This window comes from Somniosus microcephalus, chromosome 19 (assembly GCF_052327205.1).
Source record: "Somniosus microcephalus isolate GS21.2 chromosome 19, FLI_Smic_1.0, whole genome shotgun sequence".
Lineage (NCBI taxonomy): Eukaryota > Metazoa > Chordata > Chondrichthyes > Squaliformes > Somniosidae > Somniosus > Somniosus microcephalus.
Window position 1 is genome coordinate 32,006,065 of NC_141005.1, and position 72,089 is coordinate 32,078,153.

The window sequence follows — 72,089 nt, forward strand, 5'->3', positions numbered from 1 at the left end:
GCCAGCCTCTCACTAAACAAATAAACATTCGTGCCTGACACCCTGAATTGTGATACAATTGTCTACAGTTACAATCAATAAAATCCTAAGTGACACACTTTGTAAAATGATCAGAAAATACCTTAGATTAAGTGCACATCCGATGCTACAATTATTCCATTTTGCATATTGTATTCTATTCAATGCGCAACTTTTAAACTGTCACATTCTAATTCATCACATATAAAACAAAATGCACTTAGCAGAACAGCACAGCCTGAACACTCAGAGCACTGTTAGAGTATGATAGCAAAATACTGCGGATGCTGGAAATCCGAAATAACAACAGAAAATGCTGGAAAAACTCAGCAGGCCAGGCAACATCCGTGGAGTCAACGTTTCAGGTCGAAACCCTTCGTCAGGACTGAAAAAACACAGGAAATGAAACAGATTAAAAGGCCAGTTTGGGGGCTGTGAAATAGGGATGAAAGAACAAAAGAGAAGTGAAGAGACATTAAGAGGTATTCAAAACCAGACGAGATTGTGATAGGACTAGTAAAGAGACAAAAGACGGCTCTAGATTAGGTGTGAAATGCGCTGGCAGAATGGGAGACAGCTGCCATGTGGGAGAGAAAAAAGGGGGAAGGGCACAAAATAAAGGTATGGATAAAAAATATATGTAAAAATGTAATGGGGGCCGAGGTTATGATCTGAAATTGTTGAACTTGATATTGAGTCTGGAAGACTGTAAAGTGTTCCTCGAGCTTACGCTGGGTTTCTGTGGAACAATGCAAAAGCCCGAGTACGGTGAGGTCTGAGTGGGAATGGGGCGGTGAATTAAAATGACAGGCGACCGGAAGCTCGGGGTCACCCTTACGGACTGAACGGAGGTGTTCCGCAAAGCGGTCACCCAATCTGCGTTTGGTCTCCCCAATCTTTTAATCTGTTTCATTTCCTGTGTTTTTTCAGCCCTGACGAAGGGTTTCGACCTGAAACACTATAGAGTATATCGGGCTAGATTCCGTCACTGATAAGTTAACTAATTACCACGTGAGAGATTACTATCCAAACTAACATTTGTTTAAGATTTGTTCTTCGAGTGTAGGCGACGCTGGCAAAGACGCATTTATTGGCCATCCCTAGATACCCTGAGAAGGTCCCGCTGCTTGAATCGCTTCACTTCTTGTGCTGAAAGTATCGCAGGTGGAAATCCTAGGATTTGGACCCAGTGATAATGAAGGAATGGCAGTATATGTCCACCTGAGGTTCATGATTTGGAGTGGAATTTAGAGATGAAGGTGTTTGCATGATCTTGCTACTCCTGCCCTTCTTGATGGTAGAGATCATGAGGCTGGAAAATACCAGAAGTAAGCTTGGTGAGTTGTTGCAGTGCATCCTGTAGATAATACATACTGTAGCCACAGTGTGGTAGTGGTGGAGAGAATGGATATTAAGTTCAGTGGCATGGAAACCAATCAAGCGGACTGCTCTCTCCCGGATACAAAGGGACAGAAAGCAGAAAGTAGTGGTGAATGGTTTTTTTTCAGACTGGAGGGAAGTATACAGTGGTGTTCCCCAGGGGGCAGAATTAGGACCACTGCTCTTTTTGATATATATTAATGACCTGGACTTGGGTATACAGGGCATAATTTCAAGTTTGCAGATGATGCGAAACTTGGAAATGTAATAAACAATGAGGACCATAGCAACAGACTTTGGGAGGACATAGACAGATTAATGAAATGGGCAGATGAAATTTAATGCAGAAAAGTGTGAAGTAATACATTTTGGTAGGAAGAATGAGGAGAGACAATATAAACTAAATTATATGATTTTAAACGGGGTGCAGGAACAGAGAGACCTGGGGGTGTATGTACACAAATCTTTGAAGGTGACAGGACAAGTTGAGAAGGCTGTTAAAAAAGCAAATGGGATCCTTAGCTTTATTAATAGAGGCGTAGGGGGCCATTTTATTAATGAGGGCGCATTGGAGGGGGGACTGTTGCTTGGCGAGTCGATGTCCTGCCTCCATCGGTTTGAGGCCAGCCCATGCTATTTTCCTTGATTGACCTTGTTAAGCCCGCCCAGCGGGCTTAGCAGGCCAATTAAGGGAAAGCCGGTTGCAGAGAACATCAATGTATGTTGAATTGTCATTGTTTGACAGCTCTGTGAAGCTGTCAAACAGTGACATTCTCTGCAGTTTGATAAAGTGTTGCATTCAAGACCTCACCAAACTTCTTTGTTTTACAGAAATTAGATGGTTGTTGCATTTGAGAATGCAGCAGCCATCTCTCATCTGCAACACAGAGGTCCGAGGCTCTCCGCATACAAACCGACTGAAGCCTGCAGGAAGAAACAAAGGTAAGTACACTTTTAAAAACACTTTGCACTTACCTCAGATACTCACCTCTACACACTTGCACCCATCACTTACCTTCACACCACACTTTTGCACCCCCCCGACCCTCGCAGACCCAGTACTCGCCTCGCTGAGCTGGCATGTTTTGGAGCCTTCGGGAAGCCCACACTTGTGAGGGCAAAAAGGGGATAATCCTATTTTCTGCCTGTTAACTACCTGTTAACAAGGAGACAGGACCCGGCACGGGATGGCTACCCGCCTCCTAGGAAGATGGCATGGAGGCGGGTTGGAAACCCACCCCCAAATTCTGCTATTTTCCCAGCAGTCCCGCCTCCATACCCGCCTCCCCAGGGCTGGCAAAATCATCCCCATAGAATACAAAAACAAGGAAATTATTCTAAACCTTTATAAAACACTGATTAGGCTCAGCTGGAGTATTGTGTTCAGTGCTGGACACCACACTTTAGGAAGGATGTCAAGGCCTTAGAGAGGGTGTAGAAAATATTTACTAGAATGGTACCAGGGATGAGGGACTTCAGTTATGTGGAGAGACTGGAGAAACTGGGGTTATTCTCCTTAGAGCAGAGAAGGTTAAGAGGAGATTTGATAGAGGTGCTCAAAATTATGAATGGTTTTGATAGAGTAAATAAGGAGAAACTGTTTCCAGTGGCAGAAGGGTCAGTAACCAGAGGACACAGATTTAAGGTAATTGGCAAAAGAACCAGAGGCGACACGAGGAAAAGAAATTTACACAGCAAGTTGTTGTGATCTAGAATGCACTGCCTGAAAGGAAGCAGATTGTATCATAAATTTCAAAAGAGAAATTGGATAAATACTTGAAGGGAAAAAGATTGCAGGGCTATGGGGAAATAGTAGGGCAGTGGGACGAGTTGGATAGCTCTACCAAAAAGCTGGCACAGGCACGATGGGCGGAATGGCCTCCATCTGTGCTGTATCAGTCTATGATTCTATATGAACTAGTGTAGGAATGTTCACAGCCCATGTAATTGGTTTCACACATCATAGGCTTATAATATAATCACGGCCATTCTAGAGGTGTTGGCTTTTTGCTGGCTGTGTCCGTTTTTTAAGCTGTTTGGTCAGGTTTTGCTTGTCTTTTAGGTTGGCATGTTTGCCTACTGCAGAAAACAATGTACATGCTTAACTGTATGCAAAAGTTCTTACTATGAAACATGATGGCTACTGAAATGCTCAGCACACAGAACAAAGTACTTTTCCACGGCCGGGACTATTAATATCATAGCCACTTCTTGTACCTTCATATAGTTTGAGTGGTCACATCTACCATGACATAGTTTGCTCATTTTGTAATATAATTCTGTGCACGCAGCCTCGTTAAAAGCTTTCAATGACCGACCCGCCTCCTGAGAGTGGATTGCTCGCTCCCCCCACCCCGCCGTCCCGCCTCCTTTAAAACTGGAAGTGGACGGGTTCGAGGCGGGCTGGGGTCAGCTTTGAATTAAAAAAAAAAATTAGTTCCCCACCCTACCCAAACCCACCCATTTTACCCCCTTTGTTGTTTCCTGGGAAGGGACAGAGCTTTAAATTAATATAGTGAGGCATTTCTTCATATTGCAAGGTTCCGTCTTTTCTGATTACATTTCTACTGACTGCTCTGCCTGTGTCTGAAAGGCGGGATTTTTAATTAGAATGATATGCAGATAGGGTTAAATGAAACAGGGTGAGAGGAGGCTCGTGTGGAGCATAAGGAGCAGGCCAGTTGGGCCGAATGGCCTGTTTTTGTGCTGTAAATTCTATGTAATTCTATGTATTCAACTCAGTACAAAGATGCTTAGATTTCAATGTTGCTGTTCATTGATAAATCCCAGACTGCGCTGTTTATGAAACTATCCAGTCATTGTGGGGGAATCCAGTATGAGATCATGTCGCCCTTATGACATCATGACAATATTCTCCATTGATCTTTAAATGGACAGCTAACAATAACCTCCAGCTGATCAATAATGAAATGGCACATGCAACTGAATCATTAGAGACACCGTAATTATTTATATCTCATGTTTGAAGGTAGCCACTGATCACACGCAAGCTCTCTGATTTCTACCTCCAACTCTTCATCATGTCTTGCCTTAATTATTCATTAGTCATTTTAACGAGGAAGCAGTGCAGGAAGAATATCCATTTCATTTAAAACAGAAACACATTTTCACCAGGTAATTACTGCACTCACTGCTGTCCCCAGTGACAGGACTGCATAAGGCAGAACAAATTAAATCCTGTTCCTCTGTAACAGATTAACCCAACAGTACAGTATGTGAACACATCTAAATATTAGACTAGAGATTTTGAATCGGAAAGGTCTAATCGATATCATCCCTTTAATTTTGTATTTGACATGCCTCAATAGCACGGCTTCCTGCTGCAATAGAATGACTTACCTCACGCACGTACCACCCGTTTTATTCACTGGCTGCTGAGGATGAATTGAGAAGAGGTCTAAACCTGCAGAGGCCAGTGAAGGTCAGGGCATTCTGAAAACCAAAATCTATGCTGCATGTTTCTCACTTGCCTGCTCATACTTTCAGATCAGGTATGGAAACAATGCAGTTACCTGGAAATCGCAATTCAGCCCGTCATGTTCCCAGTGAATGGGGCAAAGGAAGGAGGTCAGTTAAACCTATCGCTCCAGTGTCATCTCGTTGTACATAGTTTCAACAGATTGTGCTGTCACTATCAGCCACAGTGACAGGATTCAACAGCAGTGACCCGTTGTAAGTTCTGCAAATGAGCTAGGCCTACAAGGATTTGCAATATTAATTCTATCAGTGAATTTTAGATCTGCCATCTTCATCTTAGAAAAAACAAAGGGCAGGATTTTCATTGGGCTGTGGAGGCAGGATTGGAGGCGTGCGGGTGGTTAAAATTGCAAAAACTGGCGGGCGGGCCCGACCCCACCTCCATCCCGCCTCCACGCAATTTTCAAAAATTCGTGTCTGATGGTCCCGTTTCCATCCCGCCTCCAAGAGGCAGGATAGGCCGTTAAGGCCCTTAACAAGCATTAAATTGCCTCTATAATGCCATTTTGAATGGGCACTGCAATTTTAACCCTTTTCCCACGTGAAACACACCTGTTCTAAAACACGATGGTGAAACCTGGCGGGAGCACAATTGGATTGCTGACTATCAGCTGCAGCTCAACCATTAAAGAGGAGATTTGATCAGCCATCATTTGCAGGTGGCAGGACTTTGTTGTCTCAGGTCTGGGGGAACTTTTAGAAGGCATAACCACAGCTGTGGAAGTTTGGAGCCTAACAGCCATCTCCAGTGTGACCTCCTGGGAAATCCCTCTTGCCACCTTCACTGAGTGCTTCCTCAACTGAGGCATATACGAGAAGCATGGGAGCCATTTATTTCCTTCCCTTCTGGACATTAGATGAGGCCGAACAGCAGCAGCAACAACAACAGCAGCCCCAACAGCAGCAGCAACAACAACAGCAGCCCCAACAGCAGCAGCAACAACAACAGCAGCCCCAACAGCAGCAGCAAAAACAGGTGGGCCAAGCTGCTGTTCACCTACCTGAAGCTGCACAGGCCAGAAGGGGCCAATGCATGGAAGCCCGTCGGCGCAGGAGATACCCCCCAAACAGGGTCTACAGACACAGGGTCAGCTATCTCAACATGTCTGAGCAGCAGTGCCAAAGGCGGCTCCGACTTTCGTGAGAGGTAGTGGGTGACATCTGCGCAATGCTGCAACTAGACCTGAAGCCCAGAGGACCAGGTGGACAACCCTTACAAGTGGCCATCAAAGTCACCACCGCACTCAACTTTTTTGCCTCAGGCTCATTCCAGGGATCAGCAGTAGATATCAGCGGCATCTCCCAGGCAGCCGCACACACTGGCATCATGCAGGTAACTGATGCCCTCTTTGCTCTCGCGCACAATTACATCCATTTCACCAAGGATCGAGCAAGTGTCACGGCACGTGCAGTTGGATTAGCTAATCTGGCAGGCTTTCCAAGGGTGCAGGGCATCGTTGACTGCGCACATGTGGCCCTTAAGGCACCCCATCGCAATCCAGGTATTTTTGTCAATCACAAGGGCTTCCACTGCCTTAATGTTCAGCTGGTGTGTGCCCACAAGAAGGAAATTTTGCATGTTTGTGCCAAGTACCCTGGCAGTTGCCATGACTCCTTCATACTGTGCCAGTCCAGTGTGTCTCTGCTATTCAGTTCACCAGACCAACTTAACGGATGGCTACTTGGAGACAAGGGCTCACCCCAGAGGACATGGCTAATGGCGCCGTTGAGAAGACCATCCAACGAAGCTAAGGAGAGCTACAACTCCAGCCACATGTCCACCAGAGCCATAATCGAGCAAACCATCGGTTTGCTGAAGATGCGCTTCAGATGCCTGGATAGATCAGGTGGAGCCCTGCAGTACTCAGCAGCCAGGGTCTCCAGAATCGTCGTGGTTTGCTGTGCACTTCACAACATGGCACAGTGTCGTGGCTTGCAGGTTTCTGAGGACCAAGTGGCTCCTCACATATCCTCCTCAGATGAGGAGGAGGAGGAGAGCGAAAACGAACATTCTGCAGAGGCCCATCAACCAGCGGCAGCAGTACACGAGAACATAGCTGTCCGGGATACAAGGAATGCACTCATCTTGGCCAGATTTGCTTAGCCTAGCCACTCAAGCACTTTTGCCTCGCATCTTCTTACCTGAGCATCGACAATGGCCACGAACCAGCTGATTCCTAGCAATTTGACCACCATACTGACAATTGCAAGTAATCCTAAGCCCTCAATGTGGAAGTCCCATTCGCGAAATGGCACACGCCACAACTACAGCAGTAGCCATCAGATTTTTTATGTACATGATCCATATGATGGCTTTTACACATAAAACATCAAATTTCACCCAAATGACTACCCTTGTGACTATTTGTGCAGTATCTTTCTCTTACGCGTGCTCCTACGTGGTGCTTCCCTTGTGACTTCAGCAGATGTGGAGGCCCCTTGCTCAGTTTTTTGCTGCTCCTGTCTCGACACCTTTGGCGGGCGTCCTCTGGGGTTGCGAACCTGTGAGGGTTCATCAACAGTTTGCTGCTTCTATTCTGAACACTCACCATATTTTCAACACTCTGGCAACTTAGCACCTTCATGGAGGTTGTCATCCTTTCCATGTTGATGCGTTCATGCACCAATGACTCCACAAAGGCTCTGCTCATGTTATCAAGGGACTCCTCCATTCGCTCCACACTCGCAGTGACCCTGGAGACAAAACCTGCCAGAGACTCCTGCATCTGTACCTGGAGTTCCATCACCTCTGATCTTATGGATGGACCCAGAGGCAAAGGGTCGACATGCAGCTGAGCCGAGCTGGCAGAGTCCTGCGCCCTCCAACTAGGACTCTCCACTGCTGTCCCTGTCTCCACAATCTGCTGATGCTCACTTGTGAGCTGTGATACACCAGGTGACAACACTACTCTATGTCCCGAAGGTCCCACCGAGGTGTGAGTGTCTGCGCTGGTGCTGGGTGCACTGAATTCTGCTGACGCTGTGCCTCAGAGGTTGCAGCTTCCTCTGAGGAGTCTGGAGGCTCAGCCTGTTCCTCCTGGTTAGTGGGGACGGGTGCTTGCGATGGTCCTGTGGGTGAGTAAAGGAAAGAGAGAGATGGAAAACTATTCTGTCACCAGCTTGGTGTGATGCACCCGTCTGTCCGTCCCCCACATGCGCGTCGTCCTCCACTCCTGCGATCTCCAGGACCGTCTCCTCCCAGGGGGTGAGGTGAGCTACTGATGGTGGCTCTCCTCCTGTCCTCACTCGTTCTCTTTTATTGTGAGCTCTCTTTTCCTGAAATGAGGGAAACAAGTGGAGGTTGAGTGAGAATGAAGGAGTGAGTGTAGCGAATCCATAGCATAGATGCTTAGAAGGAGACAAAGATGAAGTAAGGTGGCAAGACCAAGGGCCCTCCCTGTCTGTTGTCAGTTGTTTTCATAGCATCAGAGTGATAGGGAGTGTGAGGGCTGCATAGTCGAATAGTTAGGTGAATGTGACCATAGAGAGAGAGGGAATGGGTAAGGGTGCATGGATGTCAGTGTCAAGTGGGATGTGGAGGAAGAGATTGCTAAAGCTGAGTGCTGGTGAGGAAAGGCAATGGGGATCAGATTGACAGTGATGGGAAATTCATACTCACTTCTCCAGTGCGCTGAAGGTCATGAAATCTCTTCCTGCACTGTATCCAGGCTCTGCAGGTAGCTGACAAGGAGTTGACCTCCTCTGCCACTTGCAGCCACACAGCCTTTGTCTGCTGGGGAGGCTTCTTCCTCCCTGATGAAGGGAAGAGCACCTCCTTGTGAGCTCTTGCTCCCGCCACTAAAGCCTGCAGGGCAACGTCGTCGAAATGGGGTGCAGACCTCGGTCTTTCTCTGGCCATGCTGCTTCCAGCTCAGGGTATCAGCAAATGCCAAAAGGTTGGCAGTCTGCAGAAGAAGCAAGACTTCTTGCAGACCTTAAATGCAGCAGCAATGATGACATCATTGGAGGCGACTTTCAGACTGCAGAAACTCATTTGCCATGGATTCCCACACGCTGGAACTCAATTGGGCAATTTAGTTAAAATAGCATCAATCTCCCACATCGAATTAGATTCGTGTGGATAACATGAAATGCGGATTACATGACACCAACCCGCACCTGAATGAAAATCCAGCCCAAAATCTCCAAAAAGATCTCCTTCACAAAGGTTTCTGCAGATCTCCCAAATTGTACTTGGTGCAGCAGTGAAAAGAGCAACCACCACCTCCACCTGCTGCTACCAATTGTTGAAGTTCAGTCTGTTGGAGACAAGATAGTTGGAATTGGTGCATTCCTCCTTGATCAGTGTGTCCCAGCTGCAAGAGATAATGGCCCAGAAATTCGGGTCTCCACGGGTGAGTACGCGCTGGGTACTCACCCGTGGGCCCGATGGAAGTGCCGGTTTCCTGCATGCACTGCGCATGCGCGGGAAACTGGCACTTCCGTTCCTCTGAACGAAGAGGTTCAGAGGTCGAACGCGTACGCGGGGGAGGTTGCGTGTGCGCATCAAACTTAGGTTATTTTTACAGGTTTCTCCGGGATCGTAAGCCTGCAGAATTTAGAAATATAAAAAGCAGGCGTAAGGCCTGCTTTTTACAAGGTAAGTGGTGAATTAATTAAAATTAAAACATTTTTTCCACAGGTTTATCATTTTTAAATACTTTAAAGCAAGGTAGGTTTATTTTTAGCCCCTTTAGAATATAAAATTATTTTTTTCAAAAATTTAAATTATTGTTTAAAATAGCTATTTAATGTAATTTATAGTTTATTTTAAAAATGTGATTTAAAAAAAAATGTATTTGAAGGTTTAGTGCTATTTTGGGGCCGTAGTATTTATAAGTCTTGACAGCACTTCCTGTCTGACTTATGAATGGAGCATTCCCTGCTTCGATTGGCTGCCCATGGCTCACGTGATCCCAGGGGATGCATCGAACTAACTGTGCCCCTGAGACACGCAAGCACTGTGCGCCGGCAGCTGGACCAGGCCCCGGATCGGAATTCCACGGGGCCCCACAGCTCAACGGCCGGCGCGCAAGGTAAGTGCAGATCGGGGGCTTGCACCCGCGGGAAGCCCCCGACCCGAATTTCTGGGCCATTGTTGTTCTCTAAGCAGCCTTGATAAAAATTGATGGGTATCGCGTGACAGGGGACAGTGCATGGGAGCTGCTACACATTTTGAGTCACACGGGGGATGGATTTTGGAGGTGGGGATGCGTTTGCGGAATAGCTTTGGGGGATAGGATGCATTTTGAGGATGTTTTTGAGGATAATTTTTGAGGGATGGATTCATAAAATGGATTTGGGGGCTGGGTTTGGGAATGGGTCTGGAGATTGGATTTTTGGAGAATGGGTTTGGAGAATGGGGTTTTGATGGATTTGGGGTTTAGATTTGAAGGATGCATTCAGGGGATGCATTTAGTGCAGTGATTTTGCTAGTGCATGAATTGCAAAAGGTTAGTGTGCAGGTACAGCAAGTAATTAGGAAAGCTAATAGAATGTTATCGTTTATTGCGAGGGGAATTGAATACAAAAGTAGGGAGGTTATACTTCGGTTATACAGTATTGGTCTCCTTATTTAAGGAAGGATGTAAATGCGTTGGAAGCAGTTCAGAGAAGGTTTACTGGACTAATACCTGGAATGGGCGGGTTGCCTTATGAGGAAAGGTTGGACAGGCTAGGCTTGTATCCACTGGAGTTTAGAAGAGTAAGAGGTGACTTGATTGAAACATATAAGGTCCTGAGGGGTCTGGACAGGGTGGATGTGGAGAGGATGTTTCTTCTTGTGGGAGAATCTAGAACTAGGGATCACCATTTAAAAATAAGGGGTCGCCCATTTAAGACAGAGATGAGGAGAATTTTTTTCTCACAGTGGGTCGTGAGTCTTTGGAACTCTCTTCCTCAGAGGGCGGTGGAAGCAGAGTCTTTGAATATTTTTAAGGCAGAGTTAGATAGATTCTTGATAACAAGGGGGTGAAAGGTTATCGGGGGTAGGCGGGAATATGGAGTAATCAGATCAGTCATGATCTTATTGAATGGCGGAGCAGGCTCGAGGGGCCGAGTGACCTACTCCTGCTCCTAATTCGTATGTTCGTTTGGTTTTCAAACTTTTATGTGTGAGGGACCCCGCCCCCCCAAAAATATTGACTCACTCCCATGAGTCCATGTTGCAATTTCTAAAAAGACATTGTCAGCTTTTTTCTTATTTGTTCTCTGGATGTGGGCAATGCTGGCAAGGCCATATTTATTGCCCACCCCTAGTTCCCTGAGAAGCTGGTGGTTGTCCTTTCCCTTGAACTGCTGTATCCTGCAGTGATGGTTCCATCATTGTAGAACATATTTTTACAGGTGCATAGGATAGAGACAATGTGTTAATTTATTATTGAAGGTGAATATAGAAATATGATGACCCCAGGGATTCCCTGACCTTCTCTTGCAGATCAGTTAAGGTCTGAGGAATCCAATATGAAAAGCTATGGTTTAGGAATGGGTTTGCAAGTTGGGCTTGGGGGATGGATTCGGGGTTGTGTGTTGGATGTATATCGGAGGTGGGGTTAGGGATGGTTCTGGGAGATGGGTTTGTTAGTCATTGTGAAATGTCTGGAAGTTTTAGAAATCTCTAAATGGGAAAGGGTAAGAAAATTGGATCACAACCTGTTGGCTTCAATAGGGTAAACACCTCAATTAGAAAGAAAGCATTAAATAAGCAATAGATAAACAAGAAAAATAACAGCAGGATAAATGATCAGAGTGAGGAAGAGCAGATAACAAAATAGATAAAAACATATCTAACAGGAAGAACCAACCTAACATCAATAAACCATTGGGCTTTTATACTGAAAGGGGAGTGAGCAATAAGCTCCTGGAGAGAGTAGATGGGTTCCAATCATTAGAGGCCAGATTTCCAGCATTCCTGAATCTCAGAGCCTTGCACTCCTGAAGTTGGGAGTTCATCGCTCCTGGATCTTAAAGTCCCGCATTCACGATGCTTGAAGTTCAGCAGTACAGTTGGAATCTACAAATTGATTGCAAAATTAAAATCTACATTTTGAGAATGGAATAACATTTGATCTGCATTTAAAATGTGTTTGCTTGTGCTATGAGTGTTGTGAAGTGAGGTGGGAGACAAGGCTGTAACCTGGCTCATGACAGTGCGGGCAGTCAGTGTCAGAATTATAGCTCCAGGGAAAGTAACCATCTGCGCCCTGTCCAAGGATGATAACTCAAACAGTGAGCTCCTCCAGGCAAACAAATAGGCCTTAGCATCAGCAAAATTAGAAAATGAATGTTTGGCTGAGGGCTGTCATATCACACTTCAATATTTGTCAGAATTTATTTGCAAGAGATAGAAATTTGTCAATGTGCTATAAGGAGCAGGTAGCCTCTAATTATACAGAAGCAGTTAGAGAAATTTTTCAACGCGGCTGCAAAATGCAAAAATGCAGCTCAGCTTAGCGGAATAAAGGTGGGATGATAATTTGATTTGTAATTCATGTCTTGTACCCAGCGGTTAGACGAATAGACCTGTTTGAGCAAATACTCAGACAATTTGGCCACCGGTACAAAGGGTCTTGAGTGGACTTCAAGCCTGTCAGAAACACTCATGAAAAAGATTTACAAACTGTTTTGACAAACTGTCTAAAATAGTTTTGTAAATAATAAATTTGCTAAATGTTTTTACAGGAACAGAGGTGATTTCCACCCCCCGCCCCCCCCAGGAATAATAAGACATTTTAAGTGTAAAATCAAGTCAGGCAGTGAAAATAATAAAAACAATTATATGGGTATTATAGACAAGACAATTGCCTCTGGTAACTCTTGCATCTCTGTCCCACTTATATTAATAGTGCCTGCAGCTCTAGGACTCAGTGGACTTTCAAACCATTTGGTGTTCTGTACCAGCAGAGATAGCATAAAATTGTGTAGTCAACTGGGTGCTTGGTGCTGGTGCTTTGCAGACACCATTTATTTACTTTAATCATTGATTTAAAAAATCCCCTTAGTAAACACTCCACCACGTTGCGATAATAGGGGCTGATTCCCCAAGGTAGCAGACAGGAGCAGTCCCTCACAAGCAGTCTGTGCACAGTGTGGAATCAGGTAGGCATCCCAAGTGCTGGTGGCAGCGCACTTCCGACTCTGTGACACAAGAAGTTTTTAGCTTTTTTGTGGCCGTGCTACTAGGGTGTGCAGGCCTCACTATAACCCCAAAATTAATTGAAATGTGTCCCAAGTCTCCATCTTTTCTGGTTTCTGAACTCTTGTGTTTTGAAATAGACAGTATCCATTATTAAAGCAGGGACCGACTGGCTTTGGCTGCTATTTTTGACTTGACATACTGTCGTTCCCACATTATTGCTTTTGCAGTAGTTTCTTCTGTTGTTTGCTTCTGCATTTTTGCATTACAGGACTCCTTTTGCATAAACCTCAAGCCTCAGCATTGTTACTGCCACCACCTGCCAACCTCAAGCAAGAGAAAGAAAGAAAGGCTGGTGCTGTTGGATCTCAAGTGTCTGGTGCCACGTTGGTTTCAGTCCAACTTGGCCATGTCTGAGGAGACCTAATTTCTGCTTCATGAGGGAGCCTGTGACATGTCATCTACTGGAGCCTGATCTGTGGACAAGATGTAAAACAGGGACAGTCTGCTGTGAAAGTCACCACACCATTGAACTTTTACGTGACTGGACCTTTTCGAGCCATTGCTGATGACATTTGCCACATTAGTCAGATTTCAGTCCACCAATACATCAAGCAGGTCACAAGAGTCATCTGCCAGTGGCAACACTTTTATCATTTTACCAATGGAAAGGGACAACAGAATGAGCGAGAAGAGCACTTTTATCAAGTGGCGAGCTTTCCAAAAGTGCAGGACCTTATTGATTGTACATGTGTGCCCATCAAAGCCCCTAACAACAAACCATGGCATATATGAATAATAAATGGTTTCATTCCATCAACATACAGGTGATATCAGACCACAGGAACGGAATAATGTAGATGAATGTATGATGAAGTCTATTGCCACCTGGCAGGGAAAGCAAAATCCCAATCAGGGTGGTGAGATGCTGATAGGACTCCCCGCCCAAATGTTCCAACATTCTCCGCCTTCAACACTTCTCAGGCTCCTCCTCCACTTCTCAGGCTCCTCCTCCACTTCTCAGGCTCCTCCTCATGTTCTGACGAGATTCTCATTGAAAAAAATCTTGTTTGGAACAGAATAATGTAGATGAATATACGATGAGGCCTATCTCCAACTGGTAGGAGAAGAGAAATCCCAGTCAGCGTGTTGAGATGATGATAGGCCTATTTAACATCAGTGACTTTCACTTCAGTAGTAATTCGTTAGGTATGAAGTACTCTGGGATGTCTTCAGGGTGTGATAAGATGTAATATATATAAATACAAGTTTTTTCTTTCACAAGTAGGATTAGACACTGAGCAGGAATTTGGGAAAGGGAGGTGATGAATGCATGGTGAAAGAGGTAGCTACAGAGGAGGATATTTAAAGTGGGTAGAGACAAACTGGAAGGATTTAGTAAGAGAATTCCACAGTGCAAGGCTGAAGGCATTGTCACTGATGGTAGAGTGGAACATAGGAACACAGGGACAGGAGTAGGCCATTCAACCCCTCGAGCCTGTTCCACCATTCGATGAGATCAGGGCTGATCTGCGATCTAACTCCGTATACCTGCCTTTGGCACAGATCCCTTAATATCTTTGGTTAACAATAAGCTATCAATCTCCGATTTAAAATTAACAATTTAATTCAATTGCCGTTTGCGGAAGAGAGTTCCAAACTTCTACCACCCTTTGTGTGTAGAAGTGTTTCCTAATTTCACTCCTGAATTTTTAGACTATGCCCCCTAGTCCTAGAATCCCCAGCCAGAGGAAATAGTTTCTCTCTATCTACCCTATCTGTTCCCCTTAATATCTTGAAAACTTCGATCAGATCACCCCTTAACCTTCTAAATTCTAGGGAATACAACCCTAATTTGTGTAATCTCTCCTCGTAACTTAACCTTTGAAGTCCAGGTATCATTCTGGTAAACCTACGCTGCACTCCCTCCAAGGCCAATATATCCTTCCTGAGGTGTGGTGCCCAGAACTGCTCACAGTACTCCAGGTGTGGTCTAACCAGGGTTTTGTATAGCTGCTGCATAACTTCTACCCCCTTGTATTCTAGTCCTCTAGATATAAAGGCCAACATTCCATTAGCCTTTTTGATTATTTTCTGTACCTGTTCATGACATTTTAATGATCTATGTACCTGAACCCCCAAGTCTCTTTGGACATCCACTGTTTTTAGCTTTTTACCATTTAGAAAGTACCCTGTTTCACAGCTGTTTGAAGCTGTCAAACACTGACAGTCTTACTTCTAACCTGAGTCCTTCTCCACAGACTCAGTTAGAAATCTCTCCTGCACAGAAAGCTGAAGGCTGTCACTTTTGACAGTTCGCAGCCATTCTGCTTTCTGTGCCGGTGAGATGAGGGACTCCCGAGACCTAAAGGAAGGAAGGCTGAAAAGGTAAGAAAAGGTAATTTAAACTTCTTTAATCACTTTAGACACACCAAACACACTTACCTTTGCACTCATGCACACATCACTCACCTGAACACCGACATCTCGACCCCTCCAAGTCCTTCAACCCGACGGCCCGCCTCGCAAACTTGGTGTGGTTTGGAGCCATCGGGAATCCCACACTTCAGCATTAAAAATAGGGATTAGGCTAAAAACTGCCTGTTAACTATCTGTTAACAGGCAGTTAATTGGCACTAATCTCTTCCCGCCTCGGGTAGGTGGGTCCCAGTGCGGGGCGGGTACCCATCTCCTTTGAAACTGGCATGAAGGCGGGTTGGGTGTGGGATGGGGTTGGGACCCCTGATTTCGGGATTTTAACCCCCCACACGCCTCCAAACCCAACTCCACGGCCCAATGAAAATTCTGCCCCACTAGTCACATCCTGCCAATTTGAGTTCCTACCCATTATCCCTACTGCCTGTCTCCTGCCGCTCAGCCAATTTCCTAGCCAGGTCAATAATTTGTCCTCAATTCCGTGGGCTTCTACCTTAGTTAACAGTCTCTTATGTGGGACTTTATCAAATGCCTTCTGGAAATCCATATAAATAACATCCATAGACATTCCCCTGTCCACTACTTTAGTCGCCACCTCAAAAAATTCAATCAGGTTTGACAGGCATGACCTACCTTTCACAAATCCATGCTGGCTCTCTCTGATGTACTGAAAATTTTTGAGGTGTTCAGTCACCCTATCCTTAATTATAGACTCTAGCAATTTCCCCACAATAGCTGTTAGGCTAACTGGTCTATAATTCCCTCTCTCGCCATTCTTAAAAAGCAGAGTGACATGCACAATTTCCCAATCTAAAGGGCCGGTTCCTGAATCGAGAGAACTTTGGATGATTATCATTAGGGCATCTGCAACGTGCTCACCTACTTCCTTTAAAACCCTGGGATGGAAACCATCTGGTCCTGGGGATTTGTCACTCTTTAGTGCCATTATTTTCTTTATTACTATTATTTTGCCTACATTAATTTTATTGAGTCCCTGTCCCCGATTCAATATTAGTTTCTTTGGGATTTCCTGCATGCTATCCTCTTCTTCTACTGTAAATACTGACACAAAGTAATTATTCAACATGTCCGCCATTTCCCCATTGTCATTGACAATATCACCAATTTCAGTTTTTAAGGGGCCAACATTGCTCCTGACCACCCTCTTTTTCCTAATGTAACTATAAAAATTCTTCGTGTTGATTTTGATATCCCTTTCAAGTTTCTTTTCATAATCCCTTTTTGTCATTCTTACTATCTGTTTTGTGACCCTTTGCTGTTCTTTGTATCTTTCCCATTCGTCAGGATCTGTGCTATTTTTTGCATTTTTGTCTGCCCTTTCCTCTAGTTTTACTGCCCCTTTACCCCTTTAGTGGTCCATGGCTGTTTTTTTTGGCAAGTAGAGCTCTTGCCCCTCAGGGGTATAAACTGGTTCTGTATCACATTAAATTATTTTTTAAACATCTCCCACTGATCTCCTGTCATTTTACCCATTAACAGATTTGCCCAGTTTACTGTGGACAGTCTCTGTCTCATTCCGTTGAAGTTGGCCTTACCCAAATCTAGAATCTTAGTAGCTGTTTCATGTTTCTCCCTTTCAAACGCTACTGTGAACTCGATTATGTTATGATCGCTATTGGATAAATATTCACGCCCAGTTAGGCTGTTAACTAAATCTGGCTCATTACTCATTACTAAATCTAATATGGCTTGTCCTCTTGTTGCCTCTAGGACATATTGCTGTAGAAAACTATCCCGGACACACTCAAAAAATTCACTACCTTTCTAACAGGTGCTAGTCTGCTTTTCCCAATCTATATGAAAGTTAAAATCCCCCATTAAAACCACTCTGCCTTTGCTACACGCTTGCCTCTGCATTTATACAATCTAGCATTTCAGAGGTGTTACCAGGGGGCCTATACACAACTCCCACTATAGTCTTAGAACCTTTCCTATTTCTTAATTCAACCCATAAGGTCTCCACTGCTTATCTCTCTTTAAATCCTCTCTTATCATAGAAGTGATTTCATCCCTAATCACTAAGGCTGTTTTAAACCTTGCCCCCTCCTTGATGCTGCTGCCACTTAGGAGAGTGTAAGCAGGGTATAGAATTGGAGGAAAAGTAAAAATAACCCAGATTCTAGAACAGAACTGCTGGAAACACACAGCATCTGTGGGGAAAACAGACAAGTTAATGTTTCAGGCACAGACCCATCTTCAAAACTGAATTGAAAGGAGGTTGTAAAAGTAGGATGATCAAGGTTTCTATGCAATGATCTGGATTTTGAAATCAATGCACGGGGAAGGTGGGGGGAGGAAGGTGAGTCAGTGGAGATTGACAAGGATAGGCTTGATAAGTGGGTGGGAATTGGAATGGAGGTGCTGTGATTGTGCTTTTAACTGGGTTAAAATCCAGCCCAGGAGATGGGATAACTTTCTTCTTTTTGCTGGCTGTAATGATTTTATTGTGAAATTAATCTAGGCAATCTCAACCCATTAGTGAGTGAGATACATCTTCTATCAGTTACCCTAAGCTGCTCAGGAATCCCTGACTTCTAATGCCATGAAGAATGTACAAAATCATTTAAAATGCATAGCCTCCTGCAAGCTTCCCGTTTCACCCTGTCGTCCCTCAGGGATTCACTTGTTCATTGTCACTCACTGTGAACACATCCAATCAATCTCCTCAGTGCCCCTCATGGTCAATGTCATTTCCTTTTCTAGTTTTCGTTTGTCTCCTTGACTATTGTTTTGAATTCTCTTACTGTACTTATTTTTCAATTTTCCTCATCCCCTCATTTCCTTAAATCAATCAAAATATTTCATTTTACCTGATTCTAACTCTAACCTCTGTGGCCCCGATTCTTGTATTATCCTTTTCCTCTCGTGTTTTATGGGGGAAAAATTCAGTATCGCCCCATTTAGGGCGCGATTATCGGCCGTGCGCAAAGTTTAGCGCCTGGCGCTAATTATCGCCTCTGACAGCAAACTTGGCTTTTGTCGCCCCCAGAGTTGATTGGAGCACTAAATCAGGTGCTGCACACCTGTCTTAAGGCGCAAAGGCCGAGGAGGGAGGCTCTAACTCAGAGCGCGGGCGCAGTGCAGGTGCTGTCAGTTAGCGATGGAACACAGACATACTGGCGTCAGACAGTTCTTAAAGGGGAGGGTCGATCTTGCTCTCCAGCCACACCCTGCTCATTGGAACCTTGAATCTCAGCCTGGAGAGATCTGTGCCTAAATCTTGCAGCCAAGGACTATGGAGAGGGCCAGGGAGCGAGCACAGCACTTCAGTGAGCGGGCCTTGGAGGCTCTGGTTGACTCGGTGGAGCGCAGAAGATTAATACTGTACCCAGAGAATGGCAAGTGGCCTTTGCCGCACGAGTACAGAAGAATGTGGAGGGAGGTGACACAGAGCATCTCCTCCAGGAGCATGGTGCCCAGGACCCATATACAATGTAGAAAAAAGTTCAACGACCTCATTCAGGTCGTCAGGGTGAGTGGCTTTTTTTCAATACCTCGCCATCCCTCCATCTCAACCTCACTCTATGGCCAGATGGTCTTAAAACCCCAATGCCCAACACTCATCCAACACCTATGGCCCTCTCATGAAACTCACACGCACATTCCACACCTTGCATACAGTAAGGGCTATTCACCTCTGGGAGGCACATCAGGCAAGACCATGGCTGTATACAGTAAGGGCTATTCGCCTATGGGAGGCATATCAGGCAAGATCATGGCTGTATATTTACTCAGACGCCGTCCTTTTTCTTGCAGGCCAAGCTATCTCATAATAGGAGACAGTAGCAATGTACGGGTGGAGGGCGGCCTCAGCTGCAACCCCTCAGCGATCTTGAGGTGCGCGTCCAGAGGATTGTGGCAAGCCGGGTGATTGGTCCTGTCGCCACTGGAGAGACCGACCCCGTTCTGGACAGCAATGGTAAGGTCATCACCTTTTTGTCCTCTCGCCTTCCACTTGTCCCTCACAACACCAGCCTTTGACACTTTCAATCCAAATCACTAAATCGCTGCACTCATTCCTCCCTTACTGCCACCCTGTCCTCACGCTAAAGCCACTCTTGTACCTCATGCTTTCAGATGGTGATTCACCAGCTGAGGAGACGGGCCCTCAAGCTGCCAGTGGGAGTGAAGCTGCAGGCGAGGAAGAAGATGAAGCCGGAGCATCAATGCCACCCTCTCCCGAGGAAGCCCATGCCCACACTGGGAACATGCCTTCCCTGGAGGGGAGCAGGGGGGAAGGGTCTGATGAGGGTGAAGCTCCAGGACCCAGCGGGCTGCAGCAATGCGATGGGGGTAGGGAAGCTCGGGGGCCTTCTCCCCGGAGGGAGAGTATGCCAGCGAGTTCTACTGCACTGGACGCAGAGGAGGAGTGGCTGATCGCTGAAATGAACACCCAGGCGGTGGACATGCACACTGAGCTCATGGGTGCAGTGGGAAGGGTGCCCAAATGCATTGAATCACTGGCAAGGAGTGTGGAGCACTTCGCTGTAGCACAGGCGGATGCCATGCAAATGTTTAGTGCTGCAATTCAATCACTGGCTGCCGTGACCCCATCTCTGACTGCTCTCATGCAGACTCAGATTGAGGCCACGCGAGCACTGACTGCAGCCATCCTCGCTGGTTCGGACACATTTCCCCGGGGCTCTCACCATGCCACAGCAGGCCAGCAATCTGTGCTCCAGCAGATTGCTCCGGATGCTGAAGTGATGCCCCTTGGGAGTGCCAGTGTGTCGGTCGAGCAGGGAGTTGCTGTCCTCTCTCAAGAAGACAGCATTCCTGCTGCCACCACTGTCACTTCTCCACTGCACTTGCCACCGCCTGTTGGACAGACTGCTGCTGCCCATGCAGAGTTGGTGCAGTCTGCAGCCAGGCCCTCCAGGCCCAGAGCTGGTCGAGGCCATCCTTCAAGGGCATCAGTCTCAGGTTCTGACAATCAGCAGTCTTCCACCAGCCTTGCTGCAGCCACTGGGGTCCCATTACGGAGGAGCAGTAGGGTGGGAAGGGGGGAAGTGCACATGGGAAGGAGATCACCCTCGAAGGGCAAAAAGTAGGAGGTGTGACAAAATGTTGGTCATTTTTTTATTAAAGGCCGAGGTTCGTGGTCAAACTTTTGTTTAGTGTTTTGGACATTACCTCCAGGTTGTGAGAACCAGTTATGTTAATGACTGTTTTTTTGTGTTTCTTTCTCTAAGTTTGTCATGAGGAAATGACACACACAGAGTTTGAAAAATAAATAAGTTTTTGTATTCAAAATGTACATGTTTGGCCTTTGTAATCATTGCTGCCTTGGCCGGCTTAGGGGTTGCGGGTTGGTTTCATTCATGTTGTTCTCAATGGCAGAAGCCATTTCCTCAGCAGGGGCCTAGAAGCGGCTTGCTATCAGCTGTTGACGGACGGCCCTTCCAGTTTCTACATTGTGGGCCTCCCTCCCGCCTTGGTGCTGCTGATGATCATTCTCCTCCTCTTCCTCCTCCTCCTCTGGTGCTGTTCCAAGGCCTGGTGGCATTGGCTGGGTCCTGAGAATTGCCAGGTTATGCAGTATGCTGCACACAACAACGAAGAGGGAGACTCGCTTATGCGAATGCTGCAGGGCTACTCCAGAATGGTCCAGACAGCGGAACTGTTGCTTGGGCACGCCGATTGTGTGCTCAACGTGTTCTTGGTAGCTAGATGGCTCTCGTTGTACTGCAGCTCAGCAGGGATGTTGGGCGTATGGAGCGGTGTCATCAGCCAGGTGCACAGTGGATATCCCTTGTCCCCGAGAAGCCAACCACCTGGGTGATCCGGTGCCTGGAAAAGTTCTGCCACAGTAGTCTGGTGCAGGATGTATGCATCGTGGCTGCTGCCAGGATAACAGGCATTGACAGCGAGTATCAGCTGTCTGTGGTTACAGACCAACTGCACGTTTAAGGAATGTGTAATGTATATACCTTTAAGGGGGGAACTACTTTTTACAGCTCATGTATACTGTAGTACCGCAGTGACCACATCTGTATATAGCACTGAGTAGTAATCTGTACAGTTCAGTTCCAGAGTGAGCCATGTTGAGTAAACACCTGTTGTACCGTTCTCCTGCAGTCTTGTGTCTTACTACTGATGGACACAACATTGGCGACGAGACAAATTCGATCCTACCTGCAACTCTGCATCACCTCCCAGGGATTCGTTCCTGGAAACCAGTAGATTGGAGGTCAAGGCCAGAGACACGGGCGTCGACCACGGGCAACCACCCAGTCATCCAGCAGAGACTTGAGAATTGCGGGGAAGGCTGTTGAGAGCCAGGCTTGGCTTTCCAGTCGCGGTGGTCAAGCGAAACGGGCTGGCAACAGGTAGTGCGCAGACCCTTCCCGGACAGCGGTGGGCTAGAGCCCGACTGAGCGACACAGCAAAGGGCCGAGCAGCGTCGACGGGGGAGAGAGAGAGAGGGCAGAGCGCACAGGGTGCAGCCGGTGATCAGGGGCCGAGCAGCGTCGAGGAGAGGGAGAGAGACGCGCAGAAACCCGCGAGGCGCCGCCATTGCCACGAGGACCGCCGAGAGCAGCATTGGCAGCAGCACAGGAGAAGCGCGCGAAACCTACAGGGCGCCGCCATTGCCACGAGGACCGCCGAGAGCGGCGTTGGCAGCAGCGGGGGAGGAAGGAAAGCGCGGGAGAAGCCATTTTAAACCACACCCAAAATGCCAAAGAGTGGCAGTATCACCGCATTTGACAATGAAGTCGAAGATTGGACTACATATGTCGAATGAATAGAGGTATACTGCAAGGCAAATGAGGTGTCAGATGACAAGAAAGCGCCGGTATTGTTAAATTTAATGGGTGCAAAGACGTATGGCGTATTACAAAATCTAGTAACCCCAGCGAAGCCAGTGGAAAAGAGTTTTGGAGACATAGTGACGATATTACAGGAACATTTAAACCCCACACCGCTGCTGATAGCAGAAAGATTCAAGTTTCACAAACGGAACCAGCATAAGGATGAAAGCAATGCTGAATATTTAACAGAATTGCGCAAACTATTGAAACACTGCCAGTTTGGAATGGGACTGGCAGATACCTTAAGGGACAAGTTTGTGTGTGGGCTTCAAAGTGAAGGAACCCAGAAACGACTTTTATCTGAAAAGGACCTTACGCTGGACAAGGCTTTCAGCATTGCGGTATCATATGAAGCAGCAGCATGGGGCGCTGCAGAGATACAACAGAGACCGCAAGAATATGGCACAAACGAAATGTCATACAGAACAGAGAAGTGCTATCGCTGCGGCAGAACAACACACGACCACAATGATTGCTGGTTCAAAGACAAAGTGTGCAGACAGTGTGGAAAAGTAGGACACATAGCACGAGTCTGCAGGTCGGGAAAGAAAACCAGCAATAAGAAATCGCCAAAAGAAAAGTACAAGAAGGTACATAAGGTGACGGAGAATAGTTCAGACGAACAAAAGAGTGATACCGACTCCGAAAGCAGGGAGCTGAGTTGTCTGAAACTACATAATGTGATCAAAATGGAGGATCACCGAACCATTTGGGTCACTCTCAGGATAGCAGGAGTCCAGGTAAAGATGGAATTGGACACAGGATCAGCTCTAACAGTCATAAACCGACGGGACTATGAGCAGCTATTCTCACACATACCCTTGAGAGACACAAAAATTATTTTGAAGACGTACACGGGGCAAAAAGTCTACCCCAAAGGAAAAATAAGGGTGACCGTTATATATAACGGTAAGGAAACACCAAAACTAGACCTGTATGTATTGCAAGATGGAGGACCACCATTACTGGGACGTGAATGGATCTGGGAAATACAGCTGGTTTGGCATTCCATACAAGCACTGACTGTGGCTGCCAAAAAGGATGACGACGTCACACCTGGGCGACTGTCAAAGATCCTAACCGACGCGCAAGAAGTGTTCCAGCAAGGACTCGGAACACTAAAAGGCATGACAGCAACAATTAAAATCGAAGAAAACGCAAGCCCAAAATTTTTTAAGGCCAGACCGGTACCTTATGCGATCTGCCCAGCCATCGAAGCAGAGCTGGAGAGTTTGGAACGTTCAGGAGTACTGTCCAAGGTAGACTGGAGCGAGTGGGCTACACCCATCGTCCCTGTGATGAAAAAGTCATTGAGCAGCACGCCTGGGGAACCAAGGAAGGTTCACATCTGTGGGGACTTTAAGGTAACAGTGAACCCAGTCCTTCACACCGTACAATATCCACTTCCGCAGATTGAAGATATTTTCACCTCGCTATCTGGAGGGAAATGCTTCACTAAGATTGATCTGGCCCAGGCGTATCTGCAAATGGAGGTAGAAGAAGCATCAAAAAAATACCTCACAATCAACACCCATAAAGGTCTCTACCAATACAACCGGCTGGTATTCGGGGTAGCATCAGCTCCGGCTATTTGGCAAAGGGCAATGGAACAAGTCCTGCAAGGGATCCCAGGGACCCAGTGTTATTTGGACGACATCCTGGTCACGGGCGAAAATGACAGTGATCAGCTCGCCAACCTGGAGCAGGTGCTCACTAGATTGAAGGAATATGGGCACCAAGCTAACCGCCCCAAATGCGAGTTTTTAAAAAAAGGGATCTCGTATTGTGGCCACGTTATCGATAAAGAGGGGTTACATAAGTCCCCAGAAAAGATTGAGGCAGTAGTCAAGGCTCCAGCACCGGAAAACGTGTCACAACTGAGGTCGTTCCTCGGGCTGGTGAAATACTACCATAAGTTCTTGCCAAATTTGTCTACAATACTACACCCACTGAACACCCTAGTGCAAACTGGAGTGCCATGGAAGTGGAGTGACGAATGTAAACAAGCTTTCCAGAAGAGCAAAACACTAATCACATCGAAAGAGGTATTGGCCCATTTCAACCCAGCACTACCAATTCGGTTGGCGTGTGATGCCTCACCCTACGGCATTGGAGCGGTGCTGTCGCACAAATTCTCGGACGGCTCAGAGAGGCCAATAGCCTTTGCGTCACGATCACTAACCTCAGCTGAGCGTAACTACGCCCAGGTTGACAGGGAGGCCCTCAGCCTAGTGTGGGGAGTGAAAAAGTTCAATCACTATCTGCACGGGCAGAAATTCACCTTGCTGACTGACCACCAGCCTCTTGTCTCCATTTTTAATCCGAAGATGGGCGTTCCGGTGATGACCGCGCAACGACTACAAAGATGGTCACTCTTTCTAGGGGCGCACCACTATGAGATTGAATATAAGGGCACGAAACAGCATGGAAATGCTGATGGGCTATCACGCCTGCCACTGCCTACTGTGGAGGAAGCACCAGCAGTGGATCCTGTCGAAATATTTCATTCAACTATAGTTGAATACCTACCGGTAACTAACGCTCGTATAGAAAAGGAGACCCGAAATGACCCAACACTGTCTCGGGTATATGATTTGACGGTGAAGGGATGGCCAGCACACGGTGACTCACTGTTGCCAGCATTCTCGACAAGAAGAGAACAGCTGTCAGTGTGCCGGGGGACCTTGATGTGTGGATCCCGAGTGGTAATTCCACCCAAGTTAAGGGATAGAGTGCTCAATGAGCTTCATGAGGGTCATCTGGGAGGGGTAAAAATGAAAAGCCTTGCCAGGGCTTATGTGTGGTGGCCGGGAATCGATAAACAAATCGAGGACCTGACCAAGAGCTGCTCAGGATGCCAGAAAGTCCAAAATGCACCACCACATGCCCCCTCTACACCCATGGGAGTGGCCCTCATCTCCATGGCAACGGGTGCATATTGATTTTGCTGGTCCATTCATGGACTCAATGTTTTTAATAGCCGTGGATGCGCATTCGAAATGGCCTGAGGTCATCAAAATGTCCTCCACCACCACGGAGAAAACTATTGCAGTCCTACGGACCATTTTTGCCAGGAACGGCTTGCCAGAACAGATTTGCTCCGATAACGGACCACAGTTTGTGTCCGAAGAGTTCCGGAGGTTTATGAAGAAGAATGGGGTAAGGCATTACACATCCGCCCCGTATCATCCAGCCACAAATGGATTGGCTGAGAGGTTCGTACAAACCTTTAAGAAGGCAATAAAGGCTATGTACAATGACAACATTCCGCTGCAGCATAAGGTGGACAATTTCCTGTTCACCTACCGGTATGCGACACATGCAGTCACCAACCAGGCCCCAGCCATGATGTTCTTTAACCGAAGGTTAAGATCTCGCCTGGATTTGCTCAGACCAAACGTACGAAGAGATGTTGAGAGTAAGCAATTCCAGCACATCCATGAGAAGCCAACAAGGAGCTTCAATGTAGGGCAACCAGTCTTGGCCCGCGACTACCGAACAGAAAAATGGCAGCCAGGAACGATATGCACACGGCAGGGCCCATTAATGTACACAGTGGACGTTGGGGAGAACATCGTGAGACGCCATGCTGACCAGATCCTAGAGTCACAGGAACAAGTCAACCCCATGCCTCGCCCATACGTACCTGGTGAGGAACCCGACGTACAGGTCGCATCTACCCCAGAAACAGTAGCATCAGAAGCTGATGACCCAACCGACGACAGGGTGCCAGAATCGCCTCCACACCAAGAGCGAGACACTCGGGAAAGGCGCTATCCAGAAAGGATCAGGAAGCCTCCCCAAAGACTGAATATATAAATGGACTATTTTCAGCTGACATTGTATGTTAAAAGTGTTAATTGTAATTAGTTTGATATTAAATTGTTAAATGAGTGTTATGGTACTGTTAATCTAAAAGGGGAGGAATTGTAATGTATATACCTTTAAGGGGGGAACTACTTTTTACAGCTCATGTATACTGTAGTACCGGCAGTGACCACACCTGTATATAGTACTGAGTAGTAATCTGTACAGTTCAGTTCCAGAGTGAGCCACGTTGAGTAAACACCTGTTGTACCGTTCTCCTGCAGTCTTGTGTCTTACTACTGACGGACACAACAGAATGGAACCCCTTTCGGTTGCGGAAATCCTCTGCATTCTCATGCGGAGTACGCAAAGCCACATGCATGCAGTCAATGGCGTCCTGCACCATGGGGAAGCCCGCTACCCTCGCAAAGCCCATAGCGCGTTCATGCTGCTTGTCCGGGTTCATGGGAAAAGAGATGTAGTCTCGTCTCCTTTTATAGAGGGCATTTGTGACCTGACGGATGCAGCAATGGACCGCGAACTGGGAGATATTGGCGATGTCCCCAGTAGCTGATCGAAATGAGCCGGTGGCATAAAAGTTGAGAATCACTGCCACCGACAGAGACACCCTGCTCCTCAGTTGAGACTGCAGATCTGGCTGCAGCAGGTGGCAGAGCTCAGTGTCCACCTCCTTGCTGAAGCGCAGCCTTCGCAAACACTGCTCCTCAGACATATTAATGTAGGAGAATTGTTGGCGAAATACCCTGGGAGGTTACGGTCTCCTGTACAGAGGCCTGCTGGCCCTCCTCCGTCTGGCCATGATTGCCACTCTCTCTCTGCGTCTCTGTGGCCTCCGATTCTGCTGGCGTAGGACGACGCCCCCAATTAGTGCAGGCCCCATAGTCTCTTGGCAATCAAAGTAATGAAGGTCAAAAACCAAAGTACCTGCAAATTTATGTTCAGTAGCCAAAACTACTTCACACAGCTTTAACTCTATGCAGAAGTCTCTCTTTGTCTCTCTCAGAGTCTCTCTCTCTCTCAGAACAAGTGGTGCAAAAATGTCTACCACAGAAAAAGCCAGGAAGAGGCCCCCTTTAAATAGCGCCCCCCCAGCCCCACAGCGACTGGGAAGCGTTCCAGTCTACCTGTCGTTGGTTGCGCCATGCGGAAAGGAGGGGGGCGCCACTCAATTTCCATTCTGGGGTGCCCCAAGGGTGTTGCACACTCAAATGATATCAAGATCTGCGTGCGCAGGAGACCTAGGTGGTATTGTTTAGCGCCGCCGCAAAATGTCCGGTCAATTTCGCGAGAGGTGCAGCTATCGCCGCACCCCTGCGCTAGTTGCTTTGTGCCCCATTAGCGCCCTCTTAAGGTGCTAACGGGAGGCGCAAACCAACTGAATTTTTCCCCCTATATGTTTTATTTGCACTCCCTGAATGTGCTTATCTCTGGTACATCGTGACAGATGTTCCATTATGCAGAGTATACTCTTAGTTTGATTTTTCCAATGAATCGTCCCCAGTTCTTTCCTTATTCTTTTAAAACCCATTTTCCTTAGTTAGCTGGATTTACCCCTTGCTCCATCCAAAGCACAAGGTCAAGGCTAATGATGCTCTGAATATTGGTCCTTTTTCTGATCCTGTAGATTGCTCTGTTCCAATGTTCCCATTCTCATGACTTCCCCAAAGTCTAGACTTTCCACTGTGGCGGGCTCGTTACTAACTATGATGAATATGGGTGGGACAATTGATTGTATGCCTCCCTCCTTAGTCAAGAAAGGAGTTGCTGCATGAAGGGAAATGCTACACAACTAGCTGCTCTAGTGCTGTCTCTTACAACCTGTGTATTAAGCTTTAACACAGGTTGTAAGTGGCAGGGGTGCGGTGGGGAGATTGGGAGTTCTTAAAAAATGTGCCATTATCTCCCCTTATAACATTTAGGACTAGTTGAAAATTTGGTAACAAACTCATTCCTTTTGAATGGCCTCAGCTCCAGCTCCATCACCCAAACAGCTGTGCACTGCTTTCCCCCTGAATAACAGGTCTGTGTTGCATTGAACTGTGTAATGTGTCAGGCCTCACAAGATTTGCCACAAATTAAAATCAAACAGGCAAACTGATTAAAATATTCCCAACTCTTCCTCCCGCCACTGCCTGACACACTGAAAAATACTTTTGTTCAGTCCCTAGGTATCCAGGTCCTGACACTTGGCTCTTAGCAGAAGGGTCCTAGAGCTTCCGAGCAAACAATTCCATCTTCAGGAGCATCAGGAATACTTCATTATTGGAACAATAACCCCTGACCCATACAAACACAGCTCGCAGAACAAACACAGAAATTAAATTGCAAATGAAGGAATTGGATTTGTTTGGTAAAGATGAAGATATAATCAGGGAGCACTTTAATCCTCAGAGGACTCTGGGACTGAAATAAAATTAACATTTAAATACAACAAGTTGTTTTAAGAGACCACGGTGAAAGGAAGAATGTTCTGGAGCATGGAGCATTCTAAGACTCGTGGGATTTCTGCAATTTTGCTTCATAATTTTTTCACATTTTCAGACAATGATTTTAATGGAGGTGATGTGCAGTGTTGTGAAAGTCACTGAATAGTGCCTGTCTTTATTTGCCGAGTCTGTCACTACTTTCCACACTAGCAGTGCTTAACATATGACAAAGAGTACAGGAACAAGGATGTCTTGCTGCAGTTGTACAGGGCCTTGGTGAGACCACACCTTGAGTATTGTGTGCAGTTTTGGTTGCCTTATCTGAGGAAGGATGTTCTTGCCATGGAGGTAGTGCAGCGAAGATTCGCCAGACTGATACCTGGGATGGCAGGAATGACGTATGAGGAGAGATTGGGTCGATTGGGCTTATACTCGCTGGAGTTTAGAAGAATGAGAGGGGATCTCATTGAAACGTATAAAATTCTAACAGGACTAGACAGGCTAGATGCAGGAAGGATGTTCCCGATGGCGGGGGAGTCCAGAACCAGGGGTCACAGTCTAAGGATAAGGGGTAAGCCATTTAGGACAGAGATGAGGAGGAATTTCTTCACCCAGAGAGTGGTGAACCTGTGGAATTCTCTACCACAGAAGGCAGTTGAGGTCAATTCATTAAATATATTCAAGAAGGAGTTAGATATATTTCTTAAGGCTAAAGGGATCAAGGGATATGGGGAGAAGGCAGGGACAGGGTACTGAATTTGGATGATCATCCATGATCTCATTGAATGGCGGAGCAGGCTCGAGGGGCTGAATGGCCTACTCCTGCTCCTATCTTCTATGTTTCTATGCATGTGTAAAACGCAGTTGTTAGACACTGAGCCAATCCACCATGTGTCCTGTAGCATCAATCTTGGTGGTAATGATCCTCGGATCAGAGGGAAGCATGACTCCAGGTACCGCCTTTGGAGGTTGCATTGTGGCTCCAAAGGGAATAATCCAACAGGATTAGCATTTATTGCATATACTCATGTATATGGTGAACCATTTGTGGGAAGACCCTACCCCTACTTTCCAGCCAAGCAACCTGACAACAAATCCATAACCTACATATAAGACGGCACATGAGTGGCTACAACTTCTCAGTGTATGGTAAATTTGATTTTAACGTGTGGTGCCAAATGCATGATGTGACATGCTGCCAGAGATGTAAACATTCAGGCAACAGGAGACGAGAAGCCTGAGAGAGGGAGTGGGAGCAGAAAAATGGGAGTTGGAGAAAGGTGAGCAGAGAAATGGGAGGTAGCGAGAGGTGAGTGGGGCAGGAGCAGGTGAGTGTGCTGCCCAGATCAGCTATAGTGCCAAAAATTCACATCTACTTACAAGCCCCAAAGCAAAGTCTAAAATATCCAGTCTTAAATGCAACTATGTACAGAATACAAAAATATTCTGAAATAGCTTTGGATAAAAGGTGATGAATCTTTTCAAATCTTTGATTTGACTTTTAATGTTCCTCGTTAGCACGTTACAAAGAATCATTTCCTGACAAAAAAAAAACACATTCTGGCAGAAGTCTTTAGTCGTGCAATGATTCACAATAAGACAATGATGTACCTCAGCACAAACATCACTCAATTGCCAATCAATGGCCATCTATCATTTTTCTAACAGTGCTTTGAAAAGTATTTTTCTGGAATTGTGCGTAACTGTGGGTTATATACAAGCATCAGTTGTCAGGGGTCTCTGCTTACATCATTCCTCTACTATGCCATTTACAGTATCTCCCTTTTGTTATTCATTGTCAGCTGTGGAGTGTCAGCTGTGGCTCAGTTGGTTGCCTCTGAGTCAGAAGGTTGTGGGTTCAAGTCCCACTCCAGGGACTTGAGCACATAAATCTAGGCTGACACTCCAGTGCAGTGCTGAGGAGGTGCTGCACTGTCGGAGGTACCGTCTTTCGGATGAGACATTAAAACGAGACCCTGTCTGCCCTCTTAGGTGGACGTAAAAGATCCCATGGCACTATTTCGAAGAAGAGCAGGGGAGTTCTCCCCGGTGTCCCAGCCAATATTTATCCCTCAACCAACATAAAAAAACAGATTATCTGGTCATTATCACATTGCTGTTTGTGGGAGCTTGCTGTGCGCAAATTGGCTGCTGCATTTCCTACATTACAACAGTGACTCCATTTCAAAAGTACTTCATTGGCTGTAAAGTGCTTTGAGACGTCCGGTGGTCGTGAAAGGTGCTATATAAATGCCAATCTTTCTTTCTTTCTTTGGGGATTTTCTATGAGCAACATTTCTTCTCTATTACTCTCTGAGTGTCTTTGCCCATAGTGTCTCCCCTTTATTACATTTTCAATCCTCACAGGGTCTCTCCTTTATTATACAGGAAAGGGATCTCTCTATGTCTCCATTGCATTACACTTTGTGGGTTTCTCTTTACAACATGTGCCCTTTGTTACTCCCTGGGCATCTCTCTTTGCTATTATTCTATGCGCTCTCCCCTCTCAGTGTTTCTATTATTCTTAGCGGTGTCTCCTTTCATTGCCTCCACTCTTATTACTCACTGGGTCTCTTCTTGCCGTACCTCCTTGCAACATCTCTACCCCTCTCTGGGGGTGGGGGAGGGTTCTGCTCACACTGTGTCTCTTTGTAAATGACATCAATAAATTTCTCTCGGATATTGTGTCTGCGAGAGAGCAGAGACAACATTTGAAATTGGTTTAGTCAATTATTTGCATTTCCTGCTATTGACTTAACTGCTTAGAGGACAGTTTGTAAATGTAAATGTCCAATTCACCTGAATAATCACATTATAAAGCTTAAGATCAGAGCCATGCATTGCTAGGTATGCTCAAAATTGAACAGTTGTATTATTCAATTATCTCTGGACAGCTGTTCATTTTGCCAAATCAGCACGGTTTGATTGGAATGCAAAGTAACGGAGAATTGACAGTAAACAATGGGAAATTAGCCAGATTGTATTTGACACATTGAATGTATGATTGCAGCTTCATGCTGTGGTACCTATGAATATCGTCGCTGCATTCTCCAAACAGGGACCCAAAAGATAGTTTTCAAACCAGTGCATCATAAACAAAACCTTAACAATTCCAGTTCAAACCTAGCATCACATTAGCATAATAAATGAGCAAGGCTCTGCTTGAGGCCAGTGACTAGTGGTGTTCTACTGGGGTCTGAACTAGGCCTTCTCTTCACATTATTCAGAAACAATATGGTGGAGCAAACTGCTCGCAATATTATAAAATATGCTGTCATCAAACTGTGAGGGCGAGTGCCGTGGGGAGATAGACAGCACTCAAAGGGCTCTGGATTAATTACGTGAACAGGTTAAGAAATTGCAGATGGATTTTAAAGTGCTTCACAATGTTTTCAGACCCTCACCACCACTAAAACACCGTGCAGCTGTGATAAAAAAATTAACCTTTTAAACAAAGCTTTTTCGCCCTCATTTTGTTTGTGATTTAATTGTAAATTACTCATCACATCAGGTTAAAGAAGGGCAATTTCACATTAAAGGGGGAATTTCTGGGCTTTTTCCTCCCTTTCTCTCCTGAATGCGTTATCTACTTGCTGAGATGCAGCATGTTAATGCCCACTATCAAAGAGGCTGTTATGCCATTTTTATCATGTGACAATCCACCATACCAGCTGCGTATCAGGATGGTTCATTGGTGATTAGGGATATCCCCTACAGCCAAGGCTTATGACTTCAGTAATGCATCCACAGATAGAGGGGGGTGGGGGTGGGGAACACTTATAATGAGGTCCATGAGAGTACAAGAATTTTACTAGGACATACCATAGACATGCTGAAGTCTAGTTTAAGGTGCCTGGATGATTCTGGTGGAGTCCTGCAGCACAGACCTGCAAGACTTTCCCGAGTCATTGCTGCTTGCTGTCTTCTGCATAGTCGCACCATGCAGAAAGGAATAGTATTTTCTGAAGCTGAAGGGGGAAGATGATGAAGCTGATGAATAAGAAGAAAAAGAAGAGGTCTTAAATCCCCACATCAGGAGGAGGGTGCACAAGAAGAAGAGGTGGGCCAAAGAGCCATCAGCCTGCAGCCAGAGGAAGAACGCAGCAGCTTATAACTTAATAAAAGTTGAGGAATCATATAAAACACCTGTCTAGCCTGTCCTCCCCCTCATCCACAACTGCCTCACAAAGACTTGCTTTCTCAGAGGGTTCTGTACTTTAGCTCTATAATATAGAAGTCACACTCTCGCATGTCATCATCCACTAAGTTGCAAGCATCCACAGAAATGAATTCTGAAGTCTGTGTAGTCAAATCATTTTTTACTTCCCACAACAAAATGTTTCAATAATTTCCTACACTTTAACTGCAGCTATTTCTTACCACTGGATCTACCCTTTGTGCCATTTACCTTACTTGCTCTACTTCTACGAGGTGCTCCCTGACCGTAAGGTTCAGCGGTGGATGGCTGAGAAGATTCACCTGGAGCCTTCGAGGACTGTGACTCTCGTACCTGTGAAGCTGCTGTCCAGGAGTGACCTGCTTCCAATTGCCATTTCCTTACATTTTCAAGGGGCCGGGCACAGGCCTGAAAATCTCTCAGGTGTTGGCATTGCAGGAGCAGAAATAGGTGCATAGTCACTATCATAAGAGATAGCAACATCTGTGACCATGCCTTACAGCTCAGCAGTTCAGGAGGCAGGTTCAGATATGCTACTGGTCATTAATGTGAGGTCATTAAATCTTTTCCTGGACTGTGTGGCAAGTTCATGGGCTGCTGAAGCTTACAATCAACTGCGTCTGCCTCCTCCCTCCATAAAGTCTGGACCACCCTCTAATGGGCTTCTTTCTCTCAGCCCTCAAGAGTTGTTACCTTATTTCAGCTGTGTGCCCTTCCTGCTGCTGACACCGCCCCCCAATGCTACCCCTTCCTCACTCATTGCTGCTCTATTATTCCTTGCTAAAAAAAAATGCCCCCGTTAATCAGCTGTAGCATTTTACACGCTGCAGCATTCAGTTTCCCTCCAGTAAACCAGTAACCAGCAGTTTTACCACTGCCATCCTGCCCTGCATAAATAATGACGACCAGTCCATAAAATTTGAGCAGCGGACTCGCACGTGAGCATGGAAGTCCCACTCCATCACTAATCTTCCAATGGGAAGGGAATCCAAAACAAAAAGAGAAAATGCTGGAGACACTCAGCAGGTTGGGCAACATCGGTGGGAAGAACAGATAAATTAGAGGGCTTAATTTTGCTGGCGCTCAGAGTGCGGGTTTGGAAGCGGGTCCGCTGTCAAAATAGTAGGAAACCCACTGTCAACCCGCCTCCATGCGAGTCTCCCAGATGTTGGATCTGTCTGCACAGAACTGACTTGACACCAAGCGACGGGGGAGACAATTTAGATCATTAAATGGCTTGTTACCAGCCAATTTAATGCTATTTTGAGCCTACCTTGTAATTTTACGTGCTCCCCCACGGGTTACCCACTGCTCAGCCTGTCATGAATTGAGTCAGCTTTGATTTATCTGATAACTTGACAGCTGCAGAAGTGGTATAAAGGATACCATGTTGCAACTGTTCGGTTTCAGAGCTCAGAAACTGTTGGTTACTGCATTTGTAAGACATATAGGGGGAGAAATTCAGTATCGCCCTGTTTGGGGCGCTATTATTGGCGATGCGCAAAGTTTAGCGCCTGGCGCTAATTATTGCCTCCAACAGCAAACTTGGCTTTTATCGCCCCTGGAGGTGATTGGAGCACTAAATCAGGCGCTACACACTTGTCTTAAGGCGCTAAGGCCGAGGAGCAAGGCGCTACCTCACAGCGCTGGCGAAGCTCATGTGATGTCAGTCAGCAATGGAACACAGACACACTGGCACCGGCCAGTTCTTAAAGGGGAGTTCTGACGAATGGTCATCGACCTGAAACGTTAAATCTGTTTCTCTCTTCACAGATGCTGCTTGACCTGCTGAATTCCTCCTGCATTTTCTGTTTTTATCTTAAAGGGGAGGGTTGATCTTGCTCTCCATCCACATCCTGCTCATTGCAGCCTTGAATCTCGGCCTGAATCTCGGCCTGGAGAGACCTGTACATTAAATCTGCTGGAAAGAACAATGGAGAGAACCAGGGGAAGAGCTCAGAGTGCAGCCCCCATAGTCTCTGCTAAATCGATACAAGGAAGGGCAAATCAAAACCAACCTGCAAAGTGCTGCTCAGTACCCAAAACTCCTTCACACAGCGTTGAATCTCTCCAGAAGTCTCTCTCTCTCTCTCTCTCAGAATGTGTGGTGCAAAAATGTCACCGACAAAAAAAGGCAGGAAGTGGTCACCTTTAAATAGCGCTCCCCTAGTCCCTTTCTGACAGCATAACGCTCCCCTCAACCTGTCGCTGCTAGCGGCAGACGGTAAGGCAGGGGGCGCCACTCAATTTCCGGTCCGGGGCTCTAACAGGGCGTTGCGCACTCGACTGATGTCACGATCTGCCGGTGCAGGAGATCGTGGTGGTATTGTTTAGCGCTGCCGCAAAATGTCCGGTCAATTTCGCGAGAGGCGCAGATATCGCCGCACCCGGGCGCTAGTTGCTTTGTGCCCCACTTAGCGCCCTCTTAAGGCGCTAACGGGTGGCGCTACCAACTGAAGAGCTTTCTGTAGCTTGCAAGTGTTTAGAGCCAACTCTGTATCCACTGTCATCTCCTTGGAGCAAGCTCTCTCACCACTGACAGGTCGCTTCTGTCATCTCAACTTCAGCTGCCATCTATTCCAGCAACATCGGTGCCCTTGAAAAAATATCAACTTGGTCCTCTGAAACCCTCCACGATCAGCCCCAACACCAACATCACCAGGCACACCAGCATTGCCAACAACAACACCAAACTTCTCCGCAATCACCTGCTGCTGCACAGGACACAAGGCATCAGCACCCAACAAGATTACTGCCTGAAAGGCCAGTGATGGCATCACCATGGCCAGGTTTACTTCACTTGATGCTGTACACCCTGGCTGCCACATGATGTGCCAGGTTGACACAACCCCAAACCAGCACCATAAAGCATCCCTACATTGTCCAAGCCATTCCTTTCACACTCATCACAATTGGCAGGGTGGGGGGGTGGGGGCAGTTATGTCTCAACGTTCACTGGAACTCACTGAGACACTTCCAAAGGTGAGCACAGATCTGTCCAATAAGGTAAAGTGTTGAAAATATCAATTTCAATGTTCGATAACACATTAACAGAAACATCACATGAACATTGGCTAAACCACCCAGGTGCATACCCTTGTGTGTTGTTAGTTTGTATGCTTGCAGTAGGATGAGGGTGAGTGTGAGGGGTGGCTAGTGAGATGGGGAAGTGATAATGTAGATAGAGAGGGATGGGTGGAGGTGCAAGGTAAGTTGGTGTGAGTAATGATGTGCAGGAGCAGGGTAGGGAAGGCAGAGTGATGGGGATGTGATAAGTGGCACAGCAGGATGAGGTTGAGTGCGGCTCGGCAGTAACATTTCGTCATCTACTGCAGCCTGGTCCTCCTGACGACATCTCTGCTTGTGCCCTCCTGTGCAATGTGCAACCAGGCTGCGTTGATCTCCTGGGAAGGTCTCCTCTGACCATGGGAAGGGAAGAGAATCTCCCTGCATGCTGTGACTCCCTCCATAAGCATATGGAGGAGACATGCGTGAGCCTGGGTGCAGACGTGCATCTTTGTGCAGTGCTTGTCAGTGTTTGAAACACCTCAATGCTGCACAACACTGACAGCACAGTTGTCAAAATCAATGTGGCCGTGGTCCCTTTAAGGAAACTGGCTGATGATGCGTCATCAAATGACGTCATCAGACCCGCTTCCTGTTAATTGGCCAGGAATCCCGCAGGGCTGGCTTAACAAGGCCAATCTACGGAAAATCATTTTCAGAGAGCGGCTGCAGACGGGAGCGGGACCGGAACCCGCCAACCAGCTCTCCCGCCGCCATCCCGCCTCCACAGGGAAAATCCTGCCCAATATTTTAGGTGTGGACCCTTTGACAAAACTGGAGGAGGAAAATCTATAGGGGGAAAAATTCAGTTGTTTGCGCCTCCCGTTAGTGCCTTAAGAGGGCGCTAATGGGCCGCAAAGCAACTGGTGCCCAGGCGCGGCAATGTTTGCGCTGCTCGCGAAATTAACCAGACATTTTGCGGCAGCGCTAAACACTACCGCCACGATCTCCTGCACCGGCAGATCGTGATGTCAGTCGAGTGCGCAACGCCCCAGACCAGATATTGAGTGGCGCCCCCTGCCTTACTGCCTGCCGCTAGCAACGGCAGGTTGAGGGGAGCGTTTTGCAGTCAGAAAGGGATTGGGGGAGCGCTATTTAAAGGCAACCACTTCCTGCCTTTTTTTGTTGGTGACATTTTTGCACCACGCATTCTGAGAGAGCGAGAGAGAGACTTCTGGAGAGATTCAACGCTGTGTGAAGAAGTTTTGGGTACTGAGCAGCACTTTGCAGGTTCATTTTGATTTGGCCTTCCTTGCTTCGCCAGCGCTCTGAGGTAGTGCCTCGCTCCTCGGCCTTTGCGCCTTAAGACAGGTGTGAAGCGCCTGATTTAGCACTTCAATCACCTCCAGGGGCGATAAAAGCCAAGTTTGCCGTCGGAGGCGATAATTAGCGCCAGGCGCGAAACTTTGCGCACGGCTGATAATGGCGCCCCAAAAGGGGCGATACTAAATTTTTCCCCCATATTGTTCAAGAGAACAGGACTGAACATCTACACATGGGCACTCTATAGTAGGCATCACTGAAAAGTGAGAAGCCTGTTTGATTTTTGATTGAATTGAAGTGTATTTTTGATCAATTGGCCTGCTTGTAATGCAATTTTAAGATTGCTTCTCTGATTGTTTGCTGTCTACCTTCAGGGAAATGGAAATATAGGAATTGCTAGACAAATCAAGACCAAGGTCCATCTCGTTTGCCTTGAACCATCCTGTTGTCGCATGATAGGACAATAATGGAGTTGTTGACTAATCATAGCAATCAATCTTTATCAATTTGCCTACAACAGACCCAGACATGAGGTGAGGAAAACCCCAGTTCTATAAAAGCTTTCAGAACCTTCTCTTCATAGGCAGTCCCTTGGAACTGAGGATGACTTGCTTCCACATTAAAAATGAGTTCTCAGGTGACTGATGAGTCCAATGCGGGACCTACAGTCTCTGTCACAGGTGGAGCAGATGGTGGTTGAAGGGGCAGGTGGGTGGGGTGCTTGGGTTGACGTGCGCTTCTTGCGCTGCCTGTGCTTGGCTTCCACTTGCTCCCGGCAAAGAGACTCGAGGTGTTCGGCGCCTTCCCGGATGCTTCTCCTCCACTTTGTGCGGTCTTGGGCCAGAGATTCCCAGGTGTCAGTGGGGATGTTGCACTTTTTCAAGGAGGCTTTGAGGGTCTCCTTGAAGCATTTCCTCTGCCCACCTGGGGCACTCTTGCCGTGTCGGAGCTCCGAGTAGAGCGCTTGTTTTGGGAATCTCGTATTGGGCATGCGGACGATGTGACCCATCCATTGGAGCTGATCGTGCGTGGTCAAAGCTTCGATGCTGGGAATGTTGGCCTGAGCGAGAACACTGACATTGGCGCGCCTATCCTGCCAATGGATTTGCAGGATCTTGCAGAGGCAGCATTGGTGGTACCTCTCCAGTCCTTTGAGGTGCTCTATCCCAAAATACTATTTCCAGAAATAAATCTATCTAATGCGCATTTGCATGAATCAACACTATCTGCATTCACCATCTCCCTAGGGAGCCTGTTTCATAGATTTACCTTTCATCCGCTGAAATAATGTTTCCACTGCAAAGAAATAAACTCCAGTAATGGAGTCTGATGTCCCCGAACTGCATGACTATTACAACCTCAACTCTTCTATGATTGCTCAGGAGCTATGCACGTTCAAAGAAGTGTAAGCTGCCACTCTAAGAGTATATATATTGACGATTTTACCATCAAAGCATTGATAACGGACCATAAGCATGAGGGTGATACAGAAATTGTCATTGTCAAGATGGATTGGATTATGGGTTTAAAAAATCCATCAGACTCATCAGTCAGCTCTGAGGATTTCCGAACCTATCAGCTCTATATTTCATTTTGTGTTTGATTGCAGTAACGATTGTTGTTGCAGAACTCACCATCAGCAGTGTCGCTATTTTAAAGAACAAGCTAAGGTCACCATGTCTGCTTACATGGCTATCAATTCTTTTGGTTCTGGCCTGTGACAGTGATATTTTAGAATTAATCACAAATTATAAGATTATATCGCGTTTTGTATTGACAATTCCAATCAGAAAGAAAGCGGGCTGTTTAATTGGCATGTATTTTCTTTTTAATCTGTATTTGCTAATTTTAGCAATATAAAAGCTTAGCATAATGATTGTCTTAAATATATGGTTGTGTATATATATATATATATATATATATGTTCAGTTCTATTGACAATGGTGAGTTGGGAGGGGAAAATTAGCTCAGAGGAAGGGGCACTCTTCCAAAACCTGGGGGGTTGGATACCACTGATGTGAGCAGAATAGAGACAGTGGTCCTACATTACACAGCCCAAGCAAGGTAAAAGGGTAGTGTTTATATTTCCTGTTACATGCAGATAGTCCACTTTGTCCACTTATTGTTTGTCTCTGTAAAACACAGCAGATTTTTAAAACATTATTTTGTGTGAGCTACTCGACTACATCACACAAAGAGTTAAGCAATGGAACTATGAAGGGATTTGTTCGACCACATTTACAAATGCTGCACAGATGTTATTATTCTTTTATGTCAGAACAGAACAGAGCTCCCTCTAGACTTCTTTACAGTGTGTCAGAGGTCAAAGGCTAACTTTCAGCATGTTTGGAAGAGTCCATCTCAAACACAGAGGGGTAGTTTAAAATAATCATTTTTACCCTTTGTACATATGTAACATTTTCAGTTGGTCATCCTGTTCTGATGTCAGGGACCTACTGCAGTAAAGTAGAGAGTTGTGAATCTTTTCGATGTGAGGATATAAACAGTGGAACAGGGAATGGAAAATGTGTATTGGATTAATGCATGTCCATTAGCAAAGGTGGAAAAGGAAAAGACTTCATTTAGATTATACATCATTCACTGAAAGTATTCAATCAGTTTGGAGCTGTTATCAACAAAGCTAATAATGCACTGGGATAAATCTCAAAGCCATTTGGAGATGAGTCAGAACAGATCATTTTAACCCTGGGTAACTCAGGAGCAATCTTTGAATTACTGGTTGGAGGTAGCTGAGTCAGTCACACAGTGTTCCACATCTATAGGTACTGGCAGCAGATGAGATAGAAATTTCTGGACTTATAAAATTGCCAAGATAAGAGTACCCACATCTTTTCTACTTTGACTATGTTGGCCTTAAGTTGGATACCAACAAAAACTCACTTTTGTCTTGGTGCTGCTTCACTGAAGCAACATGCAAAGCACTCAGGCAACATTTTAAAATAAAAATAGAAAATGCTGGAAATACTCAGCCGGTCAGGCAGCATCTGTGGAGAGAGAAACAGAGTTAACGTTTCAGGTCGATGACCCTTCGTCAGAACTGGAAAACGTTGGAGATGGAACAGGTTTTTAAGCAAGTGCAGGGGGAGGTAAAGGGGGGAGAGGGGGAAAGAACAAAAGGGAAGGTCTCTGATAGGATGGAAGGCAGGAGAGATTAAGAGACATTAGAGAGATTAAGAGATGGTGCAAGGCAAAAGGAGATGGTAATGGGACAAGTTAAGAAACAAACATGCATCTAGATACCTGTGATGTTGCAGGATCCATTTTATTGCTGACACAGAAATTTGCTTCTAATACCACACATAAATCTTGCAAGTTAGGGCCACTGGTCACACTGCCAACACAAGCTACTTGCTGCATGCGTGTTCATGGACTCGAACAAGGTGACATGTAGGTTGGGCACATGGGTGATCGTGTTCCAAATGACAACGCTTTCTTGGCCATCTCCTTACAGGAAGGAAAAGGCTGCACATGACAGGTGGAAATGAATGCAGACAGAGGGTACTTTCACACTGGGCCATACAGCAGAGGAAAATTGGGCCCCAGGGTTTCTCTCACCACAGTATAGTGGATACGTATCACAGACTGCCAGCAGAAGCAACCGATGTTGTGTTGATTCTCACCGTCACAGAGGACCCCGATGAATATCAGTATAAAAAGATGATTAAATATTACAGAAATAAAGGTGAACAGTAATCAAATGAGCTGCTGAACATACTGTTCAGAAGGAGGGTATGTCTCCTTTGGGACGCATGTGCTCTAAGTGAAGTAGCATGGATTGTATGGTGGCTAAACTGTTGAACAGTGCAGCTTGTACGCTTCAATTAATAATTGAGTAATGCTGTATGTAAGATTGGTTTAACAGTTGAGTAATGTTGTCGCAAAGTTGGTTCAATTGGTGAATAATGCAGGTTGTAAAGTTAGCTCAATAGTTGAGTTGTGCTGCTTGTAAGGTTGGATTAATAGTTAAATATTGTAAGTTTCAAGATCGGGTTAATCATTGATTAAGGAGGCTGGAAAGATGGTTTGATAGTTCAAGAGCAACTACTAAGGCTGGTCTCCAAGTTGGGTATTGTAGGTTGGTTTAATTGCAGAGTAAGGAGGCTAGAAAGTGATTTGAATAGTGCAGGTAGTAACGCTCATTAAATAGTGTGGATTGCAACATTGGTTTCATTGTTGAGTTGTGGTGGTTATAAATTTGGATTGGCTATTGAATAGTAGGGACTGTAAGGATAATGGCCCAGTAATTCCGGGCACAACGCGTGAGTAAGGACGGGGTACTCACACGTGTGCCCAGAGGAATTGCCGGTTTTCAGCATGCACAGCGCATGCGCTGAAAACCGGCATTTCCTGTCCTCTGACCCAAGGGGTTAAGAGGCTGAACGCGTGCGCGGTATCGGGCAGCGCGTGCGACTTGGATTTCCTCTATTTTTAGAGAGTTGCGCGTGTGTAAAGGCCTCCGGTAGTTACGCATTGAAAAACCACACGTAAGTACTTAGTTTTACAGGTAAGTGGTCTATTATACAATTGAGAAATTTTTTTTCCACAGGTTTGTTATTTTTAAAGAATTTACAGTAAGGTAAGTTTAGTTTTAGCCCCGATTTTTTATATACATTTTTTTTTCAAATTTTAAAATTATTGTTTAAAATAGTTTTTCAGAGTTCTTTATGGTTCATTTAGGTAGTGCAATGTTTTTTAAAATTTTCTTTCAGGTTGAAGTAATGTTTTGGGGCCAGGAGTTTTCATGAGTTTGACAGCTCTTACTGTCAAACTCATGAATGAACTTTTGCAACCTCCCATTGGTTGCCCTGTGCTCACGTGATCCCAGCCGGCTCATCGCACTAAGTACGCCGCTGGGTCATGCACGCACAGCGCGGCAGGACCTCAAGCGGTCCACTGAGAGGAAATGCAATGCGGGCCAGAATTAAAATGTCAGCGCGCCGGGTAAGTGAACATCGGGGGCTTGCACGCGCGGCAAGCTCCCGATCCTAATTTCAGGGCCAATGAAATCATTGAGCAGTGCAGGTCGTAAGGTTGGTTTAATAGTTGTGTGGTATAGGCTGTAGGATAGTTCAATGGATGAGTAGCTGGGGTGTAAAACTGACTTAATATTTGGCTGTTGTGTATACAATACAACAAGTCCTACAATACAACAAGTCCTACAATACAACAATGACCACACTTCAAAAGTACTTCATTGGCTGTAAAATGTTTTGAGACATCCTGATGTGATAAAGGCGCTATATAAGTGCATGTTATTTTTTCTTTCTACCAACCCATCTCCTGAAACCCTTGTCCCCTCCACCCTCACCTCCAACAACAAGTGTGGGGAGCTCATGGACTACCTCACTAATATTAAGACAATCCATTCTGCTGCCTCTGCCACATCCTTCTCTTCCCCTTGCCCACCAAGCCAAGCTTCCCTCAAGGTTCCCCCTGTCCTAGCCTGAATTTGCATCTTTCTCTAGTTTCTCTCCTATCTCCCCTCATGCCCTCCCTTAGGTCATTTTGTCCATGAGATCCACCTCCTGCTCTCTCAGCCCTATTCCCACTAAACTGCTGACCACCCAACTTCCCTTCCTGGACCCATGCTAACTGATATTGTAAGCACTTCCCTCTCCTCATGTACTGTCCAACTCCCTTTTAAATCTGGCATCACCACCTCCCTCTTGAAAAAAAATCTTGATAACACTATCCTTGGAAACTACCATCACATCTCCAGCTTCCCTTTTCACTCAGAAGTCCTTGAACGTGTTCTTGTCTTCCAAATACACACCCACCTTTTCTACAACTTCATGTTTGAACCTCTCCAATCAGGTTTCCACCCCTGCGATATTGTTATAACAGCCCTTCTGTGACTGTGCACTATCCCTCATCATCCTTCTGTACCTCTCTGCAGCTTTTGACACAGTTAATAACACCATTCCCCTCCATTGCCTCTCCTCCATTGTCCAGTTGACTAAGACTGCCCTCGCCTGGTTCCAGACTTAACTTTCCAGTCTTAGCCAGAGAATCACCTACAATGATTTCTCTTCCAGCCCCCTACACCATTACCTCTAGAGTCCTCCAAGGATCTGTCCTTGGCCCCCTTCTATTTCTCATCTACATGCTGCACCTTGGTGACATCATCCGAAGACACATCAGGTTCCACATGTACACTGACGACACCCAGCTCTACCTCACCAGCACCTCTTTCGATCCCTCCACTGCCTTTGTGTTGTCAGACTGCTTGTCCGACATCCAGTCTTGGATGAGCTGAAATTTCCTCCATTTAAATATTGGGACGGCCAAAGCCATTGTCTAAGGCCCCTGCCACAAACTCAATTCCCTCGCCATCAATTCCATCCCCATCTCTGGCCACTGCCTCAGGCTGAACCAGACTGTTCGCAACCTCAACGTCCTTTTGACCCTGAGCTGAACTTCCGACCCCATATCTTCTCCATTACAAAGTCCTCCTACTACCTCTGTAATGTCGCCCATCCCCGTACTTGCCTCAGCCCATCTGCGGCTGAAACCCTCATTCATGCTTTAGTTACCTCCAGACTCAACTATTCCAATGCTCTCCTGGTTAGCCTCCCATCTTCCACCCTCCATAAATTTAAGCTCATTCAAAACTTTCCTGCCCAAAATCGTGTTCACTCATCATCCCCATGCTTGCTGACCTAAATTGGCTCCTGGTCCACCAATGCCACAGTTTTAAAATTCTCATCCGCGTATTCAAATCTTTCTCTTGCCCCACACAATCTGTGTAACCTCTTCCACCCCTACAACCCTCTAAGAACTCTGCATTCCCTCAACTCTGGCCTTTTGTGCATCCCCCCACTTCATTTGCCCCACAATTGGAGGCCTTGCCTTCAACCATTTAGGCCCAAAGCTCTGGAATTTCCTGCTTAAACCTTTCAGCCTCTCCACCTCTCTCTCCTCCTTTAAGGTGGTTCCTAAAACCTACCTGACGTAAGAAAACTACTAGGCACTTGGTCTAAGCGTTAAACAAAGCTTTAATCAACTGTTTTACAACATGGAGGTCTCGTTGTGTCCTTCACTAGTTCCTGTTAAGAATGTCCTGCACAAGCTGGGCCCGTGCCCGAGTATTTATACTCTCCCTGGACAGCGCCACCCGCAGGCCGCTCAGTATTATTTCATAAGTCTTTCTTTCATGAATGACTGATTCATGTCATTACCTGTTTGACCATGCTGTCCTGATATCTCCTTATTTGGCTCAGTGTCCATTTTTGTCTGATTACGCTCCTGTGAAACGCCTTGGGACGTTTTACTACGTTAAAGGTGCTATATAAATGCAAGCTGATGTTTTTATGATTACATTTAGCCAGCTACATTTCCGCATAAGCCAGTTAGAATGAAATCATTAGCTAACCTTTACCAAAGCTATTATTGCATTGTGCTCCCACATATACATAAATGCCCATACAAAAGCAAAATATTGTACTGCGGATGCTGGAAATCTGAAATAAAAACAGAAAATGCTGGAAACACTCAGCAGGCCAGGCAGCATCTGTGGAGAGAGAAACAGAGTTAACGTTTCAGGTCGATGACCCTTCGTCAGAACTGGAAAAAGCTGGAGATGGAACAGGTTTTTAAGCAAGTGCAGGGGCAGGGAAAGGGGGGAGAGGAGGAAAGAACAAAAGGGAAGGTCTGTGATAGGATGGAAGGCAGGAGAGATTAAGAGATATTAGAGAGATTAAGAGATGGTGCAAGGCAAAAAGAGATGGTAATGGGACAAGTTAAGAAACAAACATGCATCCAGATACCTGTGATGTTGCAGGATCCATTTTGTTGCTGACACAGAAATTTGCTTCTAATACCGCACATAAATCTTGCAAGTTAGGGCCACTGGTCACACTGCCAACACAAGCTACTTGCTGCATGCATGTTCATGGACTCGAACAAGGTGACATGTAGGCTGGGCACATGGGTGATCGTGTTCCAAATTGCAACTCTTTCTTGGCCATCTCCTTACAGGAAGGAAAAGGCTACACATGAGAGAGATTAAGAGACAAAAGGGATGATGGTGCAAGGCAAAAGGAGATGGTAATGGGACAAGTTAAGAAACAAAAGATGGCTCTAGATGAAGTGTAAATGGCACTGGCGGCTGCCGATCATTCTGCCTGACCTGCTGAGTATTTCCAGCATTTTCTGTTTTTAATACAGAAATGCTCAGCTGTTTTCTGCTGCAGGTTTCCACAGCTGATGTGCTCAAAACTACAGAATCCATAGCTTTATATGGTGTGTTTTTGGGATGACAGCTTCACTCACTCAGCAACAACTCCTTTAACAGCCGAAACTGCTGTGGACCACAGTCTGTACCAATGCTTAAACTACTGCATGGTAAGATGTTTCTGCTGATGTAATGCATCGATTAAGGTCTTTTCTCAGTGTGGACAATGAATCGATATATTAGACCATCCCCTGTAAGCTCTCCTTCTTACATTTATTAAATTCTTTTCATTATTTTGACCTAGAGTAAAATAAAACCAAATAAACCCCCCAGCGGCTTGTCTTCTGTGAGGATTATCATTAATCTTAGGGAGGCCCGAGGCAGTTAGATTGATGAATATGATATAAAGCTTTAGCTTTTAAGGCTTTTCCCAGTGAGATATCCCCCCTGCCTGTGCTGCTTGATTGTATAATAAAGCTGCTCAGGAGCCAGTGAGCCTGTGCAGTCATTAATGAGAAGGAGCACCTTAAAGCACTATGGGTCCGCCGTCTTTGTTCTTGGAGGAGGGAAGTTTCCACACACTCTGTACAATCAGTCAGACCCAGAAATAGCCCAATTGCTCTCAACCCACTGGCATCAGGAAACTGTGGCTTGCAAGCCTTAAATGAGACAAACCAGAGAAGGAGGAAGTGCAAAGGCATTAAATATTTAATTCCCCGATAAATAGGCATTTGTTCAGTAAGGATGAGCACCAAACCCAACACGTTAATCCTGGCAGCTCCGACTTATCCGCACGCTCATCCTCGTAAGCTAGTCCCTCTATCCTGTTGAAAAGCACGTTATGTTTTTCTTTTAGCAAGTTTTAAAATTAGAGTTTCTTTTTTCATCTAAATGAATTTATATTCTCTCCTTTTAGCCTTTTATGTTCCACCCACTATTCCCCTGCTGACATTCCCTCAAAGCCTCCTTGAAAAAGTGTAACATCCCCACTGACACCTGGGAATCCCTGGCCCAAGACCGCACAAAGTGGAGGAGAAGCATCCGGGAAGGCGCCGAACACTTCGAGTCTCTTCGCCGGGAGCAAGCGGAAGCCAAGCACAGGCAGCGCAAGGAGCGCACGTCAACGCAAGCACCCCACCCACCCGCCCCTTCAACCACCATCTGCCCCACCTGTGACAGAGACTGTAGGTCCCGCATTGGACTCATCAGTCACCTGCGAGCTCATTTTTAATGTGGAAGCAAGTCATCCTCGGTTCCGAGGGACTGCCTAAGCCGAAGAAGAAGCTGACATGGCAGGAAGGTGATCTCCTTCTTGGGCTGTGAGTCTTTCATGAGTGGAGAGGGCGGGAAGGAGATTTGTACCCTACACATTGATGACCAGGCAACCTGCCACCAGTCCCCTGCAATTGGCCGCTCAGAAGTGTGTAAGAGCAGAGACTATTCTCCTGATTCTCCCTCCGCCACCGCACCCCCACCCCCCACCTCCCCCCACACCTTTGTAGGGCAGCATCTGGTCTCTCCACAGCAGAAAGCTGCTGAGATATAAATGTAGGGTACTGCATATAGGAGCAGATTATATAAAACATGTTGAAAACGAGAGGATCTCCTTCTTAATCTGGGACGATAAGACTGTGGGATTTGACACAACCTAGATCCACTAGGATTGAATAACTGTTCCCCTTAAAGGAGAGACGTCACTAAATATTCAGGGAAGCATGACCCAATCAAACTTTTTTAAAAACACAATAAAAAGTAACTGAAATCACAAATTAAATCAGAGTGATTACGTTGACGACAATTAAAACAACATTTCTGTACATAACATAAAATGGCCCAGTTTTAAGTAGGGGATTGTGGAATTGGGCTAAACCTAACCCCACTGAGAATGAACAAGTGGCTCCCTTTAAAGGGGAATTTCAATGGTGTTGCCTGCTTCAGTCTCCTCTTCCTCCTACAGTGTTCAAGCTTCTAAAACTTAAGTTTGATGTTACTCAATCATTGTCTTCGAGCTTACTTTGTCATTTCTTAAACTTTGTTCAGTCTTGGTAATAGACTGTTCTATTGGCTTTGGCCCTTTAGCTTTATTTCTCAATTTTAAAAATTTGACAACATGCTTTTATCATGCCACCATCAAGAGGAGCAGGGAACTCTGGAAGCTTTCACGATTGCCTCACACAGTAAACCTGGATTGAGTCGATGTAATGACCATCCTGCAGCTGTGGTATAACATGCACTACAGCATATCTGTAACGGTAGGAAAGTTGAAATGAGCCCAACTACAAGATTAATTCCTCTACATCAGGAGTACTCAATGAATTTGACTGGCTGTCCATTTACAGGAAATGTTAGTAAGCCTGGAGTGTGCAGTATAAGTGGGCCTCTAGCCTACTGGGAGAAATGGCACTCCCTGTCAAATGCGAGGCACCAGAAGTTGGGTGTCAGAGTCTACGTAATGAATAACACCCCGTTGAAAATTCCAGCCACAAACAAATTATTATAAAGTTAGATTGGACAGTAGGTGGGCAAGTGTTACATTATCTTCCATACTGAGAAGATCAAGTTAATTATTTCACCAGGAAAGATTGGCCATGATGCTATCCACCAGTATCCATATCCACATTCCTATATGGCTCCCTGTTCAGTTTTGGGTGGAGCATACATAAGGTGGCAATGTCCAGAAATGACTGCATATTTGAGAACTAGCACCTGGGATGCATTGGTCCACTAGGGAAATATATATTATATATATATATATGTGTGTGTGTATTAAGACCAGGGAAGCACTCTGCATAAATATTTATCGGTGATGCTACTTATGTGCAAGCATACCTTGCTTTTTAACATCAGCTAACAGAAAATACGTTGCATTTGTTTTTCCCATCTGCAATGATTTGTTAATAAAGGTTGATTCACTGTCCATCACACCACTAATCAAATCAATGTACAGTTGAATCCCGAATCATAGCTGTGCAAGGAGTTTGCTATATAGGTGAAACCTAAGCAATGAGTAGCAGCTACAGGCTGCTGTGTTCCTATGCTGTTCTGCCACGCCAGGACCCAGGTGTAAGAAACAGCTATTAGATTCATAGATGAAGTTTGACTCTTAGAACAGAAATTAAACTGCAGCCAGGAACAGATGGGGAAGTGTCAGCAAGGTCAATTAACAAACACCAAAATGATAAGAAGGTTGTAAAATGCAAGGAAACACAGGAGGATAGCACTAGCTAGACAATAGGAGCCACAAAGCCATAAAATGTCCTTAAAGAAACATAACAAGACATTCATCAGAAAGATAAGAGAAAAGGCCTCAGCAGCCATGTAGAAAGAGACAGTGAGGGATGCTTTCCCGCGTCACACTTGGGATATAGATGAGTATAGGTGATGGACATTAGATAAATCACGGCCCACCAAAATGACTATAAATATAGTGGGCTGAGAGCAGAAGACAGACAGCGAGGGGCGAAGGCTTCTTCGAGGTGGAAATCAATGCTGGCTCAGGCCTAACACCTTGACTAAGTTTAGCCTCTGAGGTGGATCAATGCTGGCTTATACCTAACACCTCCAACAGCCAGGGGGACGAACTGACAGAGGTGACCGGCTGTTGCTGACTGCAGAGACTCGCTGACCTAAGACCTCCATGCTGCCTCATCAGACATCCAACCAATCATCCGTCCAGTCGTGGCGTTCCACTTTGGGAGTCGTAGATCGCTTTCTACTGTCACGGGTTGTATGTCTATTATACTCAGCTTAAACCATATGTAATACCTGATTATGCTTTAAAACTGTAGCTCTTTAATAAAAGCCTTACAACTTCTAAAGCCCTGTTGGGTAATCTGTGTGCCTGTGATCCTAATCTCACACAGGTTCAGCCTTGTCCGAGCTCTCCAGCTGTACTTTCCCTCCCTCCCCCTCCCCGCTGCACCACTTCCCTGGTCCAGCTTCTTTCATCGTGGCTCTGCTCTGCTTTTCTTTGGCGATGCAGCCATACTCCACTCAAACCTTGCTGTCTTTCTGCCTTCCATAGACAGAAACTTATCCCAGCAATCAGACAATCTGACCTAGTCCAGTGGTGCAGCTCTCTATGCTTTCAGTGTTCAGTCAGTATGGGCAGTTTGCCACATTGAGGAACAGGTGGTGTTGACCAAACAAAAGAAAGCTTCTCTTCTTTGGGTTGAATAACCCTGAGCTTTGGATCGGAACAAGAACCCAAACAAAGTTTTATGGGCTGATGATATTGTGTATTAACCGTTCCAGACAGCACTATCTTACTAAAGTTTCTACATACTGAAAGATTTTTGATTTAAAAATATACTGGACAGTTGCAATTTCTAAAGATGTGTTGTTAGCTGAATTGTACTTTTAAAGGGATTTATGCAAATAGCTTTTAGTTGAAAAACATTTTTGTCTTAGGGTGTGACAAAAATTAAGCATCTTTGACTATGATGAATTATTTGTTGGATTCATTCGTGCTGGTCACAGCAATTGCAAAATTAAAAATTGGTCACTGCCTGCAGTTCAGGTAAACTACAGGGAATATACATTAATGGCCTGTATTTTCCAATTGGAGGCTTCCTGCGTGCAGAGGCCTCCGATCTGGAAAAAATCTACGCCCTTACCGGAGGGCTCCAGAGGTCCGGCCACTTCTGCTCTGGGGCCTCTACTCTACGAAATGCACAGGGCCCAGGTATCCCAGGGGCGCAGGCAGTTCGCAAGCGTCCCTGGGATCACGTGGGCCATGGGGAACCAATGGGAGAAGGGAAACCCCTTGATACTTTTGACAGCTTAAACCTGTCAAAAGTATGAATGAGGATCACTGAAAAAACATATCAAAACAATAATACATTCTTTTAATCACGTTTTTATAATTCGTTAAAATTACATTAAATTAAATATTTTAAACAAAAATTTAATTTTTTGACAAAAAACAAAGTTTTTTACAGGGCTAAAAATAAACTTACCTTTTTAAAAGTATTTTTAAATTATAAATGAGTGAAAAAGAATATATTTTTTTACTTTTTTAAACTCTTATGCTGGTAAAAGCAGGCCTTATGCCTGCTTTTACCAGGCATAAGATTTTTAAAGGATTTCAGCGGGCAGAGGTTCTGCAGAACATGAAACTCTCCACCTGCAGAGGCCCTTCTCCAGGGCAGGTGTCCGATCTGTCAAGAACCTCTTGACAGATCGGAAGTGCCGGTTTTCAGTGCATGCGCTTCGCATGCCTAAAACCGGCACATGCGAGGTCCCTACGGGTGTGTACACAGCTCGCACACACCCGTAGGCATTGGAAAATATGGGCCATTATGTTGAAACCCTTAATACACATGGATAGAATAGATTGCTGCCATTTTCCTTGGAAGGAGATCTAGCTCAAATGTTCTGAACATTTGGGGGGAAGAATTGAGTAGCACCTCCTGCTGTAAATTCAGCAGTAGCGCCCCAAGCAGGAGGTGGGGCACTACTGGAAAGCGCTACGCCTCCTGCTTGGGGCGCTACTACTGAATTTCACAGTGCTATGTGCAGCAGCACCACGCGCAACGGCACGTAGCGCCACGTCATTGCACGCCTCCTCCCCTGATTAAAGGGGTGGGGCCTAGCCCTGCCGGACCACCGGGGAGCAGGGTACCATAAAAACAGCTCGGCACTCAAGAGGAGTGCCAGGCTGAGCGATCGCGGCCGGCACCCCACCTACAAAAGTGAAAAGGGGCAGGTGCTGGCTGTCAGCCAAAATAATAATGGCCGCCCGACACCTGCCCTTTAACTTGCACCGCCGCCGCTGTCAAACCGCCCCCTGATCGTGCGATGATAGGTCAGGGGGCACAAGGGAAGTTTGCAGCTGGGGCACAAGCGGGGCGCTGCGCATGGCGATGATGTCATCACCAGCGGCGCAGCGGCACAGCGGCGCGGGGCGCTACCGGCTACCGCCACCACTAACCTCCTGCTAAATTTTGCAGGAGGTGTTAGCGGCGCCGTGCCCGGGCACTAGGGGATTTGCGCCCCATTAGCACCCTGGGGGGTGCTAACGAGAGGCACAAGCCAACCCAATTTTCCCCCCTTAAAGTGTTCAGATCTGATCAATGAATTAAGCCATTTCATTCAATTGCAAGTCTTATGTTGAATAGTTTACAGTACGTATATGGTAGATGTATACGTGTGGGCACTTCTCATTTTGAATTCTTTGACTGCCTAACCACCTAAATGTAATTCTACAAATAATGTTTTAATAGGATAGGAATTGGTTATGGCCCATTTTTTGCTGCATAACCATTGCGTGCACAGAGCACGCACCCCGACCGGGAACCCGAGGCTCGCTTGAAATTGGGCTTCAAACCTCATTTGCTTAATTTGGGTGAGCTGCCAGCAGTTGTTGCACCTCCAGACGCACAACTGCTGTATTCAATTTTGGGCCGCATGCCTTGCTGGTAGCGGCCATCATGTGAGTCCCGGGATAGCGGGTGTGTGTGAAAGGGGAATGGGAAAGGGGCTGATTGTGTACTGGCAGCGGCCCTCAGGAGGGCTGTGGAGTCTGTTTTAAGGGGGTGCTCCAGGCACTCGGAAGTTGCCGGCTGTCAATTTGGCAGCTGGCACAGTTCTGGGGGTTTGGGTGCGTCGGGTGCAGGATGTTACCACCCATAATTGGTCCCTTTAACCTTGATTTTCCACCCAGAAATCGGATGTAACGTATACCAATTTCTACTCCATATAATACTAAGTATTAATTTACCTTTACTGTAATCACCAATACTGAACCTTGTGATGGTATTAATTGTTGATGCATTTGAACAAACCAGTATTAGTGGACCTATGGGCTGGATTTTCATTGAGGAGGCGTGTAGGAGGCGGGACTACAACTTCCAGGGTTGTAGTCCCGCCTCCATCGAGTTGTGGCCAACCCACGCGATTTTCACTTGATTGACCTTATTGAGCCCGCCCAGCAGGCTCAGCAGGCCAATTAAGGGCCACCCGGCAACAGGTGACATCACAGATTGACATTTCATCTGTCAAAAGCTTTTGACAGATGAAATATCAGCGTTTGACAGCTGTTTGAAGCTGTCAAACACTGACAATCTGTACTCCAAGTTAATTCCTTCCTCTCAGGCTGATTTAGAGATCTCTCCAGAACAGAAAGCTGAATGCAGCAACTTTTGACAGCTCGCGGCCATTCTGCTTTCTGTGCCGGTGAGATGAGAGACTCCCGAGACCTGAAGGAAGGAAGGCTGTAAAGGTAAGTAAATGTAAGTAAAACTTCTTTAAACACTTTACACACACCAAACACACTTACCTCTGCACCCATCACTCACCTGAACACCAGACATCTTGAACTCTCCAAGCCCTTCAGCCCGACGGTCCGCCTCGCTAACTTGGCGTGGTTTGGAGCCGTCGGGAATTCCACACTTCAGCAATAAAAATAGGGATTAGGCTAAAAACTGCCTGTTAAATACCTGTTAACAGACAGTTAATTGGCACTAACACCCTTCCTGCCTCAGGGAGACAGGTCCCAGCACAGGTCGGGTATCCGCCTCCTTTGAAACTGGCATGGAGGTGGGTTGGGGGCGGGATGGGTTTGTGCCCCCCGATTTCGAGATTTTAACACCCCACACGCCTCCAATCCCGCCTCCACGGCCCAATGAAAATCCTGCCCATAGAATCTTACAGCACAGAAGGAGGCCATTCAGCCCATCGTGCCTGTGCCGGCTCTTTGAAAGAGCTCTCCAATTAGTCCCACTCCCCTGCTCTTCCCCAAAGCCCTGCAAATTTTCCTTTTCAAAAACATATCCAATCCCCTCCTGAAAGCTACTATTGAATCTGCTTCCACCGCCCTTTCAGGCAGTGCATTCTGGATCATAACAATTTGCTCCGTAATTTTTTTTCCTCATCTCGGTATGTCTAACTCTTTAAGTTTCCCTTTACTCAGTGTTGTACTGTGGTCCTGCTGTGGACTGGATAATAGTGAATGTTTTCACGTATATATTGGTTAAAAGGGGAGGTGGAAGCTTCATCTGATACCCTTCAACTAATATAGGCTACATATAAAGATTTTTCAATACAATACTCATGACATGTTGAGGGCAGTGTGTGATATTTAAAGTTCACATTTCTTATACATCAAATAACTATCCAAAACAACCTGGAGCTCAGACTAAATGTTACACTTGTATATAAACCACTTTCCTGTTTTACAGATTGTTGAATAGCTTCAGTTACATCAATCTTTATGTCACTCCTGTATACTTAGAGGAAATCGAACTAATGCAACAAAATTTATAGTACATGCTATAAAACAAATTGACATGTATTCTATTGTGCGGGTTGCTGGGAGGAACACAAGCTGGGGTAACTCACTTACTGGCTTTTCTCTCCTGCTCTGGGGGAAGAGCCGAGCTTAACCCAGAATCTTCCCCCGAATGGTATCACAAAGAGTCTAAGCTTATTGTGCAGGGAGTTACACACACCAACTTTAATCCTACTGACACAGGGAGGGGAATGTTATGTATTGTGTGTTCTATTGTGTGTTCTCCTCCCACCTGTGGTGGCGCTGTCACAGGAGATAAATGGTTGGGTATTCTCTCGGTTAAGTTTAGCTCTCTTTGTTCGGAACTTTCCAGAACTTCCTTTCCTTCCAATAAAGCACTTCATGTTTGAATCTCTGAGTTCTGAGTCCTAAATTGTGCCTAGCTAGAAAGGTGTGATGAAATATTCCATTCATCACTGCCTGTGACTGTGGTTGGTTTCAGGTTTCCCCTCACCATTGTATTGCCTGTGACTGTGGTTGGTTTCAGGTTTCTCCTCACCATTGTATTGTATATTGGAATGTATGGAATGTGTTGTGTGTAGGGCTCCGCCCATACCTGGCCTCTATGTAAGCCAGCTCAGTCTGGCCTCATATCCAGTACTGCAGAGCTCCAGATGGAAGATACCTCTCTCCACTGCGTGTTATCTTCTAAGTTAACAAAAGCCTTGTTTTGTTTCGCTAACATCGAGTCTCTGGATTATTGAGGCACATCAATTTTATTAACTTATTTTTCAACACAATGGATCAACTCCTGAAACCCGAACGTTTGGATTTGGATCAGCATGCTCCGGACGCATCAGCACGCTTCGGACACTGGTTTATGTGTATGGAATTCTTCCTGGACAATTCCGCAGCCGTCAAAGACGCTACGGACGCTGCGAGTATGAAACTCGGAATTCTGCGGAATTGGGTAAGCCACCGGGTTTACCCCCTCATCCAAGATGCCGACACGTACCTGGCCGCCTGCGACATCTTAAAGGCGCATTACCAGCAGCCTACGAATGAGGTGTATGCTAGGCATCTGCTCGCCACTCGCGCACAGCGACCTGGGGAATCGGTGGAGGAGTTCCTAGGCACCCTGAAAATGCTTGGCAAAGACTGCAAGTGCCGAGATGTAAAAGCCGCAGTGTACACCGACGAGCTTGTTCGCGATGCCTTTATCACAGGCCTCAGCTCCACTTACATCCGGCAAAGACTGCTGGAAAAAACGGGATTGGACCTGAAACAGGCTGCGGACACCGCGCGATCCCTGGATGTGGCCCAGAGAAACTCGGACGCCTACTCTTCAGCCCGTGCCGTCCACGCCGCCACGTGTGCACCAAGGGCGCCGCCATCTTGGAAGGCATCTTCCCCGCCCGGCAGCCCGACACCGGCGGGGCCCCGCTCTCCCCCCAGAAGCCCTACGACAGCCGCGACGCGTCGGGGACCCAACTGCTACTTCTGCGGGCAGCCAAAGCACACCAGAAACCTGTGCCCGGCGAAAGGCACCACCTGCTTTAAGTGCGGTAAGAAGGGGCACTTCGGGAAGGTGTGCAGAGGGAACCCCGCCGGAAAACCAAAACCCGCCACCGCCGCGTGTGCGCCGTGGGAGCGGCCATCTTGGACGCCATCTTGCCCGACCTCGTGGGGTCCGCCATCTTGTGAGCAGACAGCGTGGACGGCATCTTGTCTCGATCAGGGCCCTACAGTGGCATCGGTCACAGTGGACCAGACCAGGCCCCACCCGCTATCCAAATCAATGGTGGACATCGAGGTAAACGGGTGCCGGGTTAAATGTTTAATTGACAGTGGAAGCACGGAGAGTTTTATCCACCCTGAACTGGCACAACAACTCTCCCTAAAGGTGGTCCCTACTCGGGGTACCATCTCTATGGCTGATAAAACCCAGACATCGACCATTCTGGGTTACTGCACAGTACAATTGTCCGTTAACGGGACTGTATACGATAATTTTAAAGTATTAATCATGAAGAATCTATGCGCGAGCGTGATCTTGGGCCTGGATTTCCAGTGCAACCACCAAAGCATCACGCTCAAGTACGGTGGGTCCCAGCCGCCCCTCACAGTGTGCGGCCTGGCTACCCTGAAGGTAAAGCTGCCTTTGCTATTCGCGAACCTTACCCCTAACTGCCGGCCAATAGCGACCAAAAGCAGGAGGTACAGCTGGGAGGACAGGCGGTTTATCGCGACCGAGGTAGACAGGCTCCTGAAAGAGCGCATTATTGAATGCAGCAATAGCCCGTGGCGCGCCCAAGTGGTGGTGGTAAGGGGTAGCGAGAAGAAACGGATGGTGATCGACTATAGCCAAACGATCAACAGGTACACCCAACTAGACGCCTACCCGCTACCCCGCATATCAGAAATGGTGAACCAAATCGCCCAATACCGGGTGTTCTCCACCATCGACCTCAAGTCAGCGTACCACCAGCTCCCTATCAGACCAGAGGACCGCCCGTACACCGCCTTCGAGGCGAACGGACGCCTCTACCAATTCCTCAGAGTCCCCTTTGTGGTGACGAATGGGGTCTCGGTCTTCCAGAGGGAGATGGATCACATGGTCGATGACCACCACTTGCAGGCAACCTTCCCCTACCTCGACAACGTCACCATCTGCGGTCACAACCAGCAGGATCACGACTTGAACCTCGAGAGGTTCCTGAAAACCGTACAAAAACTCAACCTCACCTACAACGAGGACAAGTGCGTTTTCAACACCATGCGCCTCTGCATACTAGGCAGCGTGGTGGAGAATGGGGAAATCGGACCAGACCCCGACCGATTGCGCCCCCTACGGGAGCTGCCCCTGCCCAACACTCCCAAAGCCCTGAAAAGGTGCCTGGGGTTATTTTCTTATTATTCCCAATGGGTCCCCAACTACTCCGACAAAGCCCGCCCCCTCTTGAAAGCATCCTCTTTTCCGCTCTCTGCTGAGGCCCACGCCGCCTTCAAAAGCATTAAGCAGGATATTGAGCGGGCCACGCTACAGGCAGTGGACGAGAACACTCCATTTCAAGTGGAAAGTGATGCGTCTGACTTTGCCTTGGCGGCCACCCTCAACCAGGCGGGGCGGCCCGTAGCTTTCTTCTCGAGGACCCTCCAAGGGCCCGAGATCAGACACTCCTCCGTGGAAAAGGAGGCCCAAGCCATCGTGGAGGCAGTGCGCCACTGGCGCCACTACCTAGCCGGCAAACGCTTCACCCTACTTACCGACCAGTGGTCGGTAGCGTTTATGTTCAATAATAAACAGAGGGGGAAGATCAAAAATGATAAGATTCTTAGGTGGCGGATCGAGCTCTCCACCTTCGAGTATGACATCATTTACCGGCCAGGGGCCCTTAACAAATCCCCAGATGCCCTCTCACGAGGGATGTGTGCCAGCGCCACCGGGGATCGGTTACAGACCCTCCACAACGACCTCTGCCACCCAGGGGTCACGCGGCTGTTCCACTTCATAAAGTCCCGTAACTTACCCTACTCGATTGAGGAAGTTCGGTCTCTGACCAGGAACTGCCGCACTTGCGCTGAGTGCAAGCCTCGGTTCTACCACCCTGATAGAGCCCACTTAATCAAAGCTACACGGCCCTTTGAGCGGCTCAGCTTAGATTCCAAGGGCCCCCTCCCGTCCGTCGACCGCAATGTTTACTTCCTGAACATTGTGGACGAATACTCCCGGTTCCCATTCGCCTTCCCCTGCCCAGACATGACCAGCGCCACGGTCATTAAATGCCTCAACAGCCTGTTCTGCCTGTTCGGTATGCCGAGCTACATCCACACGGATAGGGGGGTGTCCTTCATGAGTGAAGAGCTACGCCGGTACATGCTGTCCAGGGGTATCGCCACGAGCCGCACCACCAGCTACAACCCCCGGGGTAACGGTCAAGTGGAGCGAGAGAACGGGACAGTATGGAAAGCAGTCACTCTAGCTCTAAGGACCAAGGGCCTCCCTATCTCCCGCTGGCAGGAAGTCCTCTCAGATGTGCTCCATTCGATACGGTCACTATTGTGTACTGCCACTAATGCCACGCCTCATGAACGAATGTTTAGCTTTCCCCGGAAATCCACCTCAGGCGTATCCATGCCGTCATGGCTCTCCACCCCAGGTCCGGTATTCGTGCGAAGGCATGTGAGGGGCCATAAGACGGACCCTCTCGTGGAGCCAGTGCACCTACTCCACGCCAACCCCCAATACGCGCATGTGCGGCACGCCGACAGAAGGGAGGACACCGTGTCAATAAAAGACGTCGCCCCAGCCGGTAACGACAACAACCACTGCAATAGCAGCAGCAACGACCACAGCAACTCTTACCCACCCACTACTCTTTCATCACCCCCGGAAGAACATCGACCAACGGCACCCCCACCAACTACCCCTTCAACAACCCTGGCGGCACCCCTGGCAGAGACCCAGGAGGCCACCGGGGACACCCAGCCGACACCCGCGACACCACAACAGCCACGTCGGTCGCAGAGGACTACCAAACCCCCGAACAGACTAAATCTATAGAACGAGTGAATGTGATGAAATATTCCATTCATCACTGCCTGTGACTGTGGTTGGTTTCAGGTTCCCCCTCACCATTGTATTGCCTGTGACTGTGGTTGGTTTCAGGTTTCTCCTCACCATTGTATTGTATATTGGAATGTATGGAATGTGTTGTGTGTAGGGCTCCGCCCATACCCGGCCTCTATGTAAGCCAGCTCAGTCTGGCCTCATATACAGTACTGCAGAGCTCCAGATGGAAGATACCTCTCTCCACTGCGTGTTATCTTCTAAGTTAATAAAAGCCTCGTTTTGTTTCGCTAACATCGAGTCTCGGGATTATTGAGGCACATCAAAAGGTACCGACACAACAAGTGGCAACGAGGAGTGGATGAATCTGCGTATGTTACGGGTGCAGTGAGTAAACAGAAAATTTAATTTGAAACGTGAGATGGCTACTATATTAGGAAACATCGGTGATTTTGATGAAAATGTGGAGCAATGGAGCGCATATACGGAACGTTTTGACTATTTTGTATTGGCGAATGCGGTGGCAAATGAAAAGGTCGTGCCTACCTTTTTGAGTGTAATCGGGACGAAGACTTTCAATTTACTTCGCAGCCTCGTGCAGCCAGATAAGCCAGGAACTAAAACATATAAGCAACTAGTGGAAATTCTTGGAGCACATTTTTCACCAAAACCTCTGGTTATTGCTGAGAGATTTAGATTTCACAAATGGAATCAAGAGCAGGGGGAATCAGTGACGATGTTTATTGCTGCTTTAAAAAGGTTGTCAGAACACTGCCAGTTCAAGGAGGTGCTGAATGACACCATCAGAAACAGACTTGTGTGTGGTCTGCAAAATGCAGCCACACAGAAGTGCCTTCTTACTGAGGACAACCTTACTCTTGAAAAGGCCATTGAAGTTAGTGTCTCCATGGAGATGGCGGAAAAGGAGGCTCACCAGTTGAGTTCAACAGGGAGAATTCACAAGGTGTCATCTGAGCCTAAAGGTGCGCGGAACGGCACATGTTACCGTTGTGGGAAAACGGGCCATCACGCTAATGACTGCTGGTGTACGGAGCTGGAATGCCGAAATTGTGGCAAAAAGGGTCACATTGAACGCGCCTGTAGAGGTAACAAAAGAACAGACAGAGCTGGGAAGCATGGAAGCAAAATGTCTGTATTTGGACAAGAGAGGAAAAAGAGTGTTCATTCAGTGCAGTATGATGGAACAAGCAAAACAGAGGGGAGCGACACCTCTGAGGAGGAAGAGGTGCACATACTGACGGTTGCAGGTGGTTCAAATGGCTACTGGGTGTCACCACTGGTGGAGGGACAATCAGTGCAGATGGAGGTGATCACAGGCGCGGCTGTGTCCCTTGTTTCAGACACTGTCTACAACAAAATGCTAAAGCATCTTACCCTTCAGCCAACAAACATTATGCTAAAGATGTATACCGGCGAACCTGTGGCCATGAGAGGCGTCATTGAGGTGACAGTTAAATTGAACGGACAGACAGCAAAACTGCCACTATATGTGGTAAAGGGAAATTACCCATCGCTACTGGGACGTGCGTGGCTAGAGAAAATCATGCTGGACTGGCCTGCAGTCCGCATGATGTCAAAAGGGGAGTCAGGTCTGACTGCAGTGTTAAACAAACATGCAGAACTCTTCAATGGGGAACTTGGGAGCATGAAAAAGATCAGCGTGAGACTGGACATTAAACCTGACAGCAAGCCGAAGTTTCACAAAGCCCGACCTGTACCCTATGCAATTAGGCCAAAAGTTGAGGCTAACTTGGAGGCCTTAGTCGAGAATGGAGTCCTGGAGCCTGTGAGCGTGAGCAAATGGGCCACACCCATTGTTCCTGTCCTGAAAAAGGATGGATCTGTTCGAATCTGTGGGGATTTTAAAGTGACTATTAACCCGGTGCTGTCTGTGGAACAGTACCCTCTTCCCCTCATTGATGATCATTTTACTGGCCTGGCCGGAGGGCAAAAGTTCAGCAAAATAGACTTATGCCAGGCTTATCTACAAATGCATGTCGATGACAAATCAAAGGAGTTGCTGACAATTGTGACACACAAGCGGCTATACAGGTACTGCCGCCTTCCGTTTGGAATTACGTCGGCCCCTGCTCTATTCCAAAGGGCAATGGATCAGATTTTGAGTGGACTGCCAGGAGTCCAGTGCTACCTGGACGACATCCTTGTCACTGGGACAAATGAGGAGGATCATCTTCTGAACTTGGATGCGACACTACAACGACTGAAAGAGTACAGACTCAGAGTTCGTAAAGACAAATGTGAATTCTTTCAGTCTTCAGTTGAGTACCTGGGGCATGTGATTGACGCTACTGGCCTGCATAAGGCGCTGCCAAAGGTCAAGGCGATCGTGGGGGCCCCAGCACCCCAGAATGTGAGCCAGTTACATTCATTTCTGGGGCTACTTAACTACTATGGGAAGTTTATTCCAGACTTAGCAACATTGCTGAAGCCGTTACATCAGTTGCTATGTCAAGGCAAAACATGGAAATGGACTGAACTGTGCAACGAAGCTTTCGCCCAAGCAAAGAAAGCATTGCTGAATTCGGAGGTCCTGACACACTTCGACCCAAAGCTACCCGTGCAGCTAGCATGTGATGCATCACCATATGGTGTGGGAGCAGTCATATCCCACATCATGCCTTCGGGTGAAGAGAAACCTATCGCCTTCGCATCACGCACCTTGAACAAGGCCGAGAGTAACTATGCGCCGATCGAGCGCGAGGCCTTGGGAATCGTTGTTGGAATTCGAAAATTTCATCAGTACCTGTTTGGGAGAAGGTTCACACTCCTGACAGACCACCGTCCATTGACTTCAATCTTCAGGCCCCACACCGGAATTCCGTCTCTCGCTGCAAGCAGGATGCAAAGGTGGGCTTTACTGTTGTCAGGACACACATACGACATCAAATATCGCAAATCAGACTTGCACGGCAACGCAGACGGTCTCTCGAGGCTACCCTTGCCTATTGCTCCCCCAGAGCCTCGTCAGAGAGACATCTTCTACTTTAGACAAGTGGAGGGAGCACCTGTCACTGCAGTTCAGGTGCGAAGGTACACCCGCAACGATCCAGTCCTGTCTGAGGTAATGGACGATGTCATTCGAGGGAGAGCGATAGGAGATTCTCCTAGTTTGAAACCTTACGTTTCAAAAAGAAATGAGCTCTCCGTCCAGGCAGGTTGTCTTCTTTGGGGACGCCGTGTCATCATTCCGCCATCTCTGAGGGAACCTATACTGCAACAACTTCATACAGGCCACAGTGGGATGGTTCGGATGAAGGAAATGGCAAGAAGCTACTTCTGGTGGCCAGGTCTCGATGGGAATATTGAGGAGAAAGCCAAAACATGTTCCCCAAGTCAAAGGGTCCGGAATGTTCCACAGCTGGCAACCCTACACCCCTGGGATTGGCCTGCAGAAGTGTGGCAGCGAGTACATGTGGACTTCGCCGGTTCTTTCGAAGGGAAGATGTTTATGGTGGTTGTGGACGCTCGTAGCAAGTGGCCAGAGGTCGCTGTGATGAGGTCTGCCACGGCAGAGAAAACAATTGAGAAACTTGGTGAGATGTTCAGCCGTTATGGCTCACCGGAACAACTCGTAAGTGACAATGGTCCACAATTTGTATCACAGGAGTTTGCAACCTTCCTGCATGTGAATGGTGTCCAACACATCAGGTCTGTGCCCTATCATCCCTCTACTAACGGCCAGGCAGAAAAGTTCGTGCAAACTTTGAAGCACGCCTTGAAGGCATCGCAAGGTCAGGGCTCAATCCACCAACGTCTGGAACGAGCCGCATGCCACAACCAAAACTTCCCCCGCTTCGCTCATGATGAAGAGGCAGTTGCGGACAAGTTTTGACTTACTCAAACCTCCAAGGGCAGAGCAGGTTGTCCATCGTCAACAACAAGCTCAAGTTGAAAAGAGAGAGAAAAGAGCCAAGGAGAGACGGTTTCATCCGGGAGAGCACGTCCTAGCTCGAAACTACAACACTGGACCGAAATGGGTTCCTGCTACGGTGATCGCGTGGACGGGCCCTGTGTCTTACACGGTTGAGACTGCTGAGGACATCGTCTGGAGAAGACACACAGATCAACTGTTGCTAGGAGCAGAGACAGCCACAGAGGCTCCAACGGCTGGTTGGCCTGAACTGTTTCCGAATGATACCGCAAACCAGCATCCTTTGCCACAGTGCTCTTCTCCAACACAGGAAGTCAAAGAGACTGTTCCACCTGTGCAAACTCCTGACTTTCAACTGACACAGGTGATGTGCCTCAATAATTCCGAGACTCGATGTTAGCGAAACAAAACAAGGCTTTTATTAACTTAGAAAGTAACACGTAAGAGAGAGAGGTATCTTCCTTCTGGAGACTGAGGCCAGACTGAGCTAGCTTACAAAAGGGGCCAGGTATGGGCGGAGCCCTACACACACAGCACATTCCAGCACATTCCAATAAACATTACAATGAGGACTGGGGGAAGGGAAATGACACTGAAACCGACCACAGTCACAGGCAGTGATGAATGGAATATTTCATCACATTCACCCCTTCTATAGATTTAGTCTGTTCGGGGGTTTGATAGTCCTCTGCGACCGACGTGGCTGTTGTGGTGCCGCGGGTGTCGGCTGGGTGTCCCCGGTAGTCTCCTGGGTCTCTGCCGGGGGTGCCGCCAGGGTTGTTGAAGGGGTAGTTGGTGGGGGTGCCGTTGGTCGATGTTCTTCCAGGGGTGATGAAAGAGTAGTGGGTGGGTAAGAGTTGCTGTGATCGTTGTTGCTGCTATTGCCGTGGTTGTTGTCGATGCCGGCTGGGGCGACGTCTTTTATGGACACGGTGTCCTCCCTTCCGTCGGCGTGCCGGACATATGCGTATTGGGGGTTGGCGTGGAGTAGGTGTACTGGCTCCATGAGAGGGTCCGTCTTGTGGCCCCTCACATGCATTCGCACGAGTACCGGACCTGGGGTGGAGAGCCATGACGGCATGGATACGCCTGAGGTGGATTTCCGGGGAAAGACAAACATTCGTTCATGAGGCGTGGCATTAGTGGCCGTACACAATAGCGACCGTATCGAATGGAGCACATCTGAGAGGACTTCCTGCCAGCGGGAGATAGGGAGGCCCTTGGTCCTTAGAGCTAGAGTGACTGCTTTCCATACTGTTCCATTCTCTCGCTCCACTTGGCCGTTACCCCGGGGGTTGTAGCTGGTGGTACGGCTCGTGGCGATCCCCTTGGACAGCATGTACTGGCGTAGCTCTTCACTCATGAAGGACGCCCCCCTATCCGTATGGATGTAGCTCGGCATACCGAACAGGCAGAACAGGCTGTTGAGGCATTTAATGACCGTGGCGCTGGTCATGTCTGGGCAGGGGAAGGCGAATGGGAACCGGGAGTATTCGTCCACAATGTTCAGGAAGTAAACATTGCGGTCGACGGACGGGAGGGGGCCCTTGGAATCTAAGCTGAGCCGCTCAAAGGGCCGTGTAGCTTTGATTAAGTGGGCTCTATCAGGGTGGTAGAACCGAGGCTTGCACTCAGCGCAAGTGCGGCAGTTCCTGGTCAGAGACCGAACTTCCTCAATCGAGTAGGGTAAGTTACGGGACTTTATGAAGTGGAACAGCCGCGTGACCCCTGGGTGGCAGAGGTCGTTGTGGAGGGTCTGTAACCGATCCCCGGTGGCGCTGGCACACATCCCTCGTGAGAGGGCGTCAGGGGATTCGTTAAGGGCTCCTGGCCGGTAAATGATGTCGTACTCGAAGGTGGAGAGCTCGATCCGCCACCTAAGAATCTTATCATTTTTAATCTTCCCCCTCTGTTTATTATTGAACATAAACGCTACCGACCGCTGGTCGGTAAGTAGGGTGAAGCGTTTGCCGGCTAGGTAGTGGCGCCAGTGGCGCACTGCCTCCACGATGGCTTGGGCCTCCTATTCCACGGAGAAGTGTCTGATCTCGGTCCCTTGGAGGGTCCTCGAGAAGAAAGCTACGGGCCGCCCCGCCTGGTTGAGGGTGGCCGCCAATGCGAAGTCAGACGCATCACTTTCCACTTGAAATGGAGTGTTCTCGTCCACTGCCTGTAGCGTGGCCCGCTCAATATCCTGCTTAATGCTTTTGAAGGCGGCGTGGGCCTCAGCAGAGAGCGGAAAAGAGGATGCTTTCAAGAGGGGGCGGGCTTTGTCGGAGTAGTTGGGGACCCATTGGGAATAAGAAGAAAATAACCCCAGGCACCTTTTCAGGGCTTTGGGACTGTTGGGCAGGGGCAGCTCCCGTAGGGGGCGCAATCGGTCGGGGTCTGGTCCGATTTCCCCATTCTCCACCACGCTGCCCAGTATGCAGAGGCGCTTGGTGTTGAAAACGCACTTGTCCTCGTTGTAGGTGAGGTTGAGTTTTTGTGCGGTTTCCAGGAACCTCTCGAGGTTCGAGTCGTGATCCTGCTGATTGTGGCCGCAGATGGTGACGTTGTCGAGGTAGGGGAAGGTTGCCTGCAAGTGGTGGTCATCGCCCATGCGGTCCATCTCCCTCTGAAAAACCGAGACCCCATTCGTCACCCCAAAGGGGACTCTGAGGAATTGGTAGAGGCGTCCGTTCGCCTCGAAGGCGGTGTACGGGCGGTCCTCTGGTCTGATAGGGAGCTGGTGGTACGCTGACTTGAGGTCGATGGTGGAGAACACCCGGTATTGGGCGATTTGGTTCACCATTTCTGATATGCGGGGTAGCGGGTAGGCGTCTAGTAGGGTGTACCTGTTGATCGTTTGACTATAGTCGATCACCATCCGTTTCTTCTCGCTACCCCTTACCACTACCACTTGGGCGCGCCACGGGCTGTTGCTGCGTTCAATAATGCGCTCTTTCAGGAGCCTGTCTACCTCGGTCGCGATAAACCGCCTGTCCTCCCAGCTGTACCTCCTGCTTTTGGTCGCTATTGGCCGGCAGTTAGGGGTAAGGTTCGCGAATAGCGAAGGCGGCTTTACCTTCAGGGTAGCCAGACCGCACACTGTGAGGGGCGGCTGGGACCCACCGTACTTGAGCGTGATGCTTTGGTGGTTGCACTGGAAATCCAGGCCCAAGATCACGCTCGCACATAGGTTCTTCATGATTAATACTTTAAAATTATCGTATACAGTTCCGTTAACGCCCAATTGTACCGTGCAGTAACCCAGAATGGTCGATGTCTGGGTTTTATCAGCCATAGAGATGGTACCCTGAGCAGGGACCACCTTTAGGGAGAGTTGCTGTGCCAGTTCAGGGTGGATAAAACTCTCCGTGCTTCCACTGTCAATTAAACATTTAACCCGGCACCCGTTTACCTCGATGTCCACCATTGATTTGGATAGCGGGTGCAGCCTGGTCTGGTCCACTGTGACCGATGCCACTGTAGGGCCCTGATCGATACAAGATGGCGTCCACGCTGTCTGCTCATAAGATGGCGGACCCCACGAGGTCGGGCAAGATGGCGTCCAAGATGGCCGCTCCCACGGCGCACACGCGGCGGTGGCGGGTTTTCCGGCGGTTGGTTTTCCGGCGGGGTTCCCTCTGCACACCTTCCCGAAGTGCCCCTTCTTACCGCACTTAAAGCAGGTGGTGCCTTTCGCCGGGCACAGGTTTCTGGTGTGTTTTGGCTGCCCGCAGAAGTAGCAGTTGGGTCCCTGACGCGTCACGGCTGTCGTAGGGCTTCTGGGGGGAGAGCGGGGCCCCGCCGGTGTTGGGCTGTCGGGCGGGGAAGATGCCTTCCAAGATGGCGGCGCCCTCGGTGCACACGTGGCGGCGTGGACGGCGCGGGCTGAAGAGTAGGCGTCCGAGTTTCTCTGGGCCACATCCAGGGATCGCGCGGTGTCCGCAGCCTGTTTCAGGTCCAACCCCGTTTTTTCCAGCAGTCTTTGCCGGATGTAAGTGGAGCTGAGGCCTGTGATAAAGGCATCGCGAACAAGCTCGTCAGTGTACACTGCGGCTTTTACATCTCGGCACTTGCAGTCTTTGCCAAGCATTTCCAGGGTGCTTAGGAACTGCTCCACCGATTCCCCAGGTCGCTGTGCGCGAGTAGCGAGCAGATGCCTAGCATACACCTCATTCGTAGGCATCTGGTAATGCGCCTTTAAGATGTCGCATGCGGCCAGGTACATATCGGCGTCTTGGATGAGGGGGTAAACCCGGTGGCTTACCCAATTCCGCAGAATTCCGAGTCTCATCCTCGCAGCGTCCGTAGCGTCTTTGACGGCTGCGGAATTGTCCAGGAAGAATTCCATACACTCAAAGCAGTGTCCGAAGCGTGCTGATGCGTCCGGAGCATGTTGATCCAAATCCAAACGTTCGGGTTTCAGGAGTTGATCCATAGTGTTGAAAAATAAGTTAATAAAATTGATGTGCCTCAATAATTCCGAGACTCGATGTTAGCAAAACAAAACAAGGCTTTTATTAACTTAGAAAGTAACACGTAAGAGAGAGAGGTATCTTCCTTCTGGAGACTGAGGCCAGACTGAGCTAGCTTACAAAAGGGGCCAGGTATGGGCGGAGCCCTACACACACAGCACATTCCAGCACATTCCAATAAACAATACAATGAGGACTGGGGGAAGGGAAATGACACTGAAACCGACCACAGTCATAGGCAGTGATGATGGAATATTTCATCACAACAGGCACCTTCTCCATCCAGGCCTGTGTCAATGCCTACTGCTGTGGAAGCTAGCGATGACCACCGGTATCCTGTCAGAGAGCAGCGGCCTCCAAGACGCTTGGATCTGTAGGCTTAGTGACTTACCCACAAGACTGGGGCAGAATAAACCCCAGGGTGAAGTCAGGGTTTGAGGCAGTCTACCTCTACCTTAGGTTAGTTGAGTGTATTGAAAGTAACTTGCCTATTGAGGAATAATGTGGACCTTCCATTTAAGAGGGGAGGAAATGTTATGTATTGTGTGTTCTATTGTGTGTTCTCCTCCCACCTGTGGTGGCGCTGTCACAGGAGATAAATGGTTGGGTATTCTCTCGGTTAAGTTTAGATCTCTTTGTTCGGAACTTTCCAGAACTTCCTTTCCTTCCAATAAAGCACTTCATGTTTGAATCTCTGAGTTCTGAGTCCTAAATTGTGTCTAGGTAGAAAGGTACCGACACAACAGGGAAAACTCCAGCAGGGTGGTGCTCGTGAACACTATTCAATGACTGCTGCTGGAAAGTGTGTGCTTGTGGGCATCAGGTGAGGACAGGATCAAGTCAGCTGTGATGAATAGCCTGCTGACTGTCATTACCTGGGCTCACACATGAAGATTGGCCATTTGGGTAAGCTACTGGTGTGCTACTGACTCCTATGGAACCATACCGTAGGATGAAGGATGTTGAGTGGAGGCCAGATCCGTCGCTGCAGTGAGGCAGAGGAACAACAGTGAATGAATCACCCTGGACACTACACGCATTCTGCATACAGTTTTGGTCTCCTTATTTAAGGAAGGATATACTTGCATTGGAGGCAATTCAGAGAAGGTTCACGAGGTTGATTCCGGAGATGAAAGGGTTGTCTTATGAAGAAAGGTTGAGCAGGTTGGGCCTATACTCATTGGAGTTTAGAAGAATGAGAGGGGATCTTATTGAAACATATAAGATTCTGAAGGGGCTTGACAGGGTAGATGCTGAGAGGATGTTCCCCCTCGTGGGGGAATCTAGAACTAGGGGGCATAATTTCAGAATAAGGGGGCACCCATTTAAAATGGAAATGAGGAGGAATTTCTTCTCAGAGGGTCATGAATCTTTGGAATTCTCTTCCCCAGAGAGCTGTGGAGGCTGGGTCATTGAATATATTTAAGGTGGAGATAGACAGATTTTTGAAAGGTAAGGGTTATGGGGAGCAGGCGGGGAAGTGGAGTTGAGGCCAAGATCAGATCAGCCATGATCTTATTGAATGGCGGAGCAGGCTCGAGGGGCCAAATGACCTACTCCTGCTCCTACGTCTTATGTTCTTATGTTCCTCCCAGTGGACCCTCTAAGGTGAGAAGGGAAGAAAGTTGGGGAAAGAATGAGTCTGTTGTGGTGAACTGATAAGGACCTGCTTTGTTGCTATTTATGCTTAAGCAATAAAGAGAAGCTGAAGATTTCTTTGCTTAAGATGTTGAATAGGGCCTGCGAGTTGTTCTCATTAATTTTTTTTGCTGTATTGTCAATCTGCTGCTTTGCTGGTGTTTCGTAAAGATCTGCAACGAGCCACACACTTGAAAGTGCTTTGCAGGAGACATCTGAATGAGCTTGAATCAAAAGTGTTTATTTTTTGTTTTCTATTTTCATGCCTGGCACATGCACACTACATCTTCAGGGAGTACTGGTGTCAGCATACAGAAGTGAAATTCCACTGCAGGAATTGATAATTGAAATCAGCTATTCTATACAGCTTCTCCCCAAGCAGGCGTGGGCTCCTGGATAGACCTGAGCACCATAAAACTCAACCTCACCTGAGACTCAGCTCGTGCTGTATTGATTTGATTTCTTTTAGTGTCCAAAGGGAACAGAACCAGAATTGATTTGCATATAAATGAAGGTGAAGGCGTATCCTTTGTGTCCTGAGTTCAGACTGTGGGAAGGGTCACCGGGGCATCTGTCAGGAGGCACTTACCACAGGATAACCCCTTCCTGCAGCAGGCCAGGAACAATCAAGGTTGCCAGTAATGGATACACTGAGGTAAATATCCAATCGCATCTGAAATACCAAATGTCACTTCTTCACCATAGAAATATGATTATTTTAACATTTTTTTAAAAGAATCACAGCTGCACATTTCAATGGATTTTGAATCTGTATTCCTCTCTGGTAACCAATTTCATTTCTAATGATTCCTTGATGCTGAGAACCCTCGATCAGGGCCGACCACTCACTTTACATCTGCGCGAGGGTGTTTGGAGAATTTAGCAAAAAAAGAATACTTACAATAGTTTATGCCCCACCTGAAATCTAATCTGTTGTCCTGCAATTTTAACCCCTATAGAGCTAAGATTAGCTCAGTAGTAACATTTTTAATATATGTATCATACCCATGGAGGCATAATCTGAAATCCCAAAATGTGACACACTCCAGTTAGGTCCCCCAATGCAGCAGGGAGTATGACTACTGCAAGGCTCATGCTACACCTGCATCACTGGGCAACACAACATTAGGACGCTGAACCGATTACATTGCTTAGACCACTCGGACATGGTACTGCTATACAGTCCAGGTAAGGTTCACAAATTCAGTACAGTTTGCTGCATGTTGCAAAAGAGAGATGATCATGTAGCTGGAGGGCCAGCAAGCCAATGGGGCAACAAGCCCACATGAAGAGGATAAGGAAGAGAAGCAAGCAGAGATGGAACAATACGGTGCTCAGGCAGAGAGATGGAACATATTGGTGCTCCCACCTAGCATCTTTCTTCCAACTATGATATCTCATACAATGGAGACTCCACCGTAGCACATTCCCTGTGGTCAGGCTGACCTGGCAGGTGGCCACCATTCCTGACACTTAGAGCCTTCCGCCCAAACAGTACTGAAATGCCAAACATAGGGGAATATAATGTTTCATCATTTATTTTAGTGCCTATACAAAAGTGATCTATTTTCTACACATATACTTCCCTTTGGTGGGAAGTGTGTTCAGTCTACTTCTTAACCTTAAGCTGTGCTATCCGAATAGGAGGAAGAACTGTGGTGCCAGGAAGAAGGGGATGCTGTGAACCTCCTGAGAAGATTGTGGCTGTGACTTATCTGGGCGCAGAGGTTCAGTTGTCCCTGCAACAGCCGGAGGCACTTGTGAAAACCCTATCGCTGCCAATGCCTGCTTGCTCTCAGGCACTTGCTCAAACCTTCATGGGGCCTGGCTGCAGTGGGGAAGATGTGCAGCCATATTGAAAGAGCCTTTCTGTACCCACCCAACTGCAAGTGTGCCTTGCACCTTGTATTGTATGAAAATGTGCCATGGAAAAGAAAACATGATCACCTCATCCTGTATCCCTGAGGAAGGTAATGAGTGCCAGATCCTGTTGGCCACATCTTCTATGGAAAAAGAGGCAGCAAGTGTGCAAAGGTGAGTCCACTTACCTTGGCACTTCTACAGATGGCTGAAAGCATCTTCCACATTTTCTCCCAGGTTCAGGGGACTAGAAGACTGCATTGACATTCTCCATTACCTCCTTCTTTGCAGCTTTAGTTACCACATTTGCAGGTGGGTAGCCTTGCCCCAAATAGTGCCATTCTCTTGTGCTGCAATTCTTGCTCCAGGACTTCATTATTGAAAGGGGCAGTTTTGCTTTGGTTGCTCCTTACAGCTATTCTTCTACAGAGCAAATAGTGGTTAAACCTGACAAAAACATGTCTGCCCTTTAAGGGTATGTATCATCCCTTTAAATGCTGCAGCTTGGCCATATTTCACTACTGGCACTGGTGCAACTGCACCACAGGTTTACACAACCCCTATTTTTGTAGGATCTCAGAATCCTTTCCTTGTGTTACCTGATCCCACATCTCTTCTCCCAATTCTCTCAGGCCATGTTACCCGGTCCAATGGTGCCTCAACACATGATTCCTGTTCCCAATGCTCCCAGACAATCTCCCTAGTTCTCCCAGATCCACATGTCATACCCCAGCACCAGCCTCTGATTACACCCTGATACACTGCTCCCATTCCACTGATCTGCAGCCAGGATCCTTTTTTCTACTAATCTGATACTCCAGCACCCCCATTCCTCCCAAATCCCAGCACCTCTCTTACACTCCAAACCGCCTGCCCCACAACTTCCAAATACCACGACTGTCCGCCCATTGCTCCAACGTCTTTGGACAGCCCTTCTTGTTCCTTGGGATCTCTGCAATAGTCCCACATCCCAAATTCCAGTCCCCATCCCATGCATGCTTCACCATTTCCAATAATGCCACCACCCAGGCCCTCAATACTTCCACATCCCACAACCCCCATTCCCCAGCACTCTCGATTCACAAAACCATCTGCATTACTCCTAAATCCAAAAATCCGACTCCCACTTCCACATCCCAGCATCATGTTTCAACCACTGTACACAATATACCCCATCTCTGACTCACCTTCACACCCTGCATTCAGATCCTGGGATGCCTCCCCTAGTATTTACATATCCTGCAATCTCACCACCACCAATTCTCTGAGAATGCAGAAATGCCTTTCCATTTCTTCTCTCCCTCCTGTTTTTGCATACCCTGAAACTCACACCGAAATTCCCTACCCCCCGACTCCCTCCCCATATATTTCTATTTTACTTTCCTCCATAACCTTTCTTTCACCATTCATTACCACCCTAATTCTCTTCCTCCTACTTGCACCTCATCTGTTCAATCTCTTTCCCACTCATCACCGATAATCTCTCAGCACTTGCATTCTTTGTTGCTTCTTCCTCTCCTCATGTTTTATACCTCCCACCACTCAGCTCAAATTCCCATTCTGTCCATCAAACATGAAACTTCACACTGATACAGAACAAACTCCACGATGACTGTCCCCTTTGAAAACATACCTTCCATTTACATTCTATGGGGAGGAGTTTAAATGTAAACACTCTCACCGCTGAGCCTCGTGCAATGGGAGCACTAACAGGGACATCAGGCATGAAGGATAGTCCACCCAATTCGCAATTACTAGGCAGAAAATCGGGTGAGCCATGAATCGAGGTACTAATGTTTCTGTCTGATATTCCGATTAGCACTCGCATAGTGCAAAAGCTACGTTGTACAATCTGCTCCATTCCCGAGATTCTGATTCGTTATACACCCACTGTTAGACACTCACCAACATTAATACAATTCTCTCTCAGCACAGAAACTGATACTCACACTACTATAACATTTCATAAATATTTAATTTTATCTTTATACAAAATATTCCATACAAATTATATTGGATATACTCATCACATAAAAATATTTACACAAATTAAATTATATGTATCTGCTGTACATGCATTAAGCATATAAATACATTTTGATATATTTCACATTAATTTATTTAAATACCCACTCCTTTTATTCATAAGTCTTTGCAATTAT